Below are 72,089 nucleotides of genomic sequence, written 5' to 3'. Positions count from 1 at the left end.
TCCTTGCCTTTGGCGAAACCCTTTCGCTACTAGCCTTGCCTTATAGGTCTCTACCTTTCCATCAGAACCAATTTTCTTCTTGAAAACCCATTTGTTCCCTATAGGTACAATACCTTCAGGTGGGTCAACAAGATCCCAAACTTGATTCTTATACATGGAATCAATCTCGGATTTCATAGCATCAATCCATTTTGAAGATTCTATATCTGATATAGCTTCTTCATAGGTAAGTGGATCATCTCCATGATCTACTTCTTCATGAGTAGACAACTCTTGTTCTTCTTCATGAAGAAAACCATATCTCACTGGTGGGTGAGATACCCTGGTTGTTCTACGAGGAACAGCTGTAGATGTTTCATCAATGGGTATAGGTTGACTAGATGGATCTATATCCATCCGATGCATTGGTTGGTCAGAATTCTCCAATTCTAACTCTATTTGCCTTCCTTTGCCTCCCTCTTGAACAAACTGTTGTTCAAGAAATGTGGCATCTCTACTTATCACAACCTTTTGTGAAGTAGGCAAATAAAAATAATATCAAAAACTATCTTTTGGATATCCAACAAATCGACCTCTTTCTGATCTGGTCTCCAATTTATCAGTATTCAGCTTTTTGATATAAGCTGGACAACCCCAAATCTTAACATGCTTAAGATTTGGTTTTCTTCCATGCCAAATCTCATAAGGTGTGGAAGAAACTGATTTTGATGGAATCCTATTCAGAATATACAAAGCTGATTCTAATGCAAATCCCCAAAAGGAGATTGGCATATCAGTATAGCTCATCATACTACGTACCATATCCAATAAGGTACGATTTCTCCTTTCAGATACACCATTCAGCTGTGGCGTTCCTGGAGGAGTCAGCTGAGAAACAATGCCATGCTCTCTCAAGTATTCATCAAATTTAGTATTCAAATATTCACCTCCACGATCTGATCAAAGAGCTTTAATATTTTTTCCTGTTTGATTTACTACTTCAGATTTAAATTCTTTGAACTTTTCAAAGGATTCATGTTTGTATTTCATCAAATACAAATACCCAAACCTTGATTTATCATCAGTAAAGGTAATAAAATAATGAAAGCCCCCTCTAGCCATTTCTTTAAACGGACCACATACATCACTATGTATTAGTTCCAAAATATTTTCAGCTCTTAGCCCTTGTCCAACAAAGGGTGATCTAGTCATTTTACCTTGAAGGCAAGATTCACAAGTTGGAGTAGGCTCAGAGCCCAATGAGGATAGAATCCCCATTTTCTCCAATTTTGCAATCTTATCTTCTGCAACATGACATAACCTTAAGTGCCAAATATATTTTGAACTTGAGTTGGTTTTCACCACGGCATTGCATTCATTTAGATTGCTATACTCTGGCCAGTGGAAACACTTTCTTACTGGCAATGGAAACACTTTCCTATTGGCAATGGAAACACTTTCCTGTTGGCAGTGGAAACACTTTCCTTTGCCTTTATCAGCTTTAATCTTCCTTTTCTGTTTAGCTATTTTCTTGGAAGGACCAGGAATATGAGATTTCTTTTTCTTATTGCGCTTCTTCTTGTTGGACTTTCCAGTAGAAGAAGATGCAATCAAAGCTACCTCTTTTCCTTTATTGCCCAACATATTCTTTTGGGCAATAACCAGCATGTTGAGTAATTCAGCTAAGGTGCATTCCTGTTTAGTCATATGGAAATTTGTCACAAAATTCCCAAAAGACTCAGGAAGGGACTGAAGGATCAAATCCGTTTGTAGTTGGAAATCCATGTTGAAGTCAAGATGTTCCAACTGCTCAATCAGCCGAATCATCTTGTGGACATGATCCCCAACATTCTGTCCCTCAGACATCCTCATACGGAATAACTGTCTAGATATCTCATACCTAGCATTCCTACTGTGCTCACCATACAACTCTTGTAGGTGAAGGAGGATCTCACTCGCACTCAGCATGTTCTCATGTTGCTTCTATAACTCATTACTCATAGAAGCAAGCATGTAACACTTAGCTCTCATATCATGCTCCTTCCACTTGTCCAAAGTTTCATGTTCCTCTTGTGTGGCCTCTGGAGGTAAGGGACCAGGAACATTTGAATCTAGAACATATCCTATATGTTCAAGGTTCAGGACAAGTTTCAAATTTCTTAGCCAATCAGACAGATTAGGTCCTGTCAACCTATTGCGATTAAGTATGCTTGCAAGGATATTGGATGGTGGTGGTTGTTTTTTGCTCATTTTTATCAGAAAATTAACTGCAGAAAATAACCAGATTAATTAGTAAATGTATCAAGTAATTAACCAAAATGATTATGGTCTTTTAATCAAATTGGTCCCCCCACTAACTTAGCGAATCCTACACTTCCAAAGTAGAAAACGGAAATCCTAGTTGGATGGATTTCTAGTGGGTGATTGAATTCTTATAATTCTATTGATCATCCTCAGGTACATCCATTATTGGAATTACAATAAACTATAAGTGAGCAACTCCTTGCCCATCACATCTCATGTGAGGTTCAATCCTTTTGCTAGCCCCTAATGCTCAAAATCTCAGGTACATCCATTATTGACTTATCTTGCATTAGTTAAGTTGATCCCATTGAGCCAGTAATTATGCAAATAATTTTAATGTCCTCAGGTACATCCAATATTGTCCACTAAACCATTTACATATTTACAACATCTCATGCTTAACAATTATTCTTAAGAAAATCTCTTAAATAAATTGCATGTTATGCAACTATTTAAAATTTCTTAAAATAATTGCCCCAATGGAGGGCTTATGTTATAATTACTTTAATTATACCATTTCCAACTTAATCATTTGTTTGGAAGATTTTATAGCCATCCTAATTACTATTAAGGTCTCACTTTGCACATTATCCATTTAGCATGCATATGTCATATAATTGCATACATTCCCATACATCTCATGCATTCATGGATAAGCAGTAAATATGGTATGATCATGGACTTTCTAAGGGATTCAATTCTGAGCCACCAAGAATTGAATCAGGGCATTCCTAGGTGCATTTCATTCATTCATTTTACAATAGTTGCTGAAGGAGTACATAATCAACACTTGATATTGAATTCCTCCCACTGGTCCCACCAATGCTCTTGACCTCCTTGAACTTCTTGCAATCCAATATTACATAGTAATCCTTGGCATACCAAGGCGAATTTACAAGAACTTAAATAAATGAAATTACAACCCAAAAATATTACAAACTTAATAATACATGCCCAAAATAAATTAAAATAAATTAATTAACTTACAATCCCAAAGAAACATAAAAGAAATAAATCCAATCACATTGGTCTTTTATAGTCCATGATCATCCATCATGCATATCACTATTTAACAATTAAATAAAACATACATACTTAAATTAAATTGAATATCTCATATTCAACTTAAAAATCCAGATTTGAATATGATTCAAATAAATTTAAAAATTCAGATTTGAATCTCATTCAAACAAATTTAAAAATTCATATTTGAATCACATTCAAACAACTTCAAAAATTCAGATTTGAATCACATTCAAACATTTTTTAAAAAATCAGATTTGAATCACATTCAAATATTTTTTAAAAAATCAGATCTGAATTTTATTGAATCAATTTTTAAAAATCAGATTTAAATATGATTCAAACAACTTTAAAAATTCAGATTTGAATCACATTCAAACAACTTTTAAAATTCAGATTTGAATCACATTCAAACAATTTTTAAAATTCTGATTTGAATCATAATTTAATTGTGTGATTAAAACAACTAATTAAACACTTTAATTAGTCAAAGAATAGGCCTTAGATCATACAACAATTGCAGAATTAAAAGCCAAACCTTGAATCACCCATGGAATCATTGTTGCCGCCACCAATGGTGGCTTCTCCATGTGTGACGCCACATCTCATGATCCAACCAGCAATGAATCTCTTGATCTCATGATCAAACACACAATTAAATTATATAATCAACGATCTAAATGGCAAATAACCTGGCTCTGATACCAATTGAAGGAACGGAAGCGTGAAAAACACAAGATTATACCATTGAATTCAAAAATTTTCACCTAGGGTCACAAGCACCATGCAAGATTTATTTTTATCTATTTGATTTCAATGATAAACAACATATTAAAACTCTTTTAATATGTTTTTGGATCTGTATTTGCCATTTAAGATTTTAAAATTAATCAGATTAATTTTAGAACCCTAGATTAAATCAAGAACGATTACACTAACCTCTTGATGTGCTGCAGCGTGTCTGCGCCTTTGAGATTCGTCTTCAGGACACCAGATGTTGTCCCTCTAGCTTGTCCACACCAAGAACACCTATGGCAGCCCTTGAACAGCTTCTAAAGCCTTTTCTATTAATTAAATATTCAAGTTCTGCCTTTTAAGAGATTAGAGATGCAAACAGGACACTAGAAACAATTTCTAGTGTTCTTAATTCAAGAGATTGATGGCTAATCTCTTTGAATTGATGAGAGATGAAGAGAAATAGCTGGAGAGGCTCAAAGTGGCATGACATATGAGAGGAGAGGCTGCTGGTTATGTTTTCTTTTCATAACCACACTTAAATAGCTAGGTTAACACATTAAACCCTAGCCACATGTCACCTTTTGATTAGCTCTAGGTTTAAGTGACCCAATCACATTGTGCCAAGTGTCAAACCTATATTTAATCTTGATTTTAATCATCTTACATGATTAAAAAAAAAAACATTTGGCAAGCTTATGTGTAATCCCATGTGTCACCATCTCATGGTGCCACGTGTCACACTGCAAAATGACTAAAATGCCCCTGTGTCTTAATTTTGAGTTCTTAACCCAAAATATTTATTTTCTTCTTCTAATTAATTTATATCAAATATAAATTAATTAATTAATCTCTATTAATTAATTTCTCATTAATTAAATTCATATTTAAACACTTTAAATATAAATTTAACTTATATTATACATCCAATAATCTAGATTTGGTTTCAAGTTATGCTAGGGACTTTGCAATTTAATTGCAAACCAAACCTATTTAATTAATCAATTAAACTCTTTAATTAATTAATTAAATCATATTTAAATAGGTGATAACTTGTGTATGTGTGTGACTTACTAGGCTCATCACTAATTGGCAATGAGACATGATATCAACTCTTAATATCATCAGAACTCTTTCTTACCATAAATGATTTCCCTAAATCATTTTATGAACCTCATAGACCATGGTTAACACCTAGCATAGCATGCCATGGCCACCCAATTAGTAATAAGATTTACCTTAAATGAACCTATAATCATATGTTACCATGCACTGGAATCTCTCTGTTACAAAATCCCAACTCAAGCTGGAGTCATGGTTTATGTCAAACTCCATTTGCTATGAATATTATGTTCTCTTTTAATTCCAGTTCTTGATTAAAAGATTTTCTCATCGTAAACTCTTTTACGAATAAATCTATCTGTCACGGCCAGAACTTGAAACATCTAGAACAATTAAATGAACATAGGATTTTATCTCTATTTACTTAGAGGAACAGATTCCTTCTTGATCAACACCTACCTCCATATATAACTAGCAGGAGCCAACACATGCCCATATACCCATACATAGTACAAGTATGAAAGCGATCAAACTCAAACTACCTATATACAAGATAACTGTGCTATCTCAGGTCTAAAGATTATATGCACTGATATGATTTATGACAAAACATTGACAAGAGTAAACTCCATGTGCTTGTCATAAGTATCACTGGTTCGGCCTACTTATCATTTATAAGTGCCTATCATGTTTGTTATCTGGCATGAGACTCACCATTCCATCTTATTTATATCTCATATAAATAACTTGGGAACAAACATGAATACAATCTTTCTGGATAAGTCATGTCCTTATTATGAAGTATCCTCGATTGTGAACCTATTTATGATACTTTGTGCTAGAAATATTGTCACTCATATTCTTAACTACTTAAGAATAATATTTCTAACAAAATATCAATGGACCTTTTCTATTACACATAAATATATTATGTAAACGGAAAAGTGGAAATGCCTTTTATTATTAAAATATGTACAAGATACATACTAAATGATATGCTCTAGGGCATACTACTAACAATCTCCCACTAGCACTAGAGCCATTCATTATAATATCTTAGACCCATCTTCTTAAGATGTCGATCTAACTGAACTTATGACAAAAGCTTAGCGAATGGATCAGCAGGATTTTTCAGCTGATGTTATTTTTCTGCATGGCTATATTGCCTTGCCTAACTATATCTCTGATAATATGGTAGTGCCTTTCTATGTGTCGGGATTTTGGTGAGACCTTAGTTCCTTAGCCTGTATGACTGCTCCATTGTTGTCACAGTGTAATGGAACTGCTGACTCAATGGAAGGAACTACTGTAAGTTCTGTCACGAACTTCTTTATCCAAACAGCTTCCTTTGCGACATCGATGCAGAATATACTCACCTGTAGTGGAATCTGCGATCGTGCTCTGTTGGAACTCTTCCAACCGATCGCATCTTTGCATTACAAATGAACACATATCCAGAGGTAGATTTTCTATCATCGATATCTGATTGGAAATCTGAATCAGTATAACCATCCAATTGCAAGTCTCCACCTCCATAAATCAAGAATAAATCCTTAGTTCTTCTCAAGTACTTAAGGATATTCTTGTGACTATCGATGTACCAAACCTGGATTGGATTGATACCGCTAGTCAAACTAACAGATATGCGATATCCGCCTAGTACACAACATTGCATACATTAAACTTCCAACAAATAAGCATATGGAATCCTCGCCATCTTATCTCTTTCTTCGTGTGTCTTTGGAGACATCTCTTTAGAAAGGTGGATACCATGTCTCACTGGGAACAATCCTCTCTTGGAATCAAGCATGTTAAACCTCTTTAACACCTTTTCCAAGTATAGACTTTGGGATAAACCAATTATTCTTTTCGCTCTATCTCTATAGATGCGAATCCCAAGAATATAGGTTGCCTCCCCTAAGTCTTTCATGGAGAATGTATTTGACAACCATACCTTTATAGTCGTCAACATACCTATATCATTACCCATCAACAGTATGTCATCCACATATAAGACAAGGAAAGTGATAGCACTGTCACTAACCTTCTTATATACACATGGCTCATCCTCATTTTTGACAAAACCAAAAGATTTAATGGCTTCATCAAAACGGATGTTCCAACTCCTCGAAGCTTGTTTCAACCCATAAATGGATCGCTTTAGCTTGCATACCTTGGAACCATCTTGGGATTCAAATCCCCTAGGTTGTTCCATGAAAATGTTTTCTTCAATGTATCCATTGAGAAAAGCCGCTTTGACATCCATCCGCCAAATCTCATAATCATAGTATGCAGCTATTGCTAATAAAATCCTAATTGATTTAAGCATGGCAACAAAGCAGAAAGTCTCCTCATAGTCTATTCCTTGCCTTTGGCGAAACCCTTTCGCTACTTGCCTTGCCTTATAGGTCTCTACCTTTCCATCAGAACCAATTTTCTTCTTGAAAACCCATTTGTTCCCTATAGGTACAATACCTTCAGGTGGGTCAATAAGATCCCAAACTTGATTCTTATACATGGAATCAATCTCGGATTTCATAGCATCAATCCATTTTGAAGAGTCTATATCTGATATAGCTTCTTCATAGGTAAGTGGATCATCCCCATAATCTACTTCTTCATGAGTAGACAACTCTTGTTCTTCTTTATGAAGAAAACCATATCTCACTGGTGGGTGAGATACCCTGGTTGTTCTACGAGGAACAGCTGTAGATGTTTCATCAATGGGTATTGGTTGACTAGATGGATCTATATCCATCTGATCTGTTGGTTGGTCAGAATTCTCCAATTCTAACTCTATTTGCCTTCCTTTGCCTCCTTCTTGAACAAACTGTTGTTCAAGAAATGTGGCATCTCTACTTATCACAACCTTTTGTGAAGTAGGCAAATAAAAATAATATCCAAAACTATCTTTTGGATATCCAACAAATCGACCTTTTTCTGATATGGTCTCCAATTTATCAGTGTTCAGCTTTTTGATATAAGCTGGACAACCCCAAATCTTAACATGCTTAAGACTTGGTTTTCTTCCATGCCATATCTCATAAGGTGTGGAAGAAATTGATTTTGATGGAATCCTATTCAGAATATACAAAGCTGATTCTAATGCAAATCCCCAAAAGGAGATTGGCATATCAGTATAGCTCATCATACTACGTACCATATCCAATAGGGTACGATTTCTCCTTTCAGATATACCATTCAGCTGTGGCGTTCCTGGAGGAGTCAGCTGAGAAACAATGCTATGCTCTCTCAAGTATTCATTAAATTCAGTACTCAAATATTCACCTCCACGATCTGATCGAAGAGCTTTAATATTCTTTCCTGTTTGATTTTCTACTTCAGATTTAAATTCTTTGAACTTTTCAAAAGATTCATGTTTGTATTTCATCAAATACAAATACCCAAACCTTGATTTATCATAAGTAAAGGTAATAAAATAATGAAAGCCCCCTCTAGCCATTTCTTTAAATGGACCACATACATCACTATGTATTAGCTCCAAAATATTTTCAGCTCTTAGCCCTTGTCCAACAAAGGGTGATCTAGTCATTTTGCCCTGAAGGCAAGATTCACAAGTTGGAGTAGGCTCAGAGCCCAAAGAGGATAGAATCCCCATTTTCTCCAATTTTGCAATCCTATCTTCTGCAACATGACATAACCTTAAGTGCCAAATATATTTTGAACTTGAGTTGGTTTTCACCATGGCATTGCATTCATTTAGATTTCTATACTCTAGCCAGTGGAAACACTTTCTTACTGGCAATGGAAACACTTTCCTGTTGGCAATGGAAACACTTTCCTTTGCCTTCATCAGCTTTAGTCTTTCTTTTCTGTTTAGCTATTTTCTTAGAAGGACCAGGAATCTGAGGTTTCTTTTTCTTATTGCCCTTCTTCTTGTTGGACTTTCCAGCAGAAGAAGATGCAACCAAAGCTACCTCTTTTCCTTTATTGCCTGGCATATTCTTTTGGGCAATAACCAGCATGTTGAGTAAACCAGCTAAGGTGCATTCCTGTTGAGTCATATGGAAATTTGTCACAAAATTCCCAAAAGATTCAGGAAGGGACTGAAGGATCAAATCCGTTTGTAGTTGGAAATCCATGTTGAAGTCAAGATGTTCCAACTGCTTAATCAGCCGAATCATCTCATGGACATGATCCCCAACATTCTGTCCCTCAGACATCCTCATACGGAATAGCTGTCTAGATATCTCATACCTAGCATTCCTACTGTGCTCACCATACAACTCTTGTAGGTGAAGGAGGATCTCACTCGCACTCTGCATGTTCTCATGTTGCTTCTGTAACTCATTACTCATAGAAGCAAGCATGTAACACTTAGCTCTCATATCATGCTCCTTCCACTTGTCAAAGTTTCATGTTCCTCTTGTGTGGCCTCTGGAGGTAAGGGACCAGGAACATTTGAATCTAGAACATATCCTATATGTTCAAGGTTCAGGACAAGTTTCAAATTTCTTAGCCAATCGCATGATTAGGTCCTGTCAACTCTTTGTGATCAAGTATGCTTGCAAGGATATTGGATGGTGGTGGTTGTTTTGTGCTCATTTTTATCAGAAAATTAACTGCAGAAAATAACCAGATTAATTAGTAAATGTATCATGTAATTAACCAAAATGATTATGGTCTTTTAATCAAATTGTTCCTCCCACTAACTTAGCGAATTCTACACTTCCAAAGTAGAAAACGGAAATCCTAGTTGGATGGATTTCTAGTGGGTGATTGAATTTTTATAATTCTATTGATCATCCTCAGGTACATCCATTATTGGAATTACAATAAACTATAAGTGAGCAACTCCTTTCCCATCACATCTCATGTGAGGTTCAATCATTTACCTAGCCCCTAATGCTCAAAATCTCAGGTACATCCATTATTGACTTATCTTGCATTAGTTAAGTTGATCCCATTGAGCCAGTAATTATGCAAATAATTTTAATGTCCTCAAGTACATCCAATATTGGCCACCAAACCATTTACATATTTACAACATCTCATGCTTAACAATTATTCTTAAGAAAATCTCTTAAATTAATTGCATCTCATGCAACTATTTAAAATTTCTTAAAATAATTGCCCCAATGGAGGGCTTATGTTATAATTACTTTAATTATAGCATTTCCAACTTAATCATTTGTTTGGAAGATTTTATAGCCATCCTAATTACTATTAATTCTCACTTTGCACATTATCCATTTAGCATGCATATATCATATAATTGCATACATTCCCATACATCTCATGCATTCATGGATAAGCAGTAAATATGGTATGATCATGGACTTTCTAAGGGATTCAATTCTGAGCCACCAAGAATTGAATCAGGGCATTCCTAGGTGCATTTCATTCATTCATTTTACAAGAGTTGCTGAAGGAGTACATAATCAACACTTGATATTGAATTCCTCCAACTGGTCCCACCAATGCTCTTGACCTCCTTGAACTTCTTGCAATCCAATATTACATAGTAATCCTTGGCATACCAAGGCGAATTTACAAGAACTTAAATAAATGAAATTACAACCCAAAAATATTACAAACTTAATAATACATGCCCAAAATAAATTAAAATAAATTAATTAATTTACAATCCCAAAGAAACATAAAAGAAATAAATCCAATCACATTGGTCTTTTATAGTCCATGATCATCCATCATGCATATCACTATTTAACAATTAAATAAAACATACATACTTAAATTAAATTGAATATCTCATATTCAACTTAAAAATCCAGATTTGAATATGATTCAAATAAATTTAAAAATTCAGATTTGAATCTCATTCAAACAAATTTAAAAATTCAGATTTGAATCACATTCAAATAACTTCAAAAATTCAGATTTGAATCACATTCAAACATTTTTTAAAAAATCAGATTTGAATCACATTCAAATATTTTTTAAAAAATCAGATCTGAATTTTATTGAATCAATTTTAAAAAATCAGATTTAAATATGATTCAAACAACTTTAAAAATTCAGATTTGAATCACATTCAAACAACTTTTAAAATTCATATTCGAATCACATTCAAACAATTTTTAAAATTCTGATTTGAATCATAATTTAATTGTGTGATTAAAACAACTAATTAAACACTTTAATTAGTCAAAGAATAGGCCTTAGATCATACAACAATTGCAGAATTAAAAGCCAAACCTTGAACCACCCAAGGAACCATTGTTGCCGCCACCAATGGTGGCTTCACCATGTGTGCCGCCACACCTCATGATCCAACCAGCAATGAATCTCTTGATCTCATGATCAAACACACAATTAAATTATATAATCAACAATCTAAATGGCAAATATAGTGGCTCTGATGACAATTGAAGGAACGGAAGCGTGAAAAACACAAGATTATACCATTGAATTCAAAAATTTTCACCTAGGGTCACATGCACCATGCAAGATTTATTTTTATCTATTTTATTTCAATGATAAACAACATATTAAAACTCTTTTAATATGTTTTTGGATCTGTATTTGCCATTTAAGATTTTAAAATTAATCAGATTAATTTTAGAACCCTAGATTAAATCAAGAACGATTACACTAACCTCTTGATGTGCTGCAGCGTGTCTGCGCCTTTGAGATTCGTCTTCAGGACACCAGATGTTGTCCCTCTAGCTTGTCCACATCAAGAACACCTATGGCAGCCCTTGAACAGCTTCTAAAGCCTTTTCTATTAATTAGAAATTCAAGTTCTGCCTTTTAAGAGATTGGAGATGTAAACAGGACACTAGAAACAATTTATAGTGTTCTTAATTCAAGAGATTGATGGCTAATCTCTTTGAATTGATGAGAGATGAAAAGAAATAGCTGGAGAGGCTCAAAGTGGCGTGACAATTGAGAGGAGAGGCTGCTGGTTATGTTTTCTTTTCATAACCACACTTAAATAGCTAGGTTAACACATTAAACCCTAGCCACATGTCACCTTTTGATTAGCTCTAGGTTTAAGTGACCCAATCACATTGTGCAAAGTGTCAAACCTATATTTAATCTTGATTTTAATCATCTTACATGATTAAAAAAAATATTTGGCAAGCTTATGTGTTATGCCATGTGTCACCATCTCATGGTGCCACGTGTCACACTGTGAAATGACCAAAATGCCCCTGTGTCTTAATTTTTAGTTCTTAACCCAAAATAATTATTTTCTTCTTCTAATTAATTTATATCAAATATAAATTAATTAATTAATCTCTATTAATTAATTTCTCATCAATTAAATTCATATTTAAACACTTTAAATATAAATTTAATTTATACTACACATCCAATAATCTAGATTTGGTTTCAAGTCATGCTAGGGACTTTGCAATTTAATTGCGAACCAAATCTATTTAATTAATCAATTAAACTCTTTAATTAATTAATTAAATCATATTTAAACAGGTGATAACTTCTGTATGTGTGTGACTTACTAGGCTCATCACTAATTGGCAATGAGACATGATATCAACTCTTAATATCATCAGAACTCTTTCTTACCATAAATGATTTCTCTAAATCATTTTATGAACCTCATAGACAATGGTTAACACCTAGCATAGCATGCCATGACCACCCAATTAGTAATAAGGTTTACCTTAAATGAACCTATAATCATATGTTACCATGCACTAGAATCTCTCTGTTACAAAATCCCAACTCAAGCTGAAGTCATGGTTTATGTCAAACTCCATTTGCTATAAATATTATGTTCTCTTTTAATTCCAGTTCTTGATTAAAAGAATTTTCTCATTAGAAACTCTTTTTTGAATAAATCTATCTGTCCTGGCCAGGAACTTGAAACATTAAGAACAATTAAATGAACATAGGATTTTATCTCTATTTACTTAGAGGAACAGATTCCTTCTTGATCAACACCTACCTCCATATATAACTAGCAGGAGCCAACACATGCCCATATACCCATACATAGTACAAGTATGAAAGCAGTATCAAACTCAAACTACCTATATACAAGATAATTGTGCTATCTCAAGTCTAAAGATTATATGCACTGATATGATTTATGACAAAACATTGACAAGAGTAAACTCCATGTGCTTGTCATAAGTGTCACTGGTTCGGCCTACTTATCATTTATAAGTGCCTATCATGTTTGTTATATGGCATGAGACTCACCATTCCATCTTATTTATATCTCATATAAATAACTTGGGAACAAACATGAATACAATCTTTCTGGATAAGTCATGTCCTTATTATGAAGTATCCTCGATTGTGAACCTATTTATGATACTTTGTGCTAGAAATATTGTCACTCATATTCTTAACAACTTAAGAATAATATTTCTAACAAAATATCAATGGACCTTTTCTATTACACATAAATATATTATGTAAACAGAAAAGTGGAAATGCCTTTTATTATTAAAATATGTACAAGATACATACTAAATGATATGCTCTAGGACATACTACTAACAAAGATAATGGTTACGAACCTATGGCCAGGAAAGAGATAAGCAGTTCATATATGACCAATAAAGTCACTTAAAAAAAAAAAACTGCAAAGGAAAATAATTGCTAAAATAACAGTAAGAAAAGACTAAAATATTCTAAACTAAACTGAAGGTTGCATTAAATGATCAAGAGATTTAATAAGAAAAGAGTAAAACTAAGTTCTCACCCATAGGATCATACGAGGTCCTAGAAAGAGTGGATCCACTAGCACACAGATTTGCTTACCTTTAAAATTGAAATGAATTTGAATCTAACTTATGACAGAGGCTCATAAGAAACTTGGCACACGAGGTGAGCAATCGATGAGTAAATAGTATTGGTGAAAGTGTTGTGGAACCATCATTCGGGCCAGAGGCTACTTGGGAACGAGAGGAAGACATGATGAGACAGCACCCACAACTGTTCAAATACTGATACCAGGTAAAAATTTCGAGGACGAAATTATTTTTAGGGGGGGAGAATTGTAATACCCCTATTTATATAGCCTGGTATATTTCACTGTTCCGATGATCGGAGTCGGTCCGGACCATTAAGGGGATTAGAACCACACTTAAGACAACTAGATAAGCTATAAACACAAATAATTAATATTTGTCAATTAGTTAAGTATAAATAAGAAAAACAGAACATAAGAAGTTAAACGAGCCGAGAGTCACAGCGATGGGTGACCTTCTCGGGAAGGACTACGAAGTCATTTTAAACTCAAATTTCGAACCGTAAAATGTGACGCCGCGTTCCTTAGGACTATAACCAACACAGTGGAAAAGAGAAAATCACGAAAAAGAACTGTTAAGCCAGTCAAATAATTTGGTCAGGGAGCCGGAAGAAATATTGAATTATTTGCAAACCGGGTTGAACCGGCGAGGGGCAATTTGGTCAATTGACCCCGAGAGCTGACTCCTGACCTAACTATCAAATAAAATCAGAGAAAAGAAATTTTCAGAGTTGGGAATTAAATTAAAGAACTAATAGAAAAATTTTTAAAAAAAAGAAGAAAATTAAAAAGTGAAGGGAGATGACATCATGCATGACATCATGCATGATGCCATAAATGTTATAATTAATAAATTTAATTAAATTGATTTATGGTCTTCCTAAGATATAAAAATACAAGAAAAGAAAGAAAAAAAAAACCAAAAAGTCTTCTTCCTTCACCTAAGTTGCCGCCCCACCTCTCCCTTAACACCACCATTACCACACCTCCATGAAAGCTTGCTCCAAGCTTTGAATCCCCCATTAAACCCTAATTTATTCCCCAATCACTTCATAAAACCTTATTTTCTTGCTTTGAGAAAGAGATTTAGCAAGAAAGAAAGAAGAAAAGAGGAGAAAAAAAATTAAAGATTGAATATCAAAGTTGAGGTAAGCTATTTACTTTGGAATTTTGAGTTTAATGCATGTGTTTATGATTGAATGAATTTTGAAATAAGCTTAAAATGAAATGAATATAAGTGTTATGGGACAAAGTTGAATTTTGGCCGATTAGGGTTTTATAGATGTATGCATGAACTTGGTGAATTTAAAGGTGTATGTGAGCTTATTGGTGTTGAATGCTTATGATTAAATGTCTTTAATTAGTTAAATGCAATGAATTAGTGTGGTTAGGGTTTGACACCTAGGGTTTGAGGCAAAAATTTGGAGAAATGGTGAAATGATGTATTTGATATAGTTTGAAGTGAAAAATGGTCATTTTTTGACCAAATGAAGTGTATTGGAAGTGTTGGAGTTAAGGTCAAATTCGGATTGAGTGTGGTCATGCTGCTGGCAGCATGACCAAGGTCCCTTTAAAGGGATAAAAAATGAAAATTTACAAGTCCAATTGGTATGAGACCAATTGGGAATGAAAATAGACACTAAATGACACAATTTCCATTTAGGAACCATGCCCAAAAAGTGACCAAAACCTAGTGAATAAATTGACCAAATCTGGAAAATCACAGTCTGCCCTGTACAAACTGACCAAATGAACAGTGTTTTTTCATTTGGCCATAAGTTGAGCTAGGCAGGTCTAAATGACCTGAAATGTTACCAGTAGACAGATGAGATATAGACCTAAAACTTTTATGAAGAACACAAACCCAAATTATGCCATTAATCAAGTCATTTGGCCACCCAAATTTGGTGACCTAAAACTGGCAGAACCAAAAATTGCCCAGAAATCTGGGTTAAGTCCAATTCGGCAGCCATGGTTCAAATGGCTATAACTTGAGCTACAAAACTCCAAATGAAGTGATTCAAAAAGGGGAATAAACTTAAGACAATAGGGAACATTTTCTATGAAGGAATTTTTTCTAAATTCTAACAGTAAAATGACCAATGGAATAGTGCAACTTGAGACACAAAAACTGAAAATTTGCAAATTCGCCTAAAAGACTTAGAATTTGAGTAAACAACTAAAACCAACAAATTTAGTTAGCAAAATATGGTATGTGGGTGAAGTTGGAATTCCCATACCTATTAAGCCTTAGAAAGTCAACAAATTGACTTAAATAGTATAGTGAATAGTAACCCCGAAACACAAAATTTAAAGAACGTCAAGTTTAGCATATATAAGCTAGATAAAAGTGAATTTGAATTTATTGTGGATTTATAATAAATTATGATACTGAAACCCTGTGAAACTATGTGTTTCAGTGGAAAAGAACACTAGGGAAGAACCTGAGGAATCAAGTCAAGGCCAAGAAGCGACTCGCTTAAGGTTTGTGCACAACTAACTCTTTTGTTATTTTTCAATTCCAAATTGATTTGAAATAAATTTATGGTATGATTTATAATTTTTGTTGTGTTGAGAGTTTTAACTTTTTGAATGAAATTGTGTAATTTGAATATAAATTTTCTTATACATTTAAGGATTTATTGCATTGTTTTGAGGATTGTAAATTTTAAGTTTCATGTGTTGCCAACCTTGAGCATGAATTTGTGATGATTAAACATGTTGATGATTTGTAAACACTTTTTAAATAGAAATTGTTTTGAATATGATTTGAAACCACAGTTGACATGGGAAAAATTATTGTGAATTCTCATTAGCTTGTCTAGTGAGATATCTCCTCCGCTAGATGGGGCGAGTTACTTCCTCTCTGGCTTGCCAGTTGCGGAAGAATTTGAATGAGTACTCATATATACTAGCTAGTCTTTGTTTCTCCCTTTTAGCCTCAGTTATTGGGAGAATGTCAAATGTCATGGTGTACAACACGGCATCTATTTGAATTTTGGGTCATGGGATCAACTGTGTGAATTGTTGGCAATGCCCTTTAAATTATGCATAATTTGATAAATTGTGATTGAAATAAATAATTTGTTAGCGATTCAAAATATTTTTGTATTGTTTCGGAAATTAAAAGAAATGTAAATAAATAGTTACTATTTGATTAAAATGCTATTCAAATGAATAATTTGCATGAATGAAAATAATGATTTTTTAATGTCATGGATTTTGAAGAATTAGAAATTTTAAATTTTTATTCATTATGAATTGTTAAGAATAATGTGTATTAAGTTTTAATTTATTAGTTTGTGCACCACTGAGTTCACCACTCAACGATAGCTTTGTATGCTGTCGCAGGTGAAAGGAATAATAAAGCAACTGAGCAAGATTTCTGAAAAGACATAATGAGACTATCTTCGGGTATATCATAGGTATACCCTTGTACATTAGCTTTTGATGTAATTCTGTAATTATATGTATGAAATTTACTTTGAGCAGTTGTGCCAACTCTTTTGTAATATATATATTTAGATTGTAATCAAATACAAATTATTGTAATATTATCTTGAGATTTTATGTATTTATAAAGTTTGCACTACTAAATTCTTAATACTCCCATGAATGTAAATATTCATTTTGTTATCTTAATGAGATATTTCAATGTTTGATTTAATTTAAACTATATATTGAATTGCTTGTGTTGATTGTGAAATTTGAAGAAGTTGTTGAGAAAACTATTGGGAGTGTCTTCATTTTCAGGTTTTGAAGAACTGTTTTCTTAAAATACAGATGACACTCTGCCAAAATTTTTGTAAAAATTACGAAGATTTTTAAATATCTAAAAATTTGATTTATGTTTGGACTTTAAATAAAGGTTTTTAATATCTGAAAAAAATTTACCCACCAATTTAAAAATGAACGAAAATTATTTCAAAATTCATTGTAGTATATTTAATGGGTTACTGGTAGGCGAAGTACGGTAATTCATTAGGTGTACTACGGGAGCATGTTACATCTTACGAGGAGTAGGGTGTGACATCTAGGTTATTGGATGCATAGTATAAGTTAAATTTATATTGAAAGTGTTTAAATATGAATTTAATTATGAGAAATTAATTAATAGAGATTAATTAATTGATTTATATTTGATATAAATTGATTAGAAGAAGAGAAATAATTATTTTGGCTTGAGAACTCAAAATTAAGACACAAGGGTATTTTAGTCATTTCACAGGGTGACATGTGGCACTATGAGATGATGACACATGGCACTATACATAAGCTTGCCATTTGTCTTTTAATCATGCAAGCTGATTAAAGTCAAGATTAAATCTAAGTTTGACACTTGGCACAATGTGATTGGATCAATTAAACCAAGAGCCAATCAGAAGATGACATGTGATATGGGTTTTAAGTGGTAACCTAGCTATATAAGGGAAAGGATGAAAGAGAAAAATTAAAAATCTGCCACTCTTTCTTTTGTGCCGGTACCCTTGCCTTGTTCTTCCTCTCATCTTCTTTATCTCTCATCAATTCAAAGAGAATTGATAACATTATCTTGAATTAAGATTGCTAGAAATCATTTCTAGTGTGCTATATACATCTATAATCTCTCTAAAGGAAAAACCTGAATTTCTAACTGATTGGAAAGGCTTGAGAAGCTGTTCAAGGGTCTGCCATTGGTGATCTTGGTGTGGACAAGCTAAAGAGACAACATCTGGTGTCCTAGGCGCATCCCAAAAGTGCCAAACACAACTGCAGTGCATCAAAAGGTTTGTGCACTTGTTTTTTTATCTAATCTAGGGTCCTAATGAATTAATCTGTTAATTCTAAAATCTTAAATGGCAAACGTAGATCCAAAAACATATTAAAATAGTTTTAATATGTTGTTTAACATTGAAATCAAATAAATAAATAATGAATCTTGCATGATGCGTGAGACCCTAGAAGAAAAATCTTGAATTCAATGATCTAAACTTATGTTTTTCATGCTTTCGCTCCTTCAGGTAGGATTCACAAGTTGGAGTACGTTCAAAACTCAATGAGGATAAAATCCCCATTTTCTCCAGTTTTGCAATCCTATCTTCTGCAACATGACCTAACCTTAAGTGCCAAATATATTTTGAACTTGAGTTAATTTTCATCATGGCATTGCATTCGTTTAGATCACTTGGATTCAATTTGTGTTTATCATTATTATCCAAATAATAAAGACTATCATGCATATAATCCAAGCCAACATATTTATTTCTAAAATAACAAGATATAGATATACCTTCTGAAAGTGTATCCTTCTTGTCCTTCAGAGAAGCAAGATACTTTGGGTAGTTCCTTTTCCAGTGCCCATCCTTTTGGCAATAGAAACACTTTCCTACACTTCCAAAGTAGGAAACGAAAATCCTAGTTGGATGGATTTCTAGTGGGTGATTGAATTCTTATAGTCTTATTGATCATCCTCAGGCACATCCATTATTGGAATTATAATAAACTATAAGTGAGCAACTCTTTGCCCATCACATCTCATGTGAGGTTCAATCCTTTACCTAGCCCCTAATACTCAAAATCTCAAGCACATCCATTATTGATTTATCTTGCATTAGTTAAGTTGATCTCATTGAGCCAGTAAACATGCAAATAATTTTAATGTCCTCAGGCACATCCATTATTAACCACCAAACCATTTACATATTTACAACATCTCATGCTTAACAATTATTCTTAAGAAAATCTCTTAAATTAATTGCATCATATGCAAGTATTTAAAATTTTTTAAAATAATTGCCTCAATGGAGGGCCCATGATATAATTACTTTAATTATAGCATTTCCAACTTAATCAGTTGTTTGAAAGATTTAGTGGTCGGCTTATTTATTATTATGGTCTCACTTTGCACATTATTCAATTAGCATGCATATATCATATACTTGCATACATTCCCATACATCTCATGCATATATGGATAAACAATAAATATGGTATGATCATGGACTTTCTAAGGGATTCAATTCTGAGCCACCAAGAATTGAATCAGGGCATTCCTAGATGCATTTCATTCATTCATTTTATAAGAGTTGCTGAAGGAGTATATAATCAACACTTGACCTTGAATTCCTCCCACTGGTCCCACCAATGCTCTTGACCTCCTTGATCTTCTTGCAATCCAATTACATTATAATCCTTGGCATACCAAGGCGAATTTACAAGAACATAGACTTTAAAGTCCTCAAATAAATGAAATTACAATCCAAAATTATTACAATACTTATAATACATGCCACCAGAATAAATTAATTAATTTACAACCCAAAGAAAAATAAAAGAAACAAATCCAATCACATTGGTCTTTTATTATCCATGATCATCCATCATGCATATTACCATTTAATAATTAATTAAAACATACATACTAAAATTAAATTAAATATCTCATATTCAACTAAAAAGTTCAGATTTGAATCACATTCAAATAAATTTAAAAATTCATATTTGAATCTCATTCAATCAAATTTAAAAATTCAGATTTGAATCTCTTTCAAAAAAATTTAAAAATTCATATTTGAATCTCATTCAAACAATTGAATTAAAATTTAATTGCGTGATTAAAATTCTTGATTAAATAATTTAATTAAGTATGGGACTAATTATGGGCCTAAAAACCAAGCCCATGCATCAAGCCCTTCAACCATGCGCATGGTTGAAGGGACCAAACCATGCGCACCATTGGTGCACTTCATCATGCTGCCACCTTTGTTGGCCCAACTAGTAATGAATCAATCAATTTTTGATCAAATCACACAATTACATCATATATTAAATAATCTAAATGGCAAATATAGTGGCTCTGATACTAATTGAAGGAGCAGAAGCACGTAAATTGTTAGATTAGAGCATTGAATTTCAAAAAAATTCTTTTAGGGTTTCATGCACCACGCAACATCCATTATGTGCCTAATTAATCTCAATGCTCAATTGCATATTAAAACACTTTTAATATGTATTAGGATCTATGTTTGCCATTTAAAATTTTTGAATTAACAAATTAATTCAATTGAATCCTAGTTTGAAAGAAGAAAATGTGCACTGACCTTTTGATGAACAGGTGATGTGATTGCCACCTTTAGAAAGCACCTAGGACCCTAATTGTTGTGCCACTAGCTTGTCCACACCAAGATCACCAATGGACAGCCCCTAAATCAGCTTCTCAAGCCTTGCCAACCAATTGTAAGTTAGGTTTTTGCCTTTAGAGAGGTTGTAGATTTGTATAGGACACAGGAAACAATTTTTAGTAATTTTAATTCAAAGAAAACAATTGATTTCTCTTTGAATTGATGAGAAAAGATGAAGAGAGGAGAGGAAGCTAAAGGTGGCGGCACCTATAGACAAAGAAGAAGAATAAGTTTTATTTTTTTTTCTTTTCCCTTTTATAATTAGGTCATCACTTAAAACCATTGTCACATGTCATCCCCTGATTGCATCTTAATTTTATTTGACTTAATCACATTAAGTCAAGTGTTAAAGTTATACTTAATCTTGACTTTGATCAGCTTACATGATTGGAAGACAAATGGCAAGCTTATATGGCGCTATGCCTCACCATCTCATGGTGCCACATGTCACCCTATGAAATTACCAAATTACTATTATGTTTTAATTTTGAGTTCTCAGCCCAAAATCATTATTTCTCCTCTTCTAATCAATTTATATTAAATATAAATTAATTAATTAATCTCTATTAATTAATTTTTCATAATTAAATTTATATTTAAATACATCCAATAGCCTAGATTTGGTTTCAAGCCATGCTAGGGACTTTGCAATCTTATTGTAAACCAAACCTATTTAATTAATCAATTAAACTCTTTAATTAATCAATTAAATCATACTTTACTTGGTGATTATCTTGTGTATGTGTGTGACTTACTAGGCTCATCACTAATTGGAAATGAGATATGATATTAACTCTTAATATCATTAGAACTCTTTCATACCATAAATGATGTCTCTAAATCATTTTAGGCATCTCACAGACCATGGTTGACACCTAGCATTGCATGCCATGGCCACCCAATCAGTAATAAGGAATACCTTTAAATAAACCTAAAATCATATATTACCATGCACTAGAATCTCTCTGTTACAAAATTCTAATTCGAGCTAGAGTCATGGTTTATGTCAAACCCCATTTGCTATGAATATTATGTTCTCTTTTAATTCCAATTCTTGATTAAAAAGATTTTCTCTTCAGAAACTCTTTTCTAATTAAACATGTCTGTTCTGGCCAAAAACTTGAAACATTAAGAACAATTAAATGAACATAGGATTTTATCCCTATTTACTTAGGGTAATAGATTCCATCTTGATCAACACCTATCTCCATATATAACTGGTAGGAGCCAACACATGCCCATATACCCATACACAGTACAAGTTTCAAAGCAGTATCAAACTCAAACCACCTATATATAAGATAACTGTGTTTTCTTAGGTTTAAAGATTAGATGCACTGATATGATTTATGATAATGCATTGACAAGAGTAAACTCCACGCATTTGTCATAAATGTCACTAGTTCGACCTACTTATCATGCATAAGTGCCTATCATGTTTGTTTTATGGCATGAGACTCACCATTCCATCTTATTTACATCTCATATAAATAACTTGAGAACAAACATGATTACAACCTTTCTGGATAAGTCATGTCCTTATTGTGAAGTATCCTCGATTGTGAACCAATTTATGATACTTTGTGCTAGAAATATTGTCCCTCATATTCTTAACAACTTAAGAATAAAATTTCTAACAAAATATCAAACATTAATATATTATGTAAACGAAAAATTGAAAATGCCTTTTTATTAATAAAACATGTATAAGATACATACTAAAAGATATGCTCTAGAGCATATTACTAACAGTCTCCCACTAGCACTGGAGCCATTCATTATAATATCTTAGACCCATCTTCTCAAGATGTCAGTCTAACTGAGCTTGTGACATAGGCTTAGTAAATGGATCAGCTGGATTTTTTGCTAATGCTATTTTCTGCATGGCTACATCGCCTCGCCCAACTATCTCTCTGATAATGTGGTAGCACCTTTCTATGTGTTTGGATTTCTGGTGAGTGATACACTTGAATTGTATAGAAGTTTTTAAGCACGTTTGTATACTATCTCATAGCATTTAGGCAAGTATTTTCATGCATAGTAGTTGATTTCATTAGTTTTTGTAATTTCTATTATCAAGCCCTTAATTCCATATTTTCTGCATCGTTTCAGGTGTTTGCGTAAAGCTCCACAGTATAGGAGTACAAAATGAAGCTTGGAGAGGTTAAGAGACTGAGTATTGCTGCTGATACAAAGTACACGGGTCATGTAAGCCAAGCCCCAGACCCATGTAACTTTCTGCCAGAAAAAAGCCAGATAGCCAATGGAGAAATAAAAGTACATGGGTCATGTAATTAGACCCGTGTAATCTATAGGGACTTGTGTAAGTCTCTGCCGAGCGCAAGCTTGAAGAGCCTTATGGGAACAATAGTACACAGCCCGTGTAGTTGGCGCAGACCCGTGTAACTCTCTATGCTAATGCAAGGCTCTGCAATTCCACTCCAGCAAGTTACACGGCCCTGGGCTGTGTAGTGACACACAGGCCATGTACGATGCGGTAGCCAGTTTTATAACTCGAATTCCCGCTCTTGTTTTCTTATTCAAATGAGACTCCTAAAGTCTTTTGGATTCAAAATGACTTAACCTTAGAGCAACCATTGTAAATAGAAGAGAAAACATCAAAAAAAGGGGGCTCTCTCTCTTTTATCTTTTAACAGCACTTTTGAGGAGTTTTAAAGGAGAGAAATCCACACTCTGCACTCTCTCCAACCATCTCAAGGAGAGAAACATCAGTACGAAAAGGAGTTTTCCAACTGAAGGTCCACAAGATCAAAGCTGCAACTCTCTTTGGTTCCTTCATTTCATCTCCCTAGACAGATTTTTATTATTTTATTTCTTCTACATGATTTTCTTTCTAATTTTTTTACCCTTTATCATGATGTTTGATGAACTCTCTATGAGTGAGTAGTTTTCTTATTCTGGATTTTGAAGAGTAATGCTTGTAATTATTATTATGGATGAACACTAAGTTTTATTTATTGGATTTGAGATTCGTTCCTTGATTTAATTTCTTGTGAACTTAATGCATGCTATGTGCTGGTACCCCTTAGCCATGATTTTAGATGTTAATTGAATGACTGAAAGGTGAAGATTAATATTAGAAAATCAAGATCTTGTACCTAGGAATTCTGACCTAGACATAGGCTGATACCTTTGTGGAACTTCAAAATTGGTCAAAAATCTTAAAGGATTTTAATTAATTTGATCAGCACAAAAGTTGGGTTTGAGTTAATTAGAATACACCCTAGGTGCCTTGAGAGAGGATTTAGGATAACTTAGGACTGAATTCCATCAAGGAAAACGATCCTTAACTCAGTAAATAAATGAGATAACATCCCTAGTAAGATTCAAGTGTGAAATCTTAACTCCAGAATTGTTTTAAATAAATCATTTCATTTTAAGTTTACCATTATAGTGTTTAAGGTTAACAAACTTCATTCCTTAAGTATTCGATAGCCTAGACAGTCAAAATTACTGTGTATATTGGTACTTACTAATCAAAGTCCTCGTGGGAACGATACTCTACTTATCACTTTATTACTTGTTAGCGATCTGTGCACTTGCGGGGTTGTAAAACCAGCGAAACAAGTTTTTGGCACCGTTGCTAGGGATTTTTGGCTTTAGTAATATCAAGCGATAGCCAATTTAGCTGATTAGGGCAAATTATATTTATTTTCTAATTTTATTTTACTGGTTGTATTTCTCTTCTTTTCTCTCAGGTGCCTGATCTAGTATATGACCAGAACAAGGCCAGAAGAAGAAATTTTGGACTGTGATCTGAAGATAGACAAAACTCTGAGAGCCATCAGGAGGGAAAGGAAACATCAAGAACACGGTCAAGGAGATCCTAAAATTCCAGCCATGGCTGATAATAATGATAGACCAAGACTCTTAAGAGATTACGGAGCTCCATCTGTCCAAGGTGTTAGTAGTATGCCCTAGAGCATATCATTTAGTATGTACCTTGAACATATTTTTATTAATAAAAGGCATTTCCACTTTTCTGTTTACATAAGATATTTATGTGTGATAGAAAAGGTCCATTGATATTTTGTAAGAAATTCTATTCTTAAGTTGTTAAGAATGAGTGACAGTATTTATAATACAAAGTATCATAAATAGGTTCACAATCGAGGATACTTCATAATAAGGACATGACTTATCCAGAAAGATCGTATTCATGTCTGTTCCCAAGTTATTTATATGAGATATAAATAAGATGGAATGGTAAGTCTCATGCCATATGACAAATATGATAGGCACTTATACATGATAAGCAGGCCGAACCAGTGACACTTATGGCAAGCACATGGAGTTTACTCTTGTCAATGTTTTGTCACAAATCATATCAGTGCATATAATCTTTAGACCTGAGATAGCCCAATTATCTTGTATATAGGTAGTTTGAGTTTGATACTGCTTTTATACTTATACTGTGTATGGGTATATGGGCATGTGTTAGCTCCTACTCGTTATATATGGAGGTAGGTGTTGATCAAGATAGAATCTATTCCTCTAAGTAAAAAGATATAAAATCCTATGTTCATTTAATTGTTCTTGATGTTTCAAGTTCCTGGCCAGGATAGATAGATTTATTCAGAAAAGTGTTTCTGATGAGAAAATCTTTTTAATAAAGAACTGGAATTAAAAGAGGACATAATATTCATAGCAAATGGAGTTTGACATAAACCATGACTCCAGCTTGACTTGGGATTTTGTAACAAAGAGATTTCAGTGCATGGTAATATATGATTATAGGTTCATTTAAAGTAAACCTTATTACTAATTGGGTGACCATGGCATGCTATGCTAGGTGTTGACCATGGTCTATGAGGTGCATAAAATGATTTAGACAAATTATTTATGGTAAGAAAGAATTCTAATGATATTAAGAGTTGATATCATATCTCATTGCCAATTAGTGAAGAGCCTAGTAAGTCACACACATACATAAGTTATCACCTAATTAAATATGATTTAATTAATTAATTAAAGAGTTTAATTGATTAATTAAATAGGTTTAGTTTGCAATTAGATTGCAAAGTCCCTAGCATGACTTGAAACGAAATCTAGATTATTGGATGTATAGTATAAGTTAAATTTATATTTAAAGTGTTTAAATATGAATTTAATTAATAAGAAATTAATTAATAGAGATTAATTAATTAATTTATATTTGATATAAATTAATTAGAAGAAGAGAAATAATTATTTTGGATTAAGAACTCAAAATTAAGACACAGGGGCATTTTGGTCATTTCATAGTGTGACACGTGGCACCATGAGATGGTGACATGTGGCATTACACATAAGCTTGCCAAATGTCTTTTAATCATGTAAGATGATTAAAATTAAGATTAAATATAGGTTTGACACTTAGCACAATATGATTAGGTCACTTAAACCTAGAGCTAATCAAAGGGTGACTTGTGGCAAGGGTTTAATGCGTTAACCTAGCTATATAAGTGTTGTTATGAGAAAAAATAAAACACTAGCAGCAACTCTCTCTTTGTGCCGCCACATTGAAGCCTCCCATTCTCTCTTCATCTTATTCTCTCATCAATCCAAGAGATTAGAAAAACAATCTTTTAAATTAAGAACACCAGAAATTGTTTCTAGTGTCCTGTTTACATCTCTAATCTTTTAAAAGGCATAACTTGATTTTCTAATTAATAGAAAAAGCTTTAGAAGCTGTTCAAGGGCTGCCATAGGTGTTACTGGTGTGGACAAACTTGAGGGACAACATTTGGTGTCCTAAAATCGAATCTCAAAGTCGTAAATGCACTGTAGTGTATCAAGAGGTTAGTGTGCTTGTTCTTGATTTAATTTGGGATTCTAAAATTAATCTGATTAATTTTAAAATCTTAAATGGAAAATACAGATCCAAAAACATATTAAAAGAGTTTTAATATGTTGTTTATCATTGAAATAAAATAGATGAAAATAAATCTTGCATGATGCATGTGACCTTAGGTGAAAATTTTTGAATTGAATGGTATATGATTCAATTGTGTGTTTTGGTCATGAGATGATTTATCCATTGCTAGTTGCGATGGACGTGTGGCGGCATCCTTGAAAAACACCATCAATGGTGCACATGGTTTGGCTTCCATGGGTGGTTCAAGGTTTGGCTTTTAATTCTGCAATTGTTGTATGATATAAGGCCTATTCTTTGACCAATTAAAGTGCTTAATTAGTAGTTTTAATCACACAATTAAATTATGATTCAAATCAGATTTTTAAAAATTATTTGAATGTGATTCAAATTTGAATTTTAAAAGTTATTTGAATGTGATTCAAATCTAAATTTTTAAAGTTGTTTGAATTATATTTAAATCTGCTTTTTTAAAGTTGTTTGATTAATATTCAGATCTGATTTTTCAAAAAATGTTTGAATGTGATTCAAATCTAATATTTTAAGAAATGTTTGAATGTGATTCAAATCTGAATTTTTAAGGTTGTTTGAATGTGATTCAAATCTGAATTTTTAAATTTATTTGAATGAGATTCAAATCTGAATTTGAAATTTATTTGAATCATATTCAAATTTGGATTTTTAAGTTGAATATGAGATATTCAATTTAATTTAAGTATGTATGTTTTATTTAATTGTTAAATAGTGATATGCATGATGGATGATCATGGACTATAAAAGACCAATGTGATTGGATTTATTTCTTTTATGTTTCTTTGGGATTGTAAATTAATTAATTTATTTTAATTTATTTTGGTCATGTATTATTAAGTTTGCAATAATTTTTTAGGTTGTAATTTCATTTATTTAAATTCTTGTAAATTCGCCTTGGTATGCCAATGATTACTATGTAATATTGGATTACAAGAAGTTCAAGGAGGTCAATAGCATTGGTGGGACTAGTGGGAGGAATTCAAGATCAAGTGTCGATTATGTACTCCTTCAGCAACTCTTGTAAAATGAATGAATGAAATGCACCTAGGAATGCCCTGATTTAATTCTTGGTAGCTCAAAATTGAATCCCTTAAAAAGTCCATGATCATACCATATTTACTGCTTATCCATGATTGCATGAGATGTATGGGAATGTATGCAATTATATGATATATACATGCTAAATGGATAATGTGCAAAGTGAGACCTAAATAGTAATTAGGATGACCATAAAATCTTCCAAATAAATGATTAAGTTGCAAATGCTATAATTAAAGTAATTATAACATAGGCCCTCCATTGGGGCAATTATTTTAAGAAATTTTAAATAGTTGCATAAGATGCAATTAATTTAAGAGATTTTCTTAAGAATAATTGTTAAGCATGAGATGTTGTAAATATGTAAATAGTTTGGTGCCTAATGTTGGATGTACCTTAGGACATTAAAATTATTTGCATAATTACTAGCTCAATGGGATCAACTTTACTAATGTAAGATAAGTCATTAATGGATGTACCTGAGATTTTGAGCATTAGGGGCTAAGTAAAGGATTAAACCTCACATGAGATGTGATGGGCAAGGAGTTACTCACTTATAGTTAGTGTAATTCCAATAACGGATGTACCTGAGGATGATCAATAGAATTATAAGAATTCAATCACCCACAAGAAATCCATCCAACTAGGATTTCCGTTTTCTACTTTGGAAGTGTATGATTCGCTAAGTTAGTGGGAGGACCAATTTAATTAAAAGACCATAATCATTTTAGTTAATTACATGATACATTTACTAATTAATCTGGTTATTTTCTGCAGTTAATTTTCTGATAATAATGAGCACAGAACAACCACCACCATCCAATATCCTTGCAAGCATACTTGATCGCAATAGGTTGACAGGACCTAATCTCTCTGATTGGCTAAGAAATTTGAAACTTCTCCTGAACCTTGAACATATAGGATATGTTCTAGATTCAAATGTTCCTGGTCCCTTACCTCTAGAGGCCACTCAAGAGGAACATGAAACTTTGGACAAGTGGGAGGAGCATGATATGGGAGCTAAGTGTTACATGCTTGCTTCCATAAGTAATGAGTTACAGAAGTAGCATGAGAACATGTAGAGTGTGAGTGAGATCCTCCTTCACCTACAAGAGTTGTATGGTGAGCACAGCAGGAACGCTAGTTATGAGATACCTTGGCAGCTGTTTTACATGAGGATGTCTGAGGGACAGAATGTTGGGGATCATATCCACAAGATAATTCGGCTGATTGAGCAGTTGGAACATCTTAACTTCAGCATGGATTTCCAACTACAGACGGATTTGATCCTTCAGTCCCTTCCTGAGTCTTTTGGGAATTTTGTGACAAATTTCCATATGGCTAAATAGGAATACACCTTAGTTGGTTTGCTCAACATGCTGGTTATTGCCCAAAAGAATATGATGGGCAATAAAGGAAAAAAGGTAGCTTTGATTGCATCTTCCTCTACTAGAAAGTCCAACAAGAAGAAGGGTAATAAAAAAAAGAAACCTCAGATTCCTGGTCCTTCTAAGAAAATAGCTAAAAAAAAAAGGGAAGACTAAAGCTGATGGAGACAAAGGAAAGTGTTTCCACTGCCAGAAGGATGGGCACTGGAAAAGGAACTGCCCAGAGTATCTTGCTTCTCTGAAGGACAAGAAGGATAAACCTTCGGAAAGTATGTCCATATCTTGTTATTTAGATTCTGATGATACTCATAGTTCATCTACAGCTTGGGTTTTAGATACGAGTGCTAGTTCTCACATTTCTAATGATATGCAATAACTAGCTAATAGTAGCAGCTTACGTTCTCAAGATGTTAGAGTCCGGATTGGTAATGGCTCAACTGTTGAAGCTTTAGCCTTAGGATCTAAATCTTTTTACATGTTTGAACATATTTTGTGTTTGTATACTATTTTATATGTACCTGATGCTTTTAATAACATCATTTCTATATCTAGTTTGACTAGAATTGGCTATGAATTTCAGTTCACAGATGATATTTGCAATATTTATTTTGGAAATAAATATGTTGGTTTGGGTTATATGAATGATGGTATTTATTATTTGGATAATAATAACAAACACAAAATGAATGCAACTGATCTAAATGAATGCAGTGCCATGGTGAAAACCAACTCAAGTTCAAAATATATTTGGCACTTAAGGTTATGTCATGTTGCAGAAGATAGGATTGCAAAATTGAAGAAAATGGGGATTTTATCCTCATTGGGCTCTGAGCCTACTCCAACTTGTGAATCTTGCCTTCAGGGCAAAATGACTAGATCACCCTTTGTTGGACAAGGGCTAAGAGCTAAAAATATTTTAGACCAAATACATAGTGACGTATGTGGTCCATTTAAAAAAATGGCTAGAGGGGGCTTTCATTATTTTATTACCTTTACTGATGATAAATCAAGGTTTGAGTATTTGTATTCGATGAAATACAAACATGAATCCTTTGAAAAGTTCAAAGAATTTAAATCTGAAGTATAAAATCAAACAGGAAAGAGTATTAAAGCTCTTCGATCAAATCATGGAGGTGAATATTTAAGTACAGAATTTGATGAATACTTGAGAGAGAACGGTATTATTTCCCAGCTGACTCCCCCAGAAACGCCACAGCTGAATGGTATATCAGAAAGGAGAAATCATACCTTATTGGATGTGGTACGTAGTATGATGAGCTATACTGATATGCCAATCTGCTTTTGGAGATTTGCATTAGAATCAACTTTGTATATTTTGAATAGGATTCCATCAAAATCAGTTTCTTCCACACCTTATGAGATATGGCATGGAAGAAAACCAAGTCTTAAGCATGTTAAGATTTGGGGTTATCCAGCTTATGTCAAAAAGCTGAACACTGATAAATTGGAGACCATATCAGAAAAGGGTCGATTTGTTGGATATCCAAAAGATAGTTTTGGATATTATTTTTATTTGCCTACTTCACAAAAGGTTGTGATAAGTAGAGATGCCACATTTCTTGATCAACAGTTTGTTCAAGAAGGAGGCAAAGGAAGGCAGATAGAGTTAGAATTGGAGAATTCTGACCAACGAACAGATGAGATGGATATAGATCCATCTAGTCAACCTACACCCGTTGATGAAACATCTACAGCTGTTCCTCGTAGAACAACCAGGGTATCTCACCCAACAGTGAGATATGGTTTTCTTCATGAAGAAGAACTAGAGTTGTCTACTCATGAAGAATTAGATCATGGAGATGATCCAATTACCTATAAAGAAGCTATATCAGATATAGACTCTTCAAAATGGATTGATGCTATGAAATATGAAATTGATTCTATGTATAAGAATCAAGTTCGGGATCTTGTTGACCCACTTGAACGTATTGTACCTATAGGGAACAAATGGGTTTTCAAGAAGAAAATTGGTACTGATGGAAAGGTAGAGACCTATAAAGCAAGGCTAGTAGCGAAAGGGTTTTGCCAAAGGCAAGGAATCGACTATGAGGAGACTTTCTCGCCTGTTGCCATGCTTAAATCAATTAGGATTCTATTAGCAATAGCTGCATACTATGATTATGAGAATAGGCAAATAGATGTCAAAACAGTTTTTCTCAATGGATACATTGAAGAAAACATTTTCATGGAACAACCTAGGGGTTTTGAATCCCAAGATGGTTCCAAGGTATGCAAGCTAAAGCGATCCATTTATGGGTTGAAATAAGCTTCGAGGAGTTGGAACATCCGTTTTAATAAAGCCATTAAATCCTTTGGTTTTATCAAAAATGAGGATGAGCCATGTGTATATAAGAAGGTTAGTGACAGTGCTATCACTTTCCTTGTCTTATATGTGGACAACATACTGTTGATGGGTAATGACACAGGTATGTTGACAACTGTAAAGGTATGTTTGTCAAATACATTCTCCATGAAAGACTTAGGGGAGGCAACCTATATTCTTGGGATTCGCATCTATAGAGATAGAGCGAAAAGAATAATTGGTTTATCCCAAAGTCTATACTTGGAAAAGGTGTTAAAGAGGTTCAACATGCTTGATTCCAAGAGAGGATTGTTACCAGTGAGACATGGTATCCATCATTCTAAAGAGATGTCTCCAAAGACACCTGAAGAAAGAGATAAGATGGCTAGGATTCCATATGCTTCGGTTATTGGAAGTTTAATGTATGCAATGTTGTGTACTAGGCCGGATATCGCATATGCTGTTAGTTTGACTAGCAGGTTTCAATCTAATCCAGGTTTGGAACACTGGATAACTGTCAAGAATATCCTTAAGTACTTGAGAAGAACTAAGGATTTATTCTTGATTTATGGAGGTGGAGACTTGCAATTGGATGGTTATACTGATTCTGATTTCTAATTAGATATCGATGATAGAAAGTCTACCTTTGGATATGTATTCATTTGCAAAGGAGGTGCAGTCAGTTGGAAGAGTTCCAAACAGAGCACGACTGCAGATTCCACTACAGAGGCTGAGTATATTGCTGCATCAGATGCTACAAAGGAAGCTGTTTGGATAAAGAAGTTAATGGCAGAACTTGCAATAGTTCCTTCCATTGAGTTAGTAGTTCCACTACACTGTGACAACAATGGAGCAGTCATACAGGCTAAGGAACCAAGGTGTCACCAAAAATCCAAACACATAGAAAGGCGCTACTGCATTATCAGAGAAATAGTTGGGCGAGGCGATGTAGCCATGCAGAAAATAGCATCAGCTGATAATCCAGCTAATCCATTCACTAAGCCTATGTCATAAACTCAACTAGACCGACATCTTGAGAAAATGGGTCTAAGATATTGTAATGAAGGGCTCTAGTGCTAGTGGGAGATTATTAGTAGTATGCTCTAGAGCATATCATTTAGTATGTATCTTGTACATATTTTTATTAATAAAAGGCATTTCCACTTTTCCATTTACATAAGATATTTATGTGTAATGGAAAAGGTCTATTCATATTTTGTTAGAAATTCTATTATTAAGTCGTTAAGAATATGAGTGATAGTATTTATAGTACAAAGTATTATAAATAGGTTCACAATCGAGGATACTTCATAATAAGGACATGACTTATCCATAAAGATTATATTCATGTTTGTTCTCAAGTTATTTATATGAGAAATTAATAAGATGGAATGGTGAGTCTTATGTCATATGACAAACATGATAGGCACTTATACATGATAAGTAGGCTGAACCAGTGACACTTATGACAAACACATGGAGTTTACTCTAGTCAATGTTTTGTCATAAATCATATCAGTGCATATAATCTTTAGACCAGAGATAGCACAGTTATCTTGTATATAGGTAGTTTGAGTTTGATACAACTTTCATACTTGTACTATGTATGGGTATATGGGCATGTGTTGGCTTCTGCTAGTTATATATGGAGGTAGGTGTTGATCAAGATGGAATCTGTTCCTCTAAGTAAATAGAGATAAAATCCTATGTTCATTTAATTGTTCTTGATATTTCAAGTTCCTGGCCAGGACAGATAGATTTATTTAGAAAAGAATTTCTGATGAGAAAATCTTTTTAATCAAGAACTGGAATTAAAAGAGAACATAATATTCATAGCAAATGGAGTTTGACATAAACCATGACTCCAGCTTGACTTGGGATTTTGTAACAGAGAGATTCCAGTGCATGGTAACATATGATTATAGGTTCATTTAAGGTAAACCTTATTACTAATTGGGTGACCATGGCATGCTATGCTAGGTGTTAACCATGGTCTATGAGGTGCATAAAATGATTTAGAGAAATCATTATGGTAAGAAAGAGTTCTGATGATATTAAGAATTGATATCATATCTCGTTGCCAATTAGTGATGAGCCTAGTAAGTCACACACATACATAAGTTATCACCTAATTAAATGTGATTTAATTAATTAATTAAAGAGTTTAATTGATTAATTAAATAGCTTTGGTTTGCAATTAGATTGCAAAGTCCCTAACATGACTTGATACCAAATCTAGATTATTAGATGTATAGTATAAGATAAATTTATATTTAAAGTGTTTAAATATGAATTTAATTAATGAGAAATCAATTAATAGAGATTAATTAATTAATTTATATTTGATATAAATTAATTAGAAGAAGAAAAATAATTATTTTGGATTAAGAACTCAAAATTAAGTCACAGGGGCATTTTGGTCATTTCACAGTGTGACACGTAGCACCATGAGATGGTGACACATGGCATTATACATAAGTTTGCCAAATGTCTTTTATCATGTAAGATGATTAAAATTAAGATTAAATATAGGTTTGACACTTGGCACAATGTGATTGGGTTACTTAAACCTAGAGCTGATCAAAGGGTGACATGTGGTAAGGGTTTAATGTGTTAACCTAGCTATATAAGTGTTGTTATGAGAAAAAATAAAACACTAGCAACAGCCTCTCTCTTTGTGCTGCCACATTGAAGCCTCCCATTCTCTCTTCATCTTCTTCTCTCATCAATCCAAGAGGTTAGAAAAACAATCTCTTGAATTAAGAACACCAAAAATTATTTATAGTGTCCTGTTTACATCTCTAATCTTTTAAAAGTCAGAACTTTATTTTCTAATTAATAGAAAAAGCTTTAGAAGCTATTCAAGGGCTGCCATAGGTGTTCTTGGTGTGCACAAACTAGAGGGACAACATTAGATGTCCTAAAAATGAATCTCAAAGGCTCAAATACACTGCAGTGCATTAAGAGGTTAGTGTGTTTGTTCTTGATTTAATATAGGGTTTTAAAATTAATCTGATTAATTTTAAAATCTTAAATGGCAAATACAGATCCAAAAACATTTTAAAAGAGTTTTAATATGTTGTTTATTATTGAAATCAAATAGATAAAAGTAAATCTTGTATGATGCATGTGACCCTAGGTGAAAATTTTTGAATTCAATGGTATAAACTTCTATTTTTCACGCTTCTGTTCCTTCACAAGGATGTCAGCCCAGTGTCACTTGACCCACAGTGGAAGCCAACAACTTTAAATTAAAACTAGCATGGCACCAAATGTTTCAACAAACCCAGTTTGCAGGTTCACCAACAAAAGACCCACACTATCACCTCTAGTGCTTTCTTGCCCTATGTGACACATTCAAAATGAATGGAGTGTTTGATCAAGCAATAAGACTCAGAGCATTCACATTCTCCCTTCGGGACAAAGCAAGGAAGTGCTTACTTTCTCAATCGGCTTGAACGTTCACCACTTAGGAAAACCTCTCTCAAGCTTTTCTAGGAAAGTATTTTCTACCTGCAAAGACTGCAAAACTGAGGCTTGAGCTCAACACCTTCAAACAAAAATGAAAGAGAATCACTCTATAACGTATGGGAAAGATATAATGACCTGCAGAGGGAATGTCCACACCATGGCATAGAAGATTGGCTATTTGTGCAAAATTTCTATAATTAATTACTACCCTCTACAAGGAGCACAGTTGATTCAGCTGCAGAGGGTGATCTAATGGAGAAAATAGTGACACAAGCACTTGAACTTAGGGTTGTATACCATAATTATGAGTGGTGAAATGAAAGAGGAAATGCAAGAAGAACTGTAGGGGTCCTGGAAGTAGACGCCCTAAGCATGCTAAAGGCTCAATTTGATCAGCTCACAAAGAGACTCGAAAGAATGCAAGCCAATGCAGTTGGTACAAACAATCAACATGAGGACAGCTATGGAGGAGGATACATGAGTTTAGAATAAGCAATTTCAATGAACCCTCCACAGAACAGATGAACTATGTGAATAATGTAGAAAACTTCAACCAGAGGTAGCCCAACAATCCATATTCAAATACTTACAACCCTAGATGGAGGAACCACCTAAATTTCTCATGGTCTAATCAGAAGAACCAGCCAATAAATAAGCAACAAGGGTACAAACCACCAGCACCCCCTAGATTTCCTTTCAGAGCTCAAAACATTGCACAACCATCACTACCTCTCCAACCTCAACAACTTGAACTGAAAATGACCATGGAAACCATGATAGAAGGATTCCTAGTAGCTCAACAACAACAAAACGAATTGATTAAACAATTGACTTCCTGAGTGGACCAACTTGCTACTCATAACAAGATGCTAGAGAATCAAATCATTCAGTAAGCAAGTTCTTCAAGTAAGGCTGCTGGCAAACTGCCTAGCCAACCAAAAATGAACCTAAGGGAGCATTGTAAGGCAGTTACACTGAGGAGTGGAAGAACTCTAGTACAACCAGAGGTAGAACCGATAGAGGAAACCATTGAAAAATCTAAAGGCCAAGCAGAGAAAAAGGAGGAAGAAGCTAAGAAAGATCAGGAAGAGGAAGCAAGAAAGACAAAGTAATTACCAGATCCAGACCAGCCTCCCCTACCTTTTCCTCGGAGATTTCAGAAAGCCAAATTGGACAAGCAGTTTGGGAAGTTTGTGGAGGTTTTATAGAAACTTTACATCAACATACCTTTCACTAAAGCACTTTCTCAGATGCCATTCTATGCCAAATTTATTAAGGAAATTATATCAAAGAAAAGAAAGCTAGAAGACTATGAAACAATAGCTCTAATAGAGGAATGCAGTGCCATACTGCAAAACAAACTGCCTCCAAAGTTGAAAGATCCAGAAAACTTCTCCATACCCTGCTTCATTGTTAACAAGAAAATAGACAAGGCCCTCTGCGATCTTGGGGCAAGCATTAGTTTAATGCCTCTATCAATATGCAAAAAGCTGCAGATTGGAGAACTAAAGCCCACAACAATCTCATTGCAATTGGCTAATCGACCTGTTAAATTTTTCGTGGGAATACTTGAAAACATTCCAATCAAAGTGGGCAAATACTTTATTCCAGTGGATTTCGTTGTCCTTGAGATGGAAGAAGATGTTCAAATTCCTATCATCTTGGGAAGACCATTCTTGGCAACCACTGGAGCCATCGTAGATGTCAAAAATGGGCGACTAACCCTCAAGGTAGGAGAAGAATAAGTGGAGTTCTACTTGTTCAACACAATGAAACATAAATTTTAACCTGATGAATGCTTCAAGGTTGACATAATTGATGAACAAATTGAAAAGGAATTTCATAAGACACATCCTACAGATCCTCTTGAAGCATGTATTGTGCACAGCCACACAATAGATGATAAAAATATAGAAATAGCAGCCTGTGCACAATAGTTAGTAGCTCATCCACCCCTACCTATAGTGTAACACCCCTATGTTCAGTAGTGCGTTCCACTGTTCCGGTGACCAGTGTTGTCCGGACAGCTAGGATGCCTAGAACTACACTTTGATATGAGGGAGGAGACATAAAATAATGAAATACAAGAAAAGAAAATACAAGAAAAACAAAGGAAAAATAATAGCAAAGAAATGTAATCAAGTTAAGCGAGCCGAGAACCCTAGCGATGGGTGACCGCATCGGGAAGTCACGGCGTGGACCGTTGATGTCACACCCTACCCCTCAGTAAGGCATAACATGATCCCGTAGTATACCAAATGAATTACCAACTTCGTCTACTGATAACCCATTAAATACACTACAAGGGATTTTAAAAACTTTTCTTACTTCTTTTACAGTGGTGAGCACTATTTACAGGTGTTAAAGACTTTGGTGAACTGAGTGAAATAACTAACTCATTTGGTTTACTTGGAATTTCTGTAAAAATTTTTGGCAGAGTGCCATCTATATTTTGGATAAAACAGTTCTTTAGAAAACCTGTAAAAAAAACACTTCAATATTTTTCCAAGTCTCAACTCCAACATTTTTATCAACACAACACATTTCTCAAGTCAAATCCATAGTGATTTTTCAAAAGCTGAGATAAGGAAATATAATACAACTTTTACAATCCAAAACACTCATAATTAATTTACAACTTCAATGTACAATTTAATTTACAACTTCTCAAAACCAAAAACAATATGTACATACAGTGTCATACATTACAGTACAAAATGCAAAATATTGGTATACTCATTATACCAGGAAATCCCTCGCTGGATGTATATGCAAATTTAGTCTCACGCTCGTCTGTCTCTCTACTGCGATAAAGAATAAAAAGCTATCGCTGAGACAATGTCTTAGTGGTGCACAACATTAACCTAATACAATTTAAATCACAATTCATAAGTCATGTAAATAGTGGATACTTAAAATCATAGTTAAATTCAAGACAATAAATGTCAACAAGAATTTAAACTCCATTTGTCAATATCACAATAAATTTCCATAAGTCAGATCATGTTTGAATTCAAAAGACAGTATATGTAAATGAGAGTTTAAATCAATTTCACAATCTCACAATACATAATAATGCAATTTAGTCGAATAATTTAAGAATACAGTGTTGCCAATTCATTCACAACTTAAGCCATGACACAATTTTCTGATCAATGCCGTGTTGTACACCACGACAAAGCAATCACAACCTCACTAATTGAAATCAATGAGGAAGGGGAGCTAGCTATATAATGAGTACTCATCCGATCACCTCAACTGGTAAACCAGAGAGGGAGAAAAATAAACGATCACGACTCCATAAATGGAGAAGGAAATAAAAGATCACAACCCCATAATTGGAGAAGGAATGATACGATACTGTCATGTTAAGTGTGAACACAAAATCAATTCCAAACATTTTATTCAAATGATTCGTGAGAATCCAATAAATTTCTAAAGTCATAATTTCATTCACAAAATGGCAACACAATTCATAATTAACTTCGATTTTCACAAATCACACTAAACTAATTTTCCCACAATTTCAAACCATTTACAATGCTTTTAAGCAATAAGTATCCATCAATATCATTCAAACAATTTCTCACAGTTTCAAATCATTTACAATGCTTTTCAAGCAATAAATATCCATTCAAACACATTTCCACGATTTAAAACAATAATGTACAAATAGTCAATATTTATTTCAATTGAAAAATTCAAAAGAAATAGTTGTTGTGCACAAACCTCTGATGACTGTCTCCCTGTTCTGGACTCAATGTTTCCTTCTCTTTTCCTGAGTCTTTAGTAACTGAGAAACACAATTTGAAGTGTTTCAGTACTAAATTAAATTGTCTCTAACGATAATGTTTGGTAAATAATGCACTGAACTCAATTTTTCACTTAATCACCTAATATACCGACCCTCGTTGCATTTTAGGTAAATTAGGTTTTAGTGTCGTTAATATGTCACATTCGATAGGGTTTTAGGTTTGGTATGTTTTACCAAAGTCATTTCCTTGCTTAGTGCATTTTAATGCAAATTGCTGGATTCCGGGACACTGGTTTGACCTAACCAGACGATCTAGTTCCCTCGGTTTTCGGGTCTCGGTCGAAACTACAAACTTGTAGATCTAGGTCTTATTGCACGCAGGGCAAAATTTCAGGTCAATCCGAGTTAAGTAGACCGAGTTATGGTCATTATACTATTGCTGGTCAAATGGTACCATTTTAGGTCAATTTTAGGTCAAATTGGTCAATTCTGGTTCGGCCAGTTTTTGGACCCGAACTTGTTCAAGTTGTTTGACTTGCTTATGGTCATTTCTGGGCTTTGGTGTCTTCATAAGACTTGTAGGTATGGGTCTTAACTGTTCTTGGTCAAAATTTCAGGTCAATTGGACCTGGTTTGAGTGAGTTATGGCCTAAACACTCACTGCTGCCCAATTGGTCATTTTTCAGGTCCTAATTGCACCTAATCCGAATTGGTCATTTTTTTAGGTCGCCTTGCAAGCAGAATTTTGGTATGGTTTCTCAATGAAAGTTGGCACATTTTGTGCCTAGTTTCACCTCAAATTGGTCTCATACCAATTGAGGTTACACATGTAAGGTTATAGGCTAAAATGTACACTGCCCTCACTATGCCTTTACACCCCACTTCAAACACACATTTAACTTGCAAAGTTTACTTCCATACCCTACCAATCTGTTTTGGTACATTACCAAAAGCATTATCTACTTTACATTTACATTACTTTGGGCAGATTACCATTACCCTCAACACACCAAATATAATTCACATTTACAATTTCTAAGTACCATTACATACACACCTAACCATTACACATCTTACATACACTTTACAATATCAATCTACATACATATCATCAATCCATCTAGGTCAATATTCTGCCCACACTTCCTTCAATATATACAATTACTCAAGTGTCCCCAAGCTGCCGCAAACCATTCTTCAACATCAAAGTGCCATCCAATTTACCAATTCCCATCCAAGTGCATAAATCACCATATAAACATGAAATAATTCACTAGGTTACTAATTCATCATGATCAACACCATTTCTCATCAATTATATGCACAAATATCTCATCAAAAACGTGACTCATGGCTGTCCAAAATGAAAACAACAATAACCCTTCAAACTCAAAATTTTCCTTCACCAAACCAACACCCATAACATGAACATAAACTTTAACAAAGAAATTCTCAAAAATGCAAACTTACCTTTAATTGTAACTTGCTAAACCTTCACCAAACTTCTCAAAATTGGTATCAATATCTTCCTTGTGATGTGTAGACCATTTTTCATAAAGCTACTTAAGGGATTGGAGTTGAAATGGAGAGAGGAAATCAAGCTTTACACAACACGTCCATGGAGGTTTCAAGGTTCTTCATTTCGACAAGTTGAATGCAAATGAGGAAGTTGAATTATTCAGCTGCATTTTAAGTGTACACATGTCCCACTATGTATTTAATTAATCCCCTTAGTGGTCCACTAAAAAATTAAATCATATTTTAAGCTAACTTCCCACTTATTCCACATTTAACCCATGATTTCCACTATTTATTTTAGGTACCACCAATTTAATTTTTCATTTTATTTTCTAAGTGTAATATTATTTATTTTTAATGGAAATTTAGGTGAAAAGACACTTCGGGATGTCAAATGACCATAATTGTCACACCCTACCCCTCTGTAAGGCATAACATGATCCCGTAGTATACCTAATGAATTACCAACTCCGTCTACTGATAATCCATTAAATACACTACAAGGGATTTTAAAAACTTTTCTTACTTCTTTTACAGTGGTGAGCACTATTTACAGGTGTGAAAGACTTTGGTGAACTGAAGTGAAACAACTAACTCATTTGATTTATTTGGAATATCTGTAAAAATTTTGGCAAGGTGCCATTTGTATTTTGGACAAAACAGTTCTTCAGAAAACCTGTAAAAAGCACTTCAATATATTTTCAAATCTCAACTCCAACATTTTTATCAACACAACACATTTCTCAAGTCAAATCCACAGTGATTTTCAAAGACTAAGATACAAAGATATAACACAATTTTTACAAGCCAAATAACTCATAATTATTTTACAACTTTACTGTACAACTTAAATTTACAATCGCTCAAAACCAAGAACAAAATATACATACAGTGAATATACATTACAAGACAAAATGCCACATGTGGTATACTCACTATACCCAAAAATCTCTCATGGCGATACTAGCGACCTAGCCTCACGCCTGTCTGTCTCTCTACTGCGACAAAGAATAAAGCTATCACGAGACAATGTCTCAATGGTGCACAACATTTACCAAATACAAATTTTAAATCACAATTCATAAATCATATCAATAGTGGATACTTAAAACCATAGTTAAATTCAAGACAATAAATGTCAACAAGAATTTAAACTCCATTTGTTAATATCACAATAATTTTCAATAAGTCGATCATGGTTGAATTCAATAGACAGATATGTCAATAAGAGTTTAAATCAATTTCACAATCTCACAATACATAATAACACAATTCGATCAAATAATCAAGAATACAGTGTTGCCAATCTATAACACAATTTAGGCCATGACACAATTTTTTCCATATATGCCGTGTTGTACACCACGACAAGACATGCTCACCCCAATAATCGAAATCAATGAGGAGGAAGCTAGCTATATAATGAGAACTCATCCATACTCACCTCAGACTCGGAAGTCAAAGAGGGATGAACATAATCATACTCACCCCAGACTAATAAGTCAAAGAGGGAGGAATAATCACACTCACCCCATTAATGGAGGAGGAACATATTATCGATGTCATGCCAATTGTGAGTCAAAACAATTCCAAACATTTTATTCAAATGATCCGTAAGAGTCCAATAAATTTCCAAAGTTATAATTTCATTCACAAAATGGCAACACAATTCGTAATTCACTTCAATTTCCACAAAACCATTTACGATGCTTTTCAATCAATAAGTATCCATCAAATACCATTCAAACAATTTTTCACGATTTCAAACCATTCACAATGTTTTTCAATCAATAAGTGTCCACCAAGCACATTTCCACAATTTAAAACAATGATATGCAAATAGTCAATATTTATTTCCATTGAAAATAATTCAAAAGAAACAGTTGTTGTGCACAAACCTCTGATATTTGTCTCTGGTCTTGACTCAAGATTTCTTTCCTTTTCTGAGTCCTTGTTAATCGAGAAACACAATTTGAAGTGTTTGATGCTAAATTAAACTGTCTCTATCGATGGTGTTTGGTAAATAATGCACTGAACTCAATTATTCACTTAATCACCTAATATACCGACCCTCGATGCGTTTTAGGTAAATTAGGTTTTAGTGTCATTAATATGTCACACTCGATAGGGTTTTAGGTTTGGTACGTTTTACCAAAGTCATTTCCTTGTTTAGTGCATTTTAATGCAACTTCTTTGGATTTCGAGATACTGGTTTGACCTAACCAGACGATCTAGTTCCCTCGGTTTTCGGGTCTCGGTCGAAACTACAAACTTGTAGATCTAGGTCTTATTGCACGCGGTGCAAAATTTCAGGTCAATCCGAGTTAAGTAGACCAAGTTATGGTCATTACACTATTGCTGGTCAAGTGGTACCATTTTAGGTCAATTTTAGGTCAAATTGGTCAATTCTGGTTCGGCCAGTTTTGGACCCGAACTTGTGCAAGTTGTTTGACTTGCTTATGGTCATTTCTGGGTTTTGGTGTCTTCATAAGACTTGTAGGTATGGGTCTTAACTATTCATGGTTAAAATTTCAGGTCAATTGGACCTGGTTTGAGTGAGTTATGGCCTAAATACTCACTGCTGCCCAATTGGTCATTTTTCAGGTCCTAATTGCACCTAATCCGAATTGGTCAAATTTTTAGGTCACCTTGCAAGCAGAATTTTGGCATGGTTTCTCAATGAAAGTTGTCACATTTTGTGCCTAGTTTCACCCCAAATTGGTCTCATACCAATTGAGGTTACACATTCAAGGTTATAGGCTAAAATATTCACTGCCCTCAATATGCATTTCACACCCCAACTTCAAACACATACTCACCTTGCAAGGTTTACTTCCATACCCTACCAAACTGTTTTGGCACATTACCAAAAACATTTTCTACATTACATTAGCATTATTTTGGGCAGATTCCAATCACCCTCAACACACCAAATATCATTCACAATTACAATTTCTAAATACCATTACAACCACACCTAAACATTACAAACTTTACATACACTTTACAACATTCATTCACATACATATCATCAATCCTTCTAGGTCAATATTCTGCCCACTCTTCCTTCAATATACACCATTTCTCAAGTGTCCACAAGCTGCCACAAAACATTCATCAACATCACATTGCCGTACCATATGCCAATTCCCATCAAAGTGCATAATTCACCATATAAACATGCAATAACTTACTAAGTTACTAAATCACCATTATTAACATTCTTTCCCATCAATTATATGCACAAATACCTCATCGTAAACGTGACCCATGGCTGTCCAAAATGAAAATAACAATAACCTTTCAAACTTAAAATTTTCCTTCACCAAACTAATACCCATAACATGCACAAAAACTTTAACAAAGGATTTCTCAAAATGCAAACTTACCTTTATTTGTAACTTGCTAAACCTTCACCAAACTTCTCAAATTGGGTGTCAATATCTTCCTTGTGATGTGTAGACAAATTTTAATGAAGGAACTCAAGTGTTTGGAGTTGAAATGGAAGGAGGATCAAGCTTGCATGAAAATGTCCATGGAGTTTTCTCTCCCTTCATTCACGGCTTGGATGGTAAATGAAGAAGATGAAGTGGCTGCTGGACATAGTGGACTTACATCAGCCCCATAATGTGTTTATTTTATTCTCTTAGTGGTCCACTTACTCTAATTAATTCATATTATAAGTTACTTTCACTTAATCCCACATTAAACCCTTAATTCTCACTATTTACTTTAGGTACCACCAATTTAATTTTTCATTTCATTTTCTAAGTGTAATATTATTTACTTTTAATGGAAATTTAGGTCAAAAGACACTTGGGATGTCAAATGACCATAATGCCCTGTTCGGGTGGCATTCTGATTTTCAGTATTCTGGGTTTTGTCTGTTTCGATTTCTCACTTTTCTTTGTACTAATTATTTAATTTTTCTTTGATATTTTTAATGATATTTATTCTTCAACAAGGGTCTATTTATGTCCCAAAATGTTTTCCAGGGTTCCCATGATCCAGGGCGATCAACGGTCCACGCCGTGACTTCAGTCTGATCACCCATCGTTAGGTTTCCGCTCGTTTAACTTGATCACATTTCTTTGCAATCATTTTCATTTTTTTTCTTGTACTTTCTTTTCTTTTATTTCATTATTTTATGTCTCCTCACTCTCATTGAAGTGTGGTTCTAGGCATCCTAGCTGTCCAGGACAACACCGGTCACCGGAGCGACAAACGCACTACCGAACTTAGGGGTGTTACAATTCTCCCCCTTAAATAAATTTCGTCCACGAAATTTTACCCGATAATCATCTTACAATAGTCATACGTTTATTTTCTCCTTTCTATATGATCGTAAGACTTTTAACAATCTAATACAATGTTTACTTTGTTTGGATAACACCAATCTCCTCTTACTATTATGTTGTCTAATATTTCACTCACGTTCCTTCTTGAATGACCCTTGAGGTCATATTAGAATCATTCATCGTGCATTGGTCCTCGACCTTTCTAGTCCATAGTCTTCCTCACATTCGAATATTTCTTTGTTACATATGAATCAACTGCTCAAGTCACTACTTCCATAACTCTTTATATCTGTCAATGTTCAATAACTTACTTCCTTTTGTACAGAACTATAAACTTTCGATATTTTAACTTATGAGTTTTAGATCACTAAGAAGGATTTTCAAACATATTTCTAACAATTAAATTACGTCACGGCATAACTATGCCAAAGCAGATGCCGTTGGCAACTATTCTCATCTAGGTGTACTATCGGTTAGTACGTAGCTCTACACAATAATCTCAAGTTAGTGCATGTCTGCGACTTAGTATAAACATCAAGAACATTGCATAGTTACTACGATACATCCCAATAGATCAAACTTTGTTATCTTTTATTCTTTTTGAATTCACTGATATTCGAATCTTATTCTGATTACAATATCCATTAGCAATTTCTAACAGTAACCTCCTTGCCCTTATCAAGAGCAATTCCATTCTGCATCTTACTTTTACGTCCTCTTGCCTTACATTAAGTAGGCTCACTAATTAGCTTTATAATTTATGGTGTGTTAGAAAATACTTTTACGATAAACTCTTTCAAAACTAATTTCACTTATTATCACAATCCTTATCTTAAGGGCTAATCACTAATGCGTCAAAATTTATTCCTCGTAACGAATAACAACAGAACATATAGTTCTAACACTAATGTAAAAATATGAAAATTCAGGTCAAACAATACATATATATATCTCGGTTGCTAATTGAGAAAGTACCAAGAATGATGTCAAAAGTCTCAGTCTCTTTTACGTCAGTATAGCGTATACTCGTTGAAGCATCACCCTGTTTTGGTGATTCACGATGAGTCGACTTCTAGGTGTACTACCCTACCTCTACCTTTGCCTCTACTAAGCGATGGTGAACTCTTTGGGGTAGAAACTTGGGTTGATCCCTTTGGTGTAGTAAATGATCCGAGCGACACGGATTTACACAATCCCTAGCAAAATGGCCATCTCTCCACAATTAAAACATGCTCCTACGGCTCTATAGCATACACCACTATGTGGTTTACCACAAGTTTCACAAAGTCGATCTGACAGCGCATTCCTGGGTTTCTGTTGAGTTTGCTGATCGGATCGAGGGGGTTTCTGTCCCAAAGATCTATCTCTACCGGACGTCTGACTATCTCTGGTGTATCCCCAAAGTTTTCCTCTTTCGGTGGGACCACTAGAACTCGTCTGTGACTTTCCCTCTTTTACGTCTTCTCTCGATTTCTTTTTCTCAAGAGCCGCTTGATTCAATTCTTTCTAGTTCTAGTGCTTGAGAAATAAGTTCGGAGAAGTTGTTATGTTTGAATCCGACCACTTGTAATCGATACTAGGCTTTAAGCCGGTTTCAAACCTCTTACATCTCTCCTCTGGTAGAAAGTAGACTTCTTGCATAATGGCTTAGGCGGGAGAATTCCCTTTCATACTCGACCAGCGATCCACTGTTTGGACTTAGGAATTCTTGCGACTTACGGTCTACATAAGCATCGGGGACATATTTTTGCCTGAATTCCTGAGGAAGTCATTCCATGTTAGCACTGCAGTTCTATCGATCGTAGGGATGTTTTTCCACCAGTCATAAGCATCCCCCTGTAGCAAAGATAATGAGTACTCAAATCTAAGCTCCTCTGTGCAATGCAGTTTCTTGAATACCCTATCCATCCTCTCTAACCATTGTTCTGCCTCTAGAGGATCTACTGTCCCCTTGAACTCTGTAGCCCCATACTTCATCAATTTATCATACTGTCTAGCGTAAGATCGTGGTTGTACCACCGGTGTCTGTATTGGGACTTGAGTAGGCACATTACCATCCATTTGTTGGAACATTGCAGCCGTCTGCTGAGCGAACTGAGCAGAGAACTGCGGTACTGCAGGGGCTGGTGCTACTGAACCACTGACATTATGTAGGCATGGGGCATCCCCTTGCACCTCAGCCTCAATAGATTGATCGACTGAACGATCACCCTCTTCCATAGTCAATGCGAGGATTTTAGATCTCCTAAACCAATAACACAAGGAGATTTCCTCCCGTTAGTGCATATTTATAATGTAATGTACTGTATGTATCAAACAATGATATTGAGCAGTTGTACTGTGAAGAAAGAATATTCAAATGACAGGTGAAAACAGAATTTAAAAACTTTGCTCTGATACCACTAAAACATGTCACACCCTACCCCTCTGTAAGGCATAACATGATCCCGTAGTATACCTAATGAATTACCAACTCCGTCTACTGATAATCCATTAAATACACTACAAGGGATTTTAAAAACTTTTCTTACTTCTTTTACAGTGGTGAGCACTATTTACAGTTGTGTGAAAGACTTTGGTGAACTGAAGTGAAACAACTAACTCATTTGATTTATTGGGATATCTGTAAAAATTTTTGCAAGGGTGCATTTTGTATTTGGACAAAACAGTTCTTTCAGAAAACCAGTAAAAAGCACTTCAATATATTTTCAAATCTCAACTCCAACATTTTTATCAACACAACACATTTCTCAAGTCAAGTCACCAGTGATTTTCAAAGACTAAGATACAAAGATATAACACAATTTTTACAAGCCAAATAACTCATAATTATTTTACAACTTTACTGTACAACTTAAATTTACAACTGCTCAAAACCAAGAACAAAATATACATACAGTGAATATACATTACAGTACAAAATGCCACATGTGGTATACTCACTATACCCAAAAATCTCTCGCTGGCGATACTAGCAGCCTAACTGCTTTGCCTGTCTGTCTCTCTACTGCGACGGAATAAAGCTATCACGAGACAATGTCTCAATGGTGCACAACATTTACCAAATACAAATTTTAAATCACAATTCATAAATCATATCAATAGTGGATACTTAAAACCATAGTTAAATTCAAGACAATAAATGTCAACAAGAATTTAAACTCCATTTGTTAATATCACAATAATTTTCAATTAGTCAGATCATGGTTGAATTCAATAGACAGTATATGTCAATAAGAGTTTAAATCAATTTCACAATCTCACAATACATAATAACACAATTCGATCAAATAATCAAGAATACAGATGTTGCCAATCTATAACACAATTTAGGGCATGACATTATTTTTACATATAAGCGGTGTTGTAATCAACGACAAGTCATTCTAACCCCAATAATCGAAATCAATGAGGAGGAAGCTAGCTATATAATGAGAACTCATCCATACTCACCTCGGTGGGAAGTCAAAGAGGGAGGAACATAATCATCCTCACCCCAGAGTAATAAGTCAAAGAGGTAGTAATACTCACACACACCCCATTAATGGAGGAGCAACATAGTATCAGTGTCATGCAAATTGTGAGTCAAAACAATTCCAAAAATTTTATTCAAATGATCCGTAAGAATCCAATAAATTTCCAAAGTTATAATTTCATTCACAAAATGGCAACACAATTCGTAATTCACTTCAATTTCCACAAAAACCATTTACAGTGCTTTTCAATCAATAAGTATCCATCAAATACCATTCAAACAATTTTTCACAGTTTCAAACCATTCACAATGTTTTTCAATCAATAAGTGTCCACCAAACACATTTCCACAATTTAAAACAATGATATGCAAATAGTCAATATTTATTTCCATTGAAAATAATTCAAAAGAAACAGTTGTTGTACACAAACCTCTGATATTTGTCTCCTGGTCTTGACTCAGTATTTCTTTCCCTTTTCTTTGAGTCCTTGTTAATCGAGAAACACAATTTGAAGTGTTTGATGCTAAATTAAACTGTCTCTATCGATGGTGTTTGGTAAATAATGCACTGAACTCAATTATTCACTTAATCACCTAATATACCGACCCTCGATGCGTTTTAGGTAAATTAGGTTTTAGTGTCTTTAATATGTCACACTCGATAGGGTTTTAGGTTTGGTACGTTTTACCAAAGTCATTTCCTTGTTTAGTGCATTTTAATGCAACTTGCTGGATTTCGAGATACTGGTTTGACCTAACCGGACGATCTAGTTCCCTCGATTTTCGGGTCTCGGTCAAAACTACAAACTTGTAGATCTAGGTCTTATTGCACGCGGTGCAAAATTTCAGGTCAATCCGAGTTAAGTAGACCAAGTTATGGTCATTACACTATTGCTGGTCAAGTGGTACCATTTTAGGTCAATTTTAGGTCAAATTGGTCAATTCTGGTTCGGCCAGTTTTTGGACCCGAACTTGTGCAAGTTGTTTGACTTGCTTATGGTCATTTCTGGGTTTTGGTGTCTTCATAAGACTTGTAGGTATGGGTCTTAACTATTCATGGTTAAAATTTCAGGTCAATTGGACCTGGTTTGAGTGAGTTATGGCCTAAATACTCACTGCTGCCCAATTGGTCATTTTTCAGGTCCTAATTGCACCTAATCCGAATTGGTCAAATTTTTAGGTCACCTTGCAAGCAGAATTTTGGCATGGTTTCTCAATGAAAGTTGTCACATTTTGTGCCTAGTTTCACCCCAAATTGGTCTCATACCAATTGAGGTTACACATTCAAGGTTATAGGCTAAAATATTCACTGCCCTCAATATGCATTTCACACCCCAACTTCAAACACATACTCACCTTGCAAGGTTTACTTCCATACCCTACCAAACTGTTTTGGCACATTACCAAAAACATTTTCTACATTACATTAGCATTATTTTGGGCAGATTCCAATCACCCTCAACACACCAAATATCATTCACAATTACAATTTCTAAATACCATTACAACCACACCTAAACATTACAAACTTTACATACACTTTACAACATTCATTCACATACATATCATCAATCCTTCTAGGTCAATATTCTGCCCACTCTTCCTTCAATATACACCATTTCTCAAGTGTCCACAAGCTGCCACAAAACATTCATCAACATCACATTGCCGTACCATATGCCAATTCCCATCAAAGTGCATAATTCACCATATAAACATGCAATAACTTACTAAGTTACTAAATCACCATTATTAACATTCTTTCCCATCAATTATATGCACAAATACCTCATCGTAAACGTGACCCATGGCTGTCCAAAATGAAAATAACAATAACCTTTCAAACTTAAAATTTTCCTTCACCAAACTAATACCCATAACATGCACAAAAACTTTAACAAAGGATTTCTCAAAATGCAAACTTACCTTTATTTGTAACTTGCTAAACCTTCACCAAACTTCTCAAATTGGGTGTCAATATCTTCCTTGTGATGTGTAGACAAATTTTAATGAAGGAACTCAAGTGTTTGGAGTTGAAATGGAAGGAGGGATCAAGCTTGCATGAAAATGTCCATGGAGTTTTCTCTCCCTTCATTCACGGCTTGGATGGTAAATGAAGAAGATGAAGTGGCTGCTGGACATAGTGGACTTACATCAGCCCCATAATGTGTTTATTTTATTCTCTTAGTGGTCCACTTACTCTAATTAATTCATATTATAAGTTACTTTCACTTAATCCCACATTAAACCCTTAATTCTCACTATTTACTTTAGGTACCACCAATTTAATTTTTCATTTCATTTTCTAAGTGTAATATTATTTATTTTTAATGGAAATTTAGGTCAAAAGACACTTCGGGATGTCAAATGACCATAATGCCCCTGTTCGGGTGGCATTCCTGATTTTTCGGTATTACCGGGTTTTGTCTGTTTTTCGATTTCTCACTTTTCTTTGTACTAATTATTTAATTTTTCTTTGATATTTCTAATGATATTTATTCTTCAACAAGGGTCTATTTATGTCCCAAAAATGTTTTCCAGGGTTCCCATGATCCGAGGCGATCAACGGTCCACGCCGTGACTTTCGGTCTGATCACCCATCGTTAGGTTTCACTCGTTTAACTTGATCACATTTCTTTGCAATCATTTTTCCTTTGTTTTTCTTGTACTTTCTTTTCTTTTATTTCATTATTTTATGTCTCCTCACTCTCATTGAAGTGTGGTTCTAGGCATCCTAGCTGTCCGGACAACACTGGTCACTGGAGCAGCAGAACGCACTACCGAACTTAGGGGTGTTACAATAATGCCCCTGTTCGGGTGGCATTCCCGATTTTTCGGTATTACTGGGTTTTGTCTGTTTTTCGATTTCTCACTTTTCTTTGTACTAATTATTTAATTTTTCTTTGATCTTTCTAATGATATTTATTCTTCAATAAGGTTCTATTTATGTCCTAAAAATGTTTTCCAGCGTTCCTCGCAGTCCAAGGCTAGTCAACGGTCCACGCCGTGACTTTCCGGTGCGGTCACCCATCGCTAGGTTTCCGGCTCGCTTAACTTGGTGACATTTCTTTGCTATTATTTTTCCTTTGTTTTTCTTGTATTTTCTTTTCTTGTATTTCATTATTTATGTCTCCTCTCTCATATCAAGGTGTGGTTCTAGGCATCCTAGTGTCCAGGACAACACCGGTCACCGAGCAAGATGAACGCACTACCAAACTTAGGGGTGTTACAATTCTCCCCCCCTTAAATAAATTTCGTCCACGAAATTTTACCCAGTAGTCATCTTACAATAGTCATACGTTTATTTTCTCCTTTCTATATGATCGTAAGACTTTTAACAATCTAATACAATGTTTAATTTGCTTGGATAACCCCAATCTTCTCTTACTATTATGTTGTCTAATATTTCAGCTCACGTTCCTTCTTGAATGACCCTTGAGGTCATGTTAGAATCATTCATCAGGCATTGGTCCTCTGACCATTCTAGTCCATAGTCTTCCTCACATTCGGAATATTTCTTTGTTATATATGAATCAACTGTTCAAATCTCTACTTCCATAACTCTTTTTATCTGTCAATATTCTATGACTTACTTCCTTTTGTACTGAACTGTAACCTTTCGATATTCTAAATTTTGAGTTTTAGATCCCTAAGTAGGATTTTCAAACTTAATTCTAACAATTAGATTCTGTCCTGGCATAACTATACCAAAACAGATGCCGTTGGCAACTATTCTCATCTAGATGTACTATCGGGTAGTACGTAGCTCTACACAATAATCTCAAGTTAGTACTGTAATCTACAGCTTATTCAATAGATCAAACTTTCCTGTCTTTTATCCTTTTCGAATTCACTGATATCCGAACTTATTCTGATTACAATATCCATTAACAATTACTAACAGTAACATCTCTGCCTTCATCTAGAGCAATTCTATTTCTGTAACTTATTTTTACGTCCTCTTGCCTTACATTAAGTAGGCTCGCCAATTAGCTTATAATTTTATGGTGTGTCAGCAAATACTTTTCGCCAATAAACTCTTCCAAAACTAATTTCACTTATTATCACAATCCTTATCCTAAAGGACTAATCACTAATGCATCAAAATTTATTTCCCTGACCTCCTGTCCTAGCGGACTTGTTACTAGCACCTCAAAATCCATTTTTGTACCTGGAGCAGCAATGCAATCAATGATGCTAGCACACACATAAGAATGGGTAGAACCCAGATCGATTAACACAAACACATCCTGGTTAAAAGTTGAGAAGGTACCAGCCACAACATCAGATATCTCTGCCTCTTCCCTCTGTCTCATGGCATAGACTCTGACTGGAGCACTATCTTGCTCTGATTGTTTTACTGTGCCTTGGCTGCCTGCTGGGTTACCTCTACTCCTGCCTCTACCTCTGCTGGGTGGTTGCGAACTTCTGGTAACAGGGCTCTGAACTGACCCTTCTGCAGTAGTAGGAGGTGGTCCAACTCTGCGACTACTGGTGCAGTCCTTGGCAAAGTGTCCTATGCCTCCACAGTTATAACAGGCTCCAATAGCCTTATAGCATATCCCACCATGATATCTTCCACAATTTTCACATTGGCGGGAATGGTAGGAACCTCCGGTACTATGCTGACCAGATAAAGGAGGTTTCTGTCCTGAATGTCCTCCCCTACCAGACTTCTTGCCACCTCTGTTGTGTCCCTCATAGTTCTTCCTCTTTCCAGTAGGACCACTGGAACTCTGTTCTACTGACTTTCCCTCTTCATCTGTCTTCTCTGATCTCTTTTTCTCAGGAGCAGTCTCAAACTCAACTCTTTCCAACTCTAGGGCTTGAGAAACAAGTTCAGAGAAGTTAGTGTGTTTGAAGCCGAGCACTTGTACTCTGATACTGGGCTTCAAGCCAGTTTCAAACCTCTTGCATCTTTCCCTGCTGGTAGAGAGTAGACTCACTGCATAATGGCTAAGGCGAGAAAATTCTCTTTCATACTCAGCCACTGATCTGCCCCCCTGTTTCAAACTTAGGAATTCTTGTAGCTTCTGGTCTACATAAGCATCAGGGACATATTTCTGCCTGAATTCCCTGAGGAAGTCATTCCATGTTAGCACTGCAGGCTCTACCAGACTGTGGGGAATGGTTTTCCACCAGTCATAAGCATCCCCCTGTAACAAAGATACGGAGTATTCAAGTCTGAGCTCCTCTGTACAATGAAGTTTCTTGAATACCCTATCCATCCTCTCTAACCACTGTTCAGCTTCTAGAGGATCTACTGTCCCCTTAAACTCTGTAGCCCCATACTTCATCAATTTGTCATACTGCCTTGTAGGAGACTGTGGTTGTACCACTGGTGTCTGTATTGGGACTTGAGTAGGTGCATTACCAGCCATTTGTTGGAATATTGCAGCCATCTGCTGAGCGTAAAAGCTGCGATCTTGCAGGGGCTAGTCTTCTTTGAACCACTAACATTATGTAAGCCTGGGGCATCCCCTTGCACCTCAGCCTCTATAGACTGATCGACTGAACGATCACCCTCTTCCATATTCAATGCGAGGATCTTAGCTTTCCTGAACAATAACACAAGGATATTTACTCTCGTTAGTGCATATTTATACTGTAATGTACTGTATGTATCAACAATGATATTGAGCAGTTGTACTATGAAGAAAGAACATTCAAATAACAGGTGAAAACAGAATTTAAAAACTATGCTCTGATACCACCAAAACATGTCACACCCTACCCCTCAGTAAGGCATAACATGATCCCGTAGTATACCTAATGAATTACCAACTCCGTCTACTGATAACCCATTAAATACACTACAAGGGATTTTAAAAACTTTTCTTACTTCTTTTACAGTGGTGAGCACTATTTACAGGTGTTAAAGACTTTGGTGAACTGAGTGAAATAACTAACTCATTTGGTTTACTTGGAATTTCTGTAAAAATTTTTGGCAGAGTGCCATCTATATTTTGGATAAAACAGTTCTTCAGAAAACCTGTAAAAAAAACACTTCAATATTTTTCCAAGTCTCAACTCCAACATTTTTATCAACACAACACATTTCTCAAGTCAAATCCACAGTGATTTTTCAAAAGCTGAGATAAGGAAATATAATACAACTTTTACAATCCAAAACACTCATAATTAATTTACAACTTCAATGTACAATTTAATTTACAACTGCTCAAAACCAAAAATAATATTTACATACAGTGTCATACATTACAGTACAAAATGCAAAATATTGGTATACTCATTATACCAGGCAATCCCTCGCTGGATGTATATGCAGCCTAGTCTGCTGCCCTATCCGTCTCTCTACCTGCGACAGCAATAAAAAAGCTATCGCTGAGGCAATGTCTCAGTGGTGCACAACATTAACCAAATACAATTTAAATCACAATTCATAAGTCATGTAAATAGTGGATACTTAAAATCATAGTTAAATTCAAGACAATAAATGTCAACAAGAATTTAAACTCCATTTGTCAATATCACAATAATTTTCCATAAGTCAGATCATGTTTGAATTCAAAAGACAGTATATGTCAATGAGAGTTTAAATCAATTTCACAATCTCACAATACATAATAATGCAATTTAGTCGAATAATTTAACAATACAGTGTTGCCAATTCATTCACAACTTAAGCCATGACACAATTTTCCGATCAATGCCGTGTTGTACACCACGACAAAGCAATCACAACCTCACTAATCGAAATCAATGAGGAAGGGGAGCTAGCTATATAATGAGTACTCATCCGATCACCTCAACTGGTAAACCAGAGAGGGAGAAAAATAAACGATCACGACTCCATAAATGGAGAAGGAAATAAACGATCACAACCCCATAATTGGAGAAGGAATGATATGATACTGTCATGCTAAGTGTGAACACAAAATCAATTCCAAACATTTTATTCAAATGATTCGTGAGAATCCAATAAATTTCTAAAGTCATAATTTCATTCACAAAATGGCAACACAATTCATAATTAACTTCGATTTTCACAAATCACACTAAACTAATTTTCCCACAATTTCAAACCATTTACAATGCTTTTAAGCAATAAGTATCCATCAATATCATTCAAACAATTTCTCACAGTTTCAAATCATTTACAATGCTTTTCAAGCAATAAATATCCATTCAAACACATTTCCACGATTTAAAACAATAATGTACAAATAGTCAATATTTATTTCAATTGAAAAATTCAAAAGAAATAGTTGTTGTGCACAAACCTCTGATGACTGTCTCCCTGGTCTGGACTCAGTGTTTCCTTCTCTTTTCCTGAGTCTTTAGTAACTGAGAAACACAATTTGAAGTGTTTCAGTACTAAATTAAATTGTCTTTAACGATAATGTTTGGTAAATAATGCACTGAACTCAATTTTTCACTTAATCACCTAATATACCGACCCTCGTTGCGTTTTAGGTAAATTAGGTTTTAGTGTCGTTAATATGTCACATTCGATAGGGTTTTAGGTTTGGTATGTTTTACCAAAGTCATTTCCTTGCTTAGTGCATTTTAATGCAAATTGCTGGATTCCGGGATACTGGTTTGACCTAACCGGACGATCTAGTTCCCTCGGTTTTCGGGTCTCGGTTGAAACTACAAACTTGTAGATCTAGGTCTTATTGCACGCGGGGAAAAATTTCAGGTCAATCCGAGTTAAGTAGACCGAGTTATGGTCATTATACTATTGCTGGTCAAATGGTACCATTTTAGGTCAATTTTAGGTCAAATTGGTCAATTCTGGTTCGGCCAGTTTTTGGACCCGAACTTTTGCAAGTTGTTTGACTTGCTTATGGTCATTTCTGGGCTTTGGTGTCTTCATAAGACTTGTAGGTATGGGTCTTAACTATTCTTGGTCAAAATTTCAGGTCAATTGGACCTGGTTTGAGTGAGTTATGGCCTAAACACTCACTGCTGCCCAATTGGTCATTTTTCAGGTCCTAATTGCACCTAATCCGAATTGGTCATTTTTTTAGGTCCCCTTGCAAGCAGAATTTTGGTATGGTTTCTCAATGAAAGTTGGCACATTTTGTGCCTAGTTTCACCTCAAATTGGTCTCATACCAATTGAGGTTACACATGTAAGGTTATAGGCTAAAATGTACACTGCCCTCACTATGCCTTTCACACCCCATTTCAAACACACATTTAACTTGTAAAGTTTACTTCCATACCCTACCAATCTGTTTTGGTACATTACCAAAAGCATTATCTACTTTACATTTACATTACTTTGGGCAGATTACCATTACCCTCAACACACCAAATATAATTCACATTTACAATTTCTAAGTACCATTACATACACACCTAATCATTACACATCTTACATACACTTTACAATATCAATCTACATACATATCATCAATCCATCTAGGTCAATATTCTGCCCACACTTCCTTCAATATATACAATTACTCAAGTGTCCCCAAGCTGCCGTAAACCATTCTTCAACATCAAAGTGCCATCCAATTTACCAATTCCCAACCAAGTGCATAAATCACCATATAAACATGAAATAATTCACTAGGTTACTAATTCATCATGATCAACACCATTTCTCATCAATTATATGCACAAATATCTCATCAAAAACGTGACTCATGGCTGTCCAAAATGAAAACAACAATAACCCTTCAAACTCAAAATTTTCCTTCACCAAACCAACACCCATAACATGAACATAAACTTTAACAAAGAAATTCTCAAAAATGCAAACTTACCTTTAATTGTAACTTGCTAAACCTTCACCAAACTTCTCAAAATTGGTATCAATATCTTCCTTGTGATGTGTAGACCATTTTTCATAAAGCTACTTAAGGGATTGGAGTTGAAATGGAGAGAGGAAATCAAGCTTTACACAACACGTCCATGGAGGTTTCAAGGTTCTTCATTTCGGCAAGTTGAATGCAAATGAGGAAGATGAATTATTCAGCTGCATTTTAAGTGTACACATGTCCCACTATGTATTTAATTAATCCCCTTAGTGGTCCACTAAAAATTAAATCATATTTTAAGCTAACTTCCCACTTATTCCACATTTAACCCATGATTTCCACTATTTATTTTAGGTACCACCAATTTAATTTTTCATTTTATTTTCTAAGTGTAATATTATTTATTTTTAATGGACATTTAGGTCAAAAGACACTTCGGGATGTCAAATGACCATAATGCCCCTGTTCGGGTGGCATTCCCGATTTTTCAGATACGAGTTTTGTCTGTTTTTCGATTTCTCACTTTTCTTTGTACTAATTATTTAATTTTTCTTTGATCTTTCTAATGATATTTATTCTTCAATAAGGTTCTATTTATGTCCTAAAAATGTTTTCCAGGGTTCCCCGCAGTCCAGGGCTAGTCAACGGTCCACGCCGTGACTTCCCGGTGCGGTCACCCATCGCTAGGTTTCCGGCTCGCTTAACTTGGTGACATTTCTTTGCTATTATTTTTCCTTTGTTTTTCTTGTATTTTCTTTTCTTGTATTTCATTATTTATGTCTACTCTCTCATATCAAGGTGTGGTTCTAGGCATCCTAGCTGTCCGGACAACACTGGTCACTGGAGCAGTAGAACGCACTACCGAACTTAGGGGTGTTACAGTTGACTAGCCCTGGACTGCGGGGAACCCTAGAAAATATTTATAGGACTTAAAGAGACATCAATTGAAGTATAAATATCATTAGAAACATTAAATAAAAAATAAATAATTAGTACAAAGAAAAGTGAGAAATCGAAAAACAGACAAAACCCGGTGTTACCGAAAAATCGGGAATGCAACCCGAACAGGGGCATTATGGTCATTTGACATCCCGAATTGTCTTTTGACCTAAATGTCCATTAAAAATAAATAATATTACACTTAGAAAATATAATGAAAAATTAATTTGGTGGTACCTAAAGTAAATAGCAAAAATTATGGGTTTAATGTGGAATAAAGGAAAATTTAACATATAAAATGAATTACTTTGTGAAAGTGGACCACTATAGAATAAATTAAACATTAAATGGCAGGTGTAAGTCCATTATACAATCTGAAATCTTCATCTTCTCCATTTCCCTCAACCATGCCGAAATGAAGAAAGTGAGAACCTCCAATGCCGTTTTGCTTAAACCTTCATTCACTCCTTCATTTCACCTCTAAACACCTAGGTTTCTTCATCAAAGTTTATCTCCACATCATAAGGAAGAGTTTGATAGCAAAATCAAGAAGTTTAGTGAAGGTTTAACAAGTCCTAACAATAAGTAAGTTTGTATTTTTGAATATTGCTTTGTTAAACTTTGTATACATGTTATGGGTGTGTGCTTTGTGAAGGAATTTTTATGTTTTGAGGAGTTCTTGATATATCCAGTTTGGACAGCCATGGAGTTGTATATTTGATGATTTTTTCTTACATTTATTTAATGGGAAATTATGTTGACTAGGGTGATTTAATGTCCTAGTAAGTTAATTCCACATGTATATGGTGATTGTGCACTTGAAATGGAAGTTGATGAATTGTGGGAAACTTTGGCATTGTGAAGCTTTCGACAGCCTTGGGACTCCTTAATGAATGTTTGAATTCATGAAGATGTTGGATGAATTGTGATATTGAGTGTTGATGAACATGTATGTAAATTGGTTGTGGAAATTGTATGTAATAATTAGGAGTTTTATGTGTATCTATTGTTGTATTTGGACTTTGTGAGTTAGGACTTCATTTGGTGTATTAAGGATGTTTGTATTCTGCCCAAAGTAACTTTAAGGTGAAGTAGTAAATGGTTTTGGTAATGTACCAAAACAGAATTGGTAAGAGAAGTGGACTTGTAGCAAGTTAAATGTGTAATGGATAGATGTATAAGCAATGTAATCAAGGACAGTATGCATTTCAACCTATAACTTTAAATGTGTAACTCCAATTGGTATGAGACCAATTGGAGGTGAAACTAGGCACAAAATGTGCCAACTTTTATGAAGGAAACATACCAAAATTCTGCTTGCAAGGTAGCTTGAAAAATGACCAAATCCGGATTAAGTGCAAGTGAGGCCTGAAAACTGACCATTTGGGCAGCAGTTAGTGTTTAGGCCATAACTCACTCAAAACAAGTCCAATTGACCTGAAATTTTAACCATGAATATTTAAGGTCCATATCTACAAGTCTTATGAAGACACCAAAGCCCAGAAATGACCATAAGTAAGTCAAACAGCTTGCACAAGGTCGGGTCCAAAAACTGACCGAACCAAAGTTGACCAAAATTGACCTAAAATGACCTAATTTGATGCCATTGGACCAGCAATAGTAAAATGACCATAACTTGGTCTACATAACTCTGAATGACCTAAATGTTTGCCCCGCGTTCCATAAGACATAGATCTACAAGTTTGTAGTTTTGACCGAAACCCGAAAACCGAGGGAACCAGGTCGTCCGGCTAGGTCAAACTAGTATCCCGGAATCCAGCAAGTTGCAATAAAATGCACTAAACAAGGAAATGAAATTGGTAATATGTACCAACCCTAAAAGACTATCGAATGTGACATATTAGTGACACTAAAATTTAATTTACCTAGAACGCATCGAGGGTCGATATATTAGTTGATTAAGCAAATAATAGCTTTCAATGAATTACTTATCAAGCATTATCGATAGAGACAGTTTAATTTAGTACTGAAACACTTCAAATTGTGTTTCTCAGTTACCAAAGACTCAGGAAAAGGGAAGGAAACACTGAGTCCAGACCAAGAGACAGTTATCAGAGGTTTGTGCACAACAGCTATTTCTTTTGAATTATTTTCAATTGAAATAAATTTTGATTATTTGCATATTATTGTTTTAAATTGTGAAACTGTGAAAAATTGTTTGAATAATATTTGATGGATACTTATTGATTGAAAAGCACTGTAAATGGTTTGAAACCACAGCTATCATGTATATTGATTATATTCCTCGCTAGCTTGTCTAGTGGGACGAATTGAATTCCCTCTCTGGTTGAAATGTTGGGGTGTGTGCCTATTGAGGACGAATTGGATGAGTACTCATATTTTTGCTAGCTAGCTATGTTATTCCTCATTAGTCATTGACTTTTGGGACGAATTGAATACCTCATTAGCCATCGACTTTGGGGACGAATTGAACTTTGGAACATGATTAAGCTGTGTGTGATTTATTGATACGTATTATGAGGTTGTGAAATGGAATTAAATTATTATTGACATTCATTTTCTTTTGAATTTAATCATGATTTGATTTATTGAAATTATTGTGATATTGAGAAATGGAGTTTAAATTCTTGTTGACAATTACTGTCTTGAATTTAACTATGGTTTTAAGTATCCACTATTTATATAACTTGTGAATTGTGATTTAAAGTTGTATTTGGTTAATGTTGTGCACCACTGAGACATTGTGTCAGCGATAGCTTTTTATTGCTGTCGCAGGTAGATAGACAGACAGACAGGGCAGCAGACTAGGCTGCTAGTACCTCCAGCGAGAGATTACCGGGTATAATGAGTATACCAACATTTTGCATTTTGTACTGTAATGTATGACCACTGTATGTACATATTATTTTTGGTTTTGAGTAGTTGTAAATTCAAATAGTACATTGAAGTTGTAAAATAATTATGAGTTATTTTGACTTGTAAAAATTGTATTATATTTCTTTTATCTCAGTCTTTGAAAATCACTGTGGATTTGAGTTGAGAAATATGTTGTGTTGAGAAAAATGTTGGAGTTGAGATTTGGAAAAAATTTTGAAGTGCTTTTTACAGGTTTTCTAAAGAACTGTTTTATCCAAAATACAGATGGCACTCTGCCAAAATTTTTACAGAAATTCCAAATAATTCAAATGTGTCAGTTCTATCACTTCAATTCAAAAAGGTTTTTAATACCTGTAAATAGTGCTTACCACTGTTAAAGAAGTAAGAAAAGTTTTTAAAATCCCTTGTAGTGTATTTAATGGGTTATCAGTAGACGGAGTTGGTAATTGATTAGATATACTACGGGATCATGTTATGCTTTACAGAGGGGTAGGGTGTGACATGTTTTTGTGGTATCAGAGCAAAGTTTTTAAATTCTATTTCCACATTTTACTTGAATATTCTTTCTTCATAGTACAACTGCTCAATATCATTGTTTTGAAGGAACAGAAGCATGAAAAACACAAGTTTATACCATTGAATTCAAAAATTTTCACCTAGGGTCACATGCACCGTGCAAGATTTATTTTTATCTATTTGATTTCAATGATAAACAACATATTAAAACTCTTTTAATATGTTTTTGGATCTGTATTTGCCATTTAAGATTTTAAATTAATCAGATTAATTTTAGAACCCTAGATTAAATCAAGAACGATTACACTAACCTCTTGATGTGCTGCAGCGTATCTGCGCCTTTGAGATTCGTCTTTAGGACACCAGATGTTGTCCCTCTAGCTTGTCCACACCAAGAACACCTATGGCAGCCCTTGAATGGCTTCTAAAGCTTTTTCTATTAATTAGAAAATCAAGTTCTGCCTTTTAAGAGATTAAAGATGTAAACAGGACACTAGAAACAATTTTTAGTGTTCTTAATTCAAGAGATTGATGGCTAATCTCTTTGAATTGATGAGAGATGAAGAGAAATAGCTGGAGAGGCTCAAAGTGGCGTGACATATGAGAGGAGAGGCTGCTGGTTATGTTTTCTTTTCATAACCACACTTAAATAGCTAGGTTAACACATTAAACCCTAGCCACATGTCACCTTTTGATTAGCTCTAGGTTTAAGTGACCCAATCACATTGTGCCAAGTGTCAAACCTATATTTAATCTTGATTTTAATCATCTTACATGATTAAAAAACATTTGGCAAGCTTATGTGTTATGCCATGTGTCACCATCTCATGGTGCCACGTGTCACACTGTGAAATGACCAAAATGCCCCCGTGTCTTAATTTTGAGTTCTTAACCCAAAATAATTATTTTCTTCTTCTAATTAATTTATATCAAATATAAATTAATTAATTAATCTCTATTAATTAATTTCTCATCAATTAAATTCATATTTAAACACTTTAAATATAAATTTAATTTATACTACACATCCAATAATCTAGATTTGGTTTCAAGTCATGCTAGGGACTTTGCAATTTAATTGCAAACCAAATCTATTTAATTAATCAATTAAACTCTTTAATTAATTAATTAAATCATATTTAAATAGGTGATAACTTGTGTATGTGTGTGACTTACTAGGCTCATCACTAATTGGCAATGAGACATGATATCAACTCTTAATATCATCAAAACTCTTTCTTACCATAAATGATTTCTCTAAATCATTTTATGAACCTCATAGACCATGGTTAACACCTAGCATAGCATGCCATGGCCACCCAATTAGTAATAAGATTTACCTTAAATGAACCTATAATCATATGTTACCATGCACTAGAATCTCTCTCATACAAAATCCCAACTCAAGCCGAGTCATGGTTTATATCAAACTCCATTTGCTATGAATATTATGTTCTCTTTTAATTCCAGTTCTTGATTAAAAGATTTTTCTCATCGAAACTCTTTCGAATAAATCTATCTGTCTGGCCAGAACTTGAAACATCAAGAACAATTAAATGAACATAGGATTTTATCTCTATTTACTTAGAGGAACAGATTCCATCTTGATCAACACCTACCTCCATATATAACTAGCAGGAGCCAACACATGCCCATATACCCATACATAGTACAAGTATGAAAGCAGTATCAAACTCAAACTACCTATATACAAGATAACTGTGCTATCTCAGGTCTAAAGATTATATGCACTGATATGATTTATGACAAAACATTGACAAGAGTAAACTCCATGTGCTTGTCATAAGTGTCACCGTTCGGCCTACTTATCATTTATAAGTGCCTATCATATTTGTTATATGGCATGAGACTCACCATTCCATCTTATTTATATCTCATATAAATAACTTGGGAACAAATATGAATACAATCTTTCTGGATAAGTCATGTCCTTATTATGAAGTATCCTTGATTGTGAACCTATTTATGATACTTTGTACTAGAAATATTGTCACTCATATTCTTAACAACTTAAGAATAATATTTCTAACAAAATATCAATGGACCTTTTCTATTACACATAAATATATTATGTAAACGGAAAAGTGGAAATGCCTTTTATTAATAAAATTATGTACAAGATACATACTAAATGATATGCTCTAGGGCATATTACTAACAATCTCCCACTAGCACTAGAGCCATTCATTACAATATCTTAGACCTATCTTCTCAAGATGTCGGTCTAACTGAGTCTGTGACATAGGCTTAGTGAATGGATCAGCTGGATTTTCAGCTGATGCTATTTTCTGCATGGCTACATCGCCTCGCCCAACTATTTCTCTGATAATGTGGTAGCGCTTTCTATGTGTTTGGATTTCTCGTGAGACCTTGGTTCCTTAGCTCAGTATGATCGCTCCATTATTGTCACAAAGGTAGTGGAACTATCGACTCAATGGAAGGAACTACCGTAAGTTCTCATCACGAACTTATTTATCCAAACAAAGATTCGATGCGAGAATATACTCAACCTCGAGTGGAATCTGCAATGTGCTCGCTTGGAACTCTTCCAACCGATCGCACCTCCATTACAAATGAACACATATCCAGAGGTAGACTTTCTATCATCGATATCCGATTGGAAATCGTAATCGTGATAACCATCCAATTGCAAGTCTCCACCTCCATAAATCAAGAATAAATCCTTAGTTCTTCTCAAGTACTTAAGGATATTCTTGATGACTATCCAAATGTTCCAAACCTGGATTGGATTGATACCTGCTAGTCAAACTAACAGCATATGCGATATCCGGTCTAGTACACAACATTGCATACATTAAACTTCCAATAGTCAAAGCATATGGAATCCTGGCCATCTTATCTCTTTCTTCAGGTGTCTTTGGAGACATCTCTTTAGAAAGGTGGATACCATGTCTCACTGGTAACAATCCTCTCTTGGAATCAAGCATGTTAAACCTCTTTAACACCTTTTCCAAGTATAGACTTTGGGATAAACCTATTATTCTTTTCGCTCTATCTCTATAGATGCGAATCCCAAGAATATAGGTTGCCTCCCCTAAGTCTTTCATGGAGAATTTATTTGACAACCATACCTTTATAGTCGTCAACATACCTGTGTCATTACCTATCAACAGTATGTCATCCACATATAAGACAAGGAAAGTGATAGCACTGTCACTAACCTTCTTATATACACATGGCTCATCCTCATTTTTTATAAAACCAACGGATTTAATGGCTTCATCAAAATGGATGTTCCAACTCCTCGAAGCTTGTTTCAACCCATAAATGGATCGCTTTAGCTTGCATACCTTGGAACCATCTTGGGATTCAAATCCCTTAGGTTGTTCCATGAAAATGTTTTCTTCAATGTATCCATTGAGAAAAGCTGTTTTGACATCCATCTGCCAAATCTCATACTCATAGTATGCAGCTATTGCTAATAAAATCCTAATTGATTTAAGCATGGCAACAGGCGAGAAAGTCTCCTCATAGTCTATTCCTTGCCTTTGGCGAAACCCTTTCGCTACTAGCCTTGCCTTATAGGTCTCTACCTTTCCATTAGAACCAATTTTCTTCTTGAAAACCCATTTGTTCCCTATAGGTACAATACCTTCAGGTGGGTCAACAAGATCCTAAACTTGATTCTTATACATGGAATCAATCTCGGATTTCATAGCATCAATCCATTTTGAAGAGTCTATATCTGATATAGCTTCTTCATAGGTAAGTGGATCATCTCCATGATCTACTTCTTCATGAGTAGACAACTCTTGTTCTTCTTCATGAAGAAAACCATATCTCACTGGTGGGTGAGATACCCTGGTTGTTCTACGAGGAACAGATGTAGATGTTTCATCAATGGGTATAGGTTGACTAGATGGATCTATATCCATCTGATCTGTTGGTTGGTCAGAATTCTCCAATTCTAACTCTATTTGCCTTCCTTTGCCTCCTTCTTGAACAAACTATTGTTCAAGAAATGTGGCATCTCTACTTATCACAACCTTTTGTGATGTAGGCAAATAAAAATAATATCCAAAACTATCTTTTGGATATCCAACAAATCGACCTTTTTCTGATCTGGTCTCCAATTTATCAGTGTTCAGCTTTTTGATATAAGCTGGACAATCCCAAATCTTAATATGCTTAAGACTTGGTTTTCTTCCATGCCATATCTCATAAGGTGTGGAAGAAACTGATTTTGATGGAATCCTATTCAGAATATACAAAGCTGATTCTAATGCAAATCCCCAAAAGGAGATTGGCATATCAGTATAGCTCATCATACTTCGTACCATATCCAATAGGGTACGATTTCTCCTTTCAGATACACCATTCACCGTGGCATTCCCGAGGAGTCACCGAGAAACAATGCCTTGCTCTCTCAAGTATTCATCAAATTCGACTCAAATATTCACCTCCACGATCTGATCGAAGAGCTTTAATACTCTTTCCTGTTTGATTTTCTACTTCAGATTTAAATTCTTTGAACTTTTCAAAAGATTCATGTTTGTATTTCATCAAATACAAATACCCAAACCTTGATTTATCATCAGTAAAGGTAATAAAATAATGAAAGCCCCCTCTAGCCATTTCTTTAAATGGACCACATACATCACTATGTATTAGCTCCAAAATATTTTCAGCTCTTAGCCCTTGTCCAACAAAGGGTGATCTAGTCATTTTGCCTTGAAGGCAAGATTCACAAGTTGGAGTAGGCTCAGAGCCCAATGAGGATAGAATCCCCATTTTCTCCAATTTTGCAATCCTATCTTCTGCAACATGACATAACCTTAAGTGCCAAATATATTTTGAACTTGAGTTGGTTTTCACCATGGCATTGTATTCTTTTAGATCACTTGCATTCATATAACCCGAACCAACATATTTATTTCCAAAATAAATATTGCAAACATCATCAGTGAACTGAAATTCATAGCCATTTCTAGTCAAACTAGATATAGAAATGATGTTCTTAAAAGCATCAGGTACATATAAAATATTATCCAAACACAAAACATGTCCAAACATGTAAAAAGATTTAGATCCTATGGCTAAAGCTTCAATAGTTGAGCCATTGCCAATCTGGACTCTAATATCTTGAGAACGCAAGTCGCCATCGCTTGCTAGTTCCTGCATATCATTAGAAATGTGAGAACCGCACCAGATCTAAAACCCAAGTCAGATGAACTATGAGTATCATCAGAATCTAAATAACAAGATATGGACATACCTTCCGAAGGTGTATCCTTCTTGTCCTTCAGAGAAGCAAGATACTCTGGGCAGTTCCTTTTCCAGTGCCCATCCTTTTGGCAGTGGAAACACTTTCCTTTGCCTCCATCAGCTTTAGTCTTCTTTTTCTGTTTAGCTATTTTCTTGGAAGGACCAGGAATCTGAGGTTTCTTTTTCTTATTGCCCTTCTTCTTGTTGGACTTTCCAGCAGAAGAATATGCAACCAAAGCTACCTCTTTTCCTTTATTGCCTGGCATATTCTTTTGGGCAATAACCAGCATGTTGAGTAATTCAGCTAAGGTGCATTCCTGTTTAGTCATATGGAAATTTGTCACAAAATTCCCAAAAGACTCAGGAAGGGATTGAAGGATCAAATCTGTTTGTAGTTGGAAATCCATGTTGAAGTCAAGATGTTCCAACTGCTCAATCAGCCGAATCATCTTGTTGACATGATCCCCAACATTCTGTCCCTCATACATCCTCATACGGAATAGCTGTCTAGATATCTCATACCTAGCATTCCTGCTGTGCTCACCATACAACTCTTGTAGGTGAAGGAGGATCTCACTCGCACTCTGCATGTTCTCATGTTGCTTCTGTAACTCATTACTCATGGAAGCAAGCATGTAACACTTAGCTCTCATATTATGCTCCTTCCACTTGTCCAAAGTTTCATGTTCCTCTTGAGTGGCCTCTGGAGGTAAGGGACCAGGAACATTTGAATCTAGAACATATCCTATATGTTCAAGGTTCAGGACAAGTTTCAAATTTCTTAGCCAATTAGACAGATTAGGTCCTGTCAACCTGTTGTGATCAAGTATGCTTGCAAGGATATTGGATGGTGGTGGTTGTTTTGTGCTCATTTTTATCAGAAAATTAACTGCAGAAAATAACCAGATTAATTAGTAAATGTATCATGTAATTAACCAAAATGATTATGGTCTTTTAATCAAATTGGTCCTCCCAATAACTTAGCGAATCCTACACTTCTAAAGTAGAAAACGGAAATCCTAGTTGGATGGATTTCTAGTGGGTGATTGAATTCTTATAATTCTATTGATCATCCTCAGGTACATCCATTATTGGAATTACAATAAACTATAAGTGAGCAACTCATTGCCCATCACATCTCATGTGAGGTTCAATCCTTTACCTAGCCCCTAATGCTCAAAATCTCAGGTACATCCATTATTGACTTATCTTGCATTAGTTAAGTTGATCCCATTGAGCCAGTAATTATGCAAATAATTTTAATGTCCTCAGGTACATCCAATATTGGCCACCAAACCATTTACATATTTACAACATCTCATGCTTAACAATTATTTCTTAAGAAAATCTCTTAAATTAATTGCATCTCATGCAACTATTTAAAATTTCTTAAAATAATTGCTCCAATGGAGGGCTTATGTTATAATTACTTTAATTATAGCATTTCCAACTTAATCATTTGTTTGGAAGATTTTATAGCCATCCTAATTACTATTAAGGTCTCACTTTGCACATTATCCATTTAGCATGCATATATCATATAATTGCATACATTCCCATACATCTCATGCATTCATGGATAAGCAGTAAATATGGTATGATCATGGACTTTCTAAGGGATTCAATTCTGAGCCACCAAGAATTGAATCAGGGCATTCCTAGGTGCATTTCATTCATTCATTTTACAAGAGTTGCTGAAGGAGTACATAATCAACACTTGATATTGAATTCCTCCCACTGGTCCCACCAATGCTCTTGACCTCCTTGAACTTCTTGCAATCCAATATTACATAGCAATCCTTGGCATACCAAGGCGAATTTACAAGAACTTAAATAAATGAAATTACAACCCAAAAATATTACAAACTTAATAATACATGCCCAAAATAAATTAAAATAAATTAATTTACAATCCCAAAGAAACATAAAAGAAATAAATCCAATCACATTGGTCTTTTATAGTCCATGATCATCTATCATGCATATCACTATTTAACAATTAAATAAAACATACATACTTATATTAAATTGAATATCTCATATTCAACTTAAAAATCCAGATTTGAATATGATTCAAATAAATTTAAAAATTCAGATTTGAATCTCATTCAAACAAATTTAAAAATTCAGATTTGAATCACATTCAAACAACTTCAAAAATTCAGATTTGAATCACATTCAAATATTTTTTAAAAAATTAGATTTGAATCACATTCAAATATTTTTTAAAAAATCAGATCTGAATTTTATTGAATCAATTTTAAAAAATCAGATTTAAATATGATTCAAACAACTTTAAAAATTCAGATTTGAATCACATTCAAACAACTTTTCAAATTCAGATTTGAATCACATTCAAACATTTTTTTAAAATTCTGATTTGAATCATAATTTAATTGTGTGATTAAAACAACTAATTAAACACTTTAATTAGTCAAAGAATAGGCCTTAGATCATACAACAATTGCAGAATTAAAAGCCAAACCTTGAATCACACATGGAACCATTGTTGCCGCCACCATTGGTGGCTTGACCATGTGTGACGCCACACCTCTTAATCCAACCAGCAATGAATCAATCATCTTATGATCAAATCACACAATTAAATCATATAATCAACAATCTAAATGGCAAATATAGTGGCTCTGATACCAATTGAAGGAACGGAAGTGTGAGTAACACAAGTTTATACCATTGAATTAAAAAATTTTCACCTAGGGTCACATGCACCATGCAAGATTTATTTTTATCTATTTGATTTCAATGATAAACAACATATTAAAACTCTTTTAATATGTTTTTGGATCTGTATTTGCCATTTAAGATTTTAAATTAATCAGATTAATTTTAGAACCCTAGATTAAATCAAGAACGATTACACTAACCTCTTGATGTGCTGCAGCGTATCTGCGCCTTTGAGATTCGTCTTTAGGACACTAGATGTTGTCCCTCTAGCTTGTCCACACCAAGAACACCTATGGCAGCCCTTGAATGGCTTCTAAAGCTTTTTCTATTAATTAGAAAATCAAGTTCTGCCTTTTAAGAGATTAAAGATGTAAACAGGACACTAGAAACAATTTCTAGTGTTCTTAATTCAAGAGATTGATGGCTAATCTCTTTGAATTGATGAGAGATGAAGAGAAATAGCTGGAGAGGCTCAAAGTGGCGTGACATATGAGAGGAGAGGCTGCTGGTTATGTTTTCTTTTCATAACCACACTTAAATAGCTAGGTTAACACATTAAACCCTAGCCACATGTCACCTTTTGATTAGCTCTAGGTTTAAGTGACCCAATCACATGGTGCCAAGTGTCAAACCTATATTTAATCTTGATTTTAATCATCTTACAAGATTAAAAAACATTTGGCAAGCTTATGTGTTATGCCATGTGTCACCATCTCATGGTGCCACGTGTCACACTGTGAAATGACCAAAATGCCCCTGTGTCTTAATTTTGAGTTCTTAACCCAAAATAATTATTTTCTTCTTCTAATTAATTTATATCAAATATAAATTAATTAATTAATCTCTATTAATTAATTTATCATCAATTAAATTCATATTTAAACACTTTAAATATAAATTTAATTTATACTACACATCCAATAATCTAGATTTGGTTTCAAGTCATGCTAGGGACTTTGCAATTTAATTGCAAACCAAATCTATTTAATTAATTAATTAAACTCTTTAATTAATTAATTAAATCATATTTAAATAGGTGATAACTTGTGTATGTGTGTGACTTACTAGGCTCATCACTAATTGGCAATGAGACATGATATCAACTCTTAATATCATCAAAACTCTTTCTTACCATAAATGATTTCTTTAAATCATTTTATGAACCTCATAGACCATGGTTAACACATAGCATAGCATGCCATGGCCACCCAATTAGTAATAAGATTTACCTTAAATGAACCTATAATCATATGTTACCATGCACTAGAATCTCTCTGTTACAAAATCCCAACTCAAGCTGGAGTCATGGTTTATGTCAAACTCCATTTGCTATGAATATTATGTTCTCTTTTAATTCCAGTTCTTGATTAAAAGATTTTTCTCATCAGAAACTCTTTTCTGAATAAATCTATCTGTCCTGGCCAGGAACTTGAAACATCAAGAACAATTAAATGAACATAGATTTTATCTCTATTTACTTAGAGGAACAGATTCCATCTTGATCAACACCTACCTCCATATATAACTAGCAGGAGCCAACACATGCCCATATACCCATACATAGTACAAGTATGAAAGCAGTATCAAACTCAAACTACCTATATACAAGATAACCGTGCTATCTCAGGTCTAAAGATTATATGCACTGATATGATTTATGACAAAACATTGACAAGAGTAAACTCCATGTGCTTGTCATAAGTGTCACTGGTTCGGCCTACTTATCATTTATAAGTGCCTATCATATTTGTTATATGACATGAGACTCACCATTCCATCTTATTTATATCTCATATAAATAACTTGGGAACAAATATGAATACAATCTTTCTGGATAAGTCATGTCCTTATTATGAAGTATCCTCGATTGTGAACCTATTTATGATACTTTGTACTAGAAATATTGTCACTCATATTCTTAACAACTTAAGAATAATATTTCTAACAAAATATCAATGGACCTTTTCTATTACACATAAATATATTATGTAAACGGAAAAGTGGAAATGCCTTTTATTAATAAAATTATGTACAAGATACATACTAAATGATATGCTCTAGGGCATATTACTAACATGTTTGATACATACAGTACATTACATTATAAATATGCACTAACCGGAGGAAATCTCCTTGTTTTATTTGTTCAAGAGATCTAAAATCCTCGCATTTACTATGGAAGAGGGTGATCGTTCAGTCGATCAATCTATTGAGGCTGAGGTGCAAGGGGAAGCCCCAGGCTTACATAATGTCAGTGGTTCAAAGAACACCACCGCAGCACCATAGTTTCTGCTCGCTCGCCAAAGCAGATGGCTGCAATGTTCCAACAAATGGCTGGTAATGTGCCTACTCAAGTCCCAATACAAACACCAGTGGTACAACCACAATCTCCTACTAGGCAGTATGACAAATTGATGAAGTATGGGGCTACAGAGTTCAAGGGGACAGTAGATCCTCTAGAGGCTGAACAGTGGTTAGAAAGGATGGATAGGGTATTCAAGAAACTGCATTGCACAGAGGAGCTCAGATTCGAATACTCTGTATCTTTGCTACAGGGGGATGCTTATGACTGGTGGAAAACCATTCCCCACAGTCTGGTAGAACCTGCAGTGCTAACATGGAATGACTTTCTCAGGGAATTCAGACAGAAATATGTCCCTGATGCTTATGTAGACCAGAAGTTACAAGAATTCCTAAGTCTGAAACAGGGGAACAGATCAGTGGCTGAGTATGAAAGAGAATTTTCCCGCCTGAGCCATTACGCAGTAAGTTTACTTTCTACCAGCAGGGAGAGATGCAAGAGGTTTGAAACTGGCTTGAAGCCCAGTATCAGATTACAAGTAGTCGGCTTCAAACACACTAACTTCTCTGAACTTATTTCTCAAGCTCTAGAGTTAGAAAGAATTGAGTCTGAAGCTGCTCCTGAGAAAAAGAAATCAGAGAAGACAGAGAAAGAGGGAAAA

The sequence above is a fragment of the Hevea brasiliensis genome, chromosome 7 (assembly GCF_030052815.1).
Source record: "Hevea brasiliensis isolate MT/VB/25A 57/8 chromosome 7, ASM3005281v1, whole genome shotgun sequence".
NCBI classification, from domain to species: Eukaryota; Viridiplantae; Streptophyta; class Magnoliopsida; order Malpighiales; family Euphorbiaceae; genus Hevea; species Hevea brasiliensis.
Note: the sequence above shows the minus strand (reverse complement) of the source record.